General features: G+C 50.0%; 1 protein-coding gene across 1 annotated transcript in view; it reads left to right on the top strand.

The window, feature by feature from the left end:
* The window catches only part of LOC109753144 (cysteine-rich receptor-like protein kinase 15), a 3,069-nt gene extending 2,110 nt beyond the window's left edge, over positions 1 to 959 (top strand). Inside the window, exons 5-7 of the mRNA XM_020312067.4 lie at positions 1 to 67; positions 149 to 302; positions 388 to 959. The exon at positions 1 to 67 is cut by the window's left edge and continues 171 nt beyond it. Of these exons, the coding sequence (XP_020167656.1) occupies positions 1 to 67; positions 149 to 302; positions 388 to 720 (554 nt within the window). The 3' untranslated portion in view covers positions 721 to 959. The remainder of the gene's footprint in view (positions 68 to 148; positions 303 to 387) is intronic.
* The last annotated feature ends 71,130 nt before the right edge of the window (positions 960 to 72,089 follow it).

Raw genomic sequence — 72,089 nt, 5'->3', positions numbered from 1 at the left:
TCGGCCTCGCCAAGCTGTTCAGCGTCGACGCCAGCGTCGGGAACACCAGCCACATCGCCGGAACCTAGTGAGTTTGTTATAACAGGTCATGGCGGTGCACGTGAACCGAGCTAGTAGCTAACAATCCGGTGTCCGTCTTGAAATGCAGTGGCTACATGGCGCCGGAGTACGCCCTGCACGGCATCTTCTCCGCCAAATCGGACGTGTACAGCTACGGCGTCCTGGTACTAGAGATCATCGCGGGTCGCCGCAACAATTTCGCCCAATATCCGGGCACTAATGGCGAAGATCTTCTGACCACGGTAGGGGTGGTGTGACCGACCTTGCTCATGACGGATCAGTCAGTCAATGTATAATTGGTTAATAATTATGCCCCTGCGTGTACAGGTCTGGAGGCACTGGAACCGTGGGAGCGTGTCCGGGTTGCTCGATGGCTGCTCGGCCGACGGGCTCCAGCCGACGGAGATGCTGCGGTGCATCCACGTGGGGCTGCTCTGCGTCCAGGAGGACGCGCACCTCCGGCCAGGCATGGCGGCGGTCGTCGTCATGCTCAACAGCCGCTCGATTACGCTCCCTGTGCCGACGCCGCCGGCCTACGTCGTTTCGGGCCGCGCGGGTGCGTTGGGGATGAGCACGACGCGCGAGGCACAGGCTCCGGCGGGAGCTGTTCGTGGGCCGTATGTCAACGACGCCTCCGTTTCTGACCTGGAGCCCCGGTGAACGGGCGGCCTTGAAAATAGGGTGTTCTGGGCTTCTGGTGGCATCGCCGTCCAAACTTTCAGCAGTGTGGGTGGGCCGTATGTAGGCGATTGTGTTAAGTCGTTTATTTTATTTTATTTTATTTCATTAAAAAAAGTCGTTTAATTTTTCCGCAGAAATGCTATGTTTTAGTCGACCGAAAACACCTCATCTTGAGTTGGTGTAATCATTGATATAGTCACTCATTGTTTTTCCTTGTCTTTCTTCAAGTTCTCAAAATAGGCTTTCGCCCCGCTTTATAAATAAAGTAACATCACAGAGTACATAGCTGAACAATACATAGTGGAAGCTTCGGGAGGGGACGAAAAGACGAAGCAGTAGCCCACAAGGCACCAGGGCGCGTCCAAGGGGATAGGGCGCGCTCTGGTACCTTGTGGGGCCCACAAGCCTCCGTTTGACCTAACTCCATCTCTATAAATTCGCAAAAATCAGAAAACCTACTAGGGAGTCCATGAAATACTTTTTTCGTCGCCGCAAGCCTCTGTTCTCGAGAGATCTCATCTGGGGACCTTTTCTGGCACTCCGTCGGCGGGGGATTCAATCACAGAGGGGCTCTAATCACCCTTGCTGCCCTTTCGATGATGCGTTAGTAGTTTACCATAGACCTACGGGTCCATAGTTAGTAGCTATATGGCTCCTGTCTCTCTCGATGTTCTTCAATACAATGTCCTCTTTGATGTTCTTGGAGTTCTATTTGATGTAATTGTTTTTGCAGTGTGTTTGTTGGGATTCGATTAGTCATGAGTTTATGATCAGATCTATCCATGGATATTATTTGAGTTTTCTCTGTACTCTTTTATGCATGATTGTTATAGCTTCGTATTTCTTTCCCGATCTATTGATTTGGTTAGGCCAACTAGATTGATTTATCTTGCAATGGAAAGAGGTGCTTTGTGATGGGTTCGATCTTGTGGTGCTATATCCCAGTGACAGAAAGGGAGATGACACGTATGTATCGTTGCTATTAAAGTAAAATACAGGGCTTATTCATATGTGAGTTTATCTTGTCTACATCATGTCATCTTGCTTAAGGCATTACTCTGTTTCTTCCGAATTTAATACACTAGATGAATTCTGTATAGCGGTCGATGTGTGCAGTAATAGTAGTAGATGAAGAATCATTTCGGTCTACTTATCTTGGACGTGATGCCTATATACATGATCACTGACTTGGATATCGTCATAATTATTTGCTTTTTTTTATCAATTGCCCAACAATAATTTGTCTATTGACGTCTACTACGCAACCTTCTTCTTTAGACGTTGTTGGGCCACCAAGTGCAGAGGTTTGTAGGACAGTAACAAATTTCCCTCAAGTGGATGACCTAAGGTTTATCAATCCGTGGGAGACATAGGATGAAGATGGTCTCTCTCAAGCAACTCTGCAACCAAATAACAAAGAGTCTCTTGTGTCCCCAGCACACCCAATACAATGGTAAATTGTATAGGTGCACTAGTTCGGCGAAGAGATGGTGATACAAGTGCAACATGGATAGTAGATAAAGGTTTTTGTAATATGAAAATATAAAAATAGCAAGGTAACTAATAACAAAAGTGAGCAAAAACGGTATTGCAATGCTTAGAAACAAGGCCTAGGGTTTATACTTTCACTAGTGCAAGTTCTCTCAACAATGATAACATAGTTAGGTCATATGGCAATCCCTTAACATGCAACAAAGAGTCACTCCAAAGTCACTAATAGCGGAGAACAAACGAAGAGATTATTGTAGGGTATGAAAGCACCTCAAAGTTATTCTTTCTCATCGATCTATTGGACTATTCCTATAAGTGCCATAAACAGCCCTAGAGTTCATACTAAAATAACACCTTAAGATACACATCAACCAAAACCCTAATGTCACCTAGATACTCCAATGTCACCACAAGTATCCGCGGGTTTGACTATACGATATGCATCACACAATCTCAGATTCATCTATTCAAACCAACACAAAGAACTTCAAAGAGTGCCCCAAAGTTTCTACCGGAGTGTCAAGACAAAAACGTGTGCCAACCCCTATGCATAAGTTCACAAGGTCACAGAACCCGCAAGTTGATCAGCAAAACATACATCAAGTAGATCACATGAATAACCCAATGTCACCACAGATAAGCACATGCAAGACATACATCAAGTGTTCTCAAATTCTTAAAGACTCAATCCGATAAGATAACTTCAAAGGGAAAACTCAATCCATTACAAGAAGGTAGAGCGGGAGAAACATCATAAGATCCAACTATAGTAGCAAAGCTCGCGGTACATCAAGATCGTGCCAAATCAAGAACACGAGAGAGAGAGAGATCAAACACATAGCTACTGGTACATACCCTCAGCCCCGAGGGTGAACTACTCCCTCCTCGTCATGGAGAGCGCCGGGATGATGAAGATGGCCACCGGTGATGGATTCCCCCACCGGCAGGGTGCCGAAACGGGCTCCCGATTGGTTTTTCATGGCTACAGAGGCTTGCGGCGGCGGAACTCCCGATCTAGATTTATTTCTGGGGGTTTCTATATTTATCAGAATTTTTGGCGTCGGGAACAAGTCAGCGGGGTCCATGAGTCAGCGACAGGATAGGGGGGCGCGCCCTAGGGGGCGGGGGCGCCCTCCACCCTTGTCGTTGACTCGGGACTCTTCTGGCCCAACTCTTTTGCTTCGGGGGCTTCTTCTGGTCCATAAAAAATCATCGTAAATTTTCAGGTCATTTGGACTCCGTTTGATATTCCTTTTCTGTAAAACTCAAAAACAAGGAAAAACAGAAACTGGCACTGGTCTCTAGGTTAATAGGCTAGTCCCAAAAATAATATAAAATAGCATATAAAACATCCAAGATGGATAATATAATAGCATGTAATAATAAAAAATTCTAGATACGTTGGAGACGTATCAAGCATCCCCAAACTTAATTCATGCTCGTCCTCGAGTAGGTAAATGATAAAAACAGAATTTTTGATGTGGAATGCTACCTAACATATTTATCAATGTAATCTTCTCTATTGTGGCAAGAATATTCAGATCCATAAGATTCAAAACAAAAGTTTAATATTGACATAAAAACTATAATACTTCAAGCATACTAACAAAGCAATTATGTCTTCTTCAAATAACATGGCCAAAGAAAGTTATCCCTACAAAATCATATAGTCTGGCTATGCTCCATCTTCGTCACACAAAGTATTCAAATCATGCACACCCCCGATGACAAGCCAAGCAATTGTTTCATACTTTTGATGTTCTCAAACCTTTTCAACTTTCACGCAATACATGAGCGTGAGCGATGGACATAGAACTATAGGTGGAATAGAATATGGTGGTTGCGGAGAAGACAAAAAAGAAGGAGATAGTCTCACATCAACTAGGCCTATCAACAGGCTATGGAGATGCCCATCAATAGATATCAATGTGAGTGCGTAGGGATTGACATGCAACGGATGCACTAGAGCTATAAGTTTATTCAAGCTCAAAAAGATACTAAGTGGGTGTGCATCCAACTTGCTTGCTCATGAAGACCTAGGGCATTTGAGGAAGCCCATCGTTGGAATATAAAAGCCAAGTTCTATAATGAAAAATTCCCACTAGAATATGAAAGTGACAACATAGGAGACTCTCTATCATGAAGATCATGGTGCTACTTTGAAGCACAAGTGTGGAAAAAGGATAGTAACATTGTCCCTTCTCTCTTTTTCTCTTTTTTTATTTTAGGCTCTTTGGCCTCTTTTTTTTGTTATTTTTTGTTTGGGATCTTTGGCCTCTCTTTTTTCGTCCGGATCCTCATCCCAACTTGTGAGGGAATCATAGTCTCCATCATCCTTTCCTCACATGGGACAATGCTCTAATAATGATGATCATCACACTTTTATTTACTTACAACTCAATAATTACAACTCGATACGTAGGACAAAATATGACTCTATATGAATGCCTCCAGCGGTGTACCGCAATGTGCAATGACTCAAGAGTGACATGTATGAAAATTATGAGAGGTGGCTTTTCCACAAATACGATGCCAACTACATGATCATGCAAAGCAATATGACAATGATGGTATGCGTCATAATAAAACGGAACGGTGGAACGTTGCATGACAATATATCTCGGAATGGCTATGGAAATGCCATAATAGGTAGGTATGGTGGCTGTTTTGAGGAAGGTATATGGTGGGTGTATGGTACCGGCGAAAGTTGCGGGGTACTAGAGGCTAGCAATGGTGGAAGGGTGAGAGTGCGTATAATCCATGGACTCAACATTAGTCATAAAGAACTCACATACTTATTGCAAAAATCTATTAGTCATCGAAACAAAGTACTACGCGCATGCTCCTAGGGGGATAGATTGGTAGGCAAAGACCATCGCTCGTCCCCGACCGCCACTCATAAGGAATACAATCAAAAAATAAATCATGCTCCGACTTCCTCACATAACGGTTCACCATACGTGCATGCTACAGGAATCTCAAACTTTAACACAAGTATTTCTACAATCCACAATTACTCACTAGCATGACTCTAATATCACCATATTTATATCTCAAAACAATCATAAGGAATCAAACTTCTCATAGTACTCAATGCACTTTATATGAAAGTTTTTATTATATCCCTCTTGGATGCCTATCATATTAGGACTAAATTCATAACCAAAGAAAATTACCATGCTGTTTAGAAAGACCCTCAAAATAATATAAGTGAAGCATGAGAGTTCATCAATTTCTTCAAAATAAAACCACCGCCGTGCTGTAAAAAGATATAAGTGAAGCACTAGACCAAATGACAAACTACTCCAAAAGATATAAGTGAAGATCAACGAGTAGTCGAATAATTATGTAAGTATGTGAAGACTCTCTAACATTTAAGAATTTCAGATCTTGGGATATTATTAAAACAGCAATCATATCCTAATAAAATAAAATGACGCTCCAAGCAAAACACATATCATGTGGTGAATAAAAATATAGCTCAAAGTAAGGTTACTGATGAACGAAGAAGAAAGAGGGGATGCCATCCGGGGCATCCCCAAGCTTAGATGCTTGTTTGTCCTTGAATATTACCTTGGGGTGCCTTGGGCATCCCCAAGCTTAAGCTCTTACCACTCCTTATTCTGTAGTCCATCGAAACTTCACCCAAAACTTGAAAACTTCACAACACAAAACTCAACAGAATACTCGTAAGCTCTGTTAGTATAAGAAAATAAAATCACCACTTTTGGTACTGTTGTGAACTCACTCTTTACTTATATTGGTGTTATATCTACTTTACTCCAACTTCTCCATGGTTCATACCGTCCAATACCACTCATAGATTCATCAAAATAAGCAAACAACACATAGAAAACATAATTTGTCAAAAACAGAACAATCTGTAGTAATCTGGAAACTTCGTATACTTCTGTAACTCCAAAAATTCTAAAAAATTAGGACAATCTAGGAAATTTGTATATCAATCATGTGTAGAAAAGTCAGATCAAAAGTACGTTCAAGTGAATTTTGAAAATTCCTGGACCGAGCACAAAAGTTTATGTTTTTGCACTGAATCAAGTCAACTATCATCCACTCTATCCCAAAGGCTTTACTTGGCACTTTATTGAAACGAAAGATATAAAACATGATTACTACAGTACCATAATCATATGAACACACAAAAACAGTAGGGGTAAATGTTGGGTTGTCTCCCAACAAGCGCTTTTCTTTAATGCCTTTTTTAGCTAGGCATGATGATTTCAATGATGCTCACATAAACGATAAGAATTGAAACGCAAGGAGAGCATAATGAAGCATATGACTAGCACATTTAAGTCTAACCCACTTCCTATGCATAGGAATTTTGTGAGCTAACAATTTATGGGAACAAGAATCAACTAGCATAGGAAGGCAAAACAAGCATATCTTCAAGATTTTCAACACATGGAGAGGAAACTAGATATTATTGCAACTCCTACAAGCATATATTCCTCCCTCATAATAATTTTCAGTAGCATCATGAATGAATTCAGTAATATAAATATCACATAAAGCATTCTTTTCATGATGCATACGCATAGAAATTTTACTACTCTCCACATAAGCAAATTTCTTCTCATTCGGAATAGTGGGAGTATCATAAGAAATTCGAATACTATAAATGTGTCGGTGTACAAAACCAGGGGCTCTCCTTTTGACCCTTTTACTTGTGCACGGGCAGTCAGAGCCACGCGCCGCGGCCACACATAGCAGGGCAAAGTAGGGAAACCGGAGAGAAGCCGAAGGTACAAGGCGACCGGAAGCAACGCCAAGATCGGAGACACAAAGAGCAAGGGGGCGAGGTGGACTCCCCCGGCAAGATCCTTGCCGGGGCCGCCAAGGCTCGGGAGGCACCTCTGTGGTGGCATGCAGATCTTTGTCAAGATCATGAGCATACAAGATCAGATGAGGGCCAGAAGACGGTGACCCTCGGCGGGATCCTAGCCGAGGAAATCCAAAAGACCCTCGGCAAGCACCTTGCCGAGGACGACTGCACGCCACGGCAAGACCCTTGCCGGCCCCCCGGCAGGACCCTTGCCGAAGGCGTCAGGAGGGCCACAGCCAGGCCCGCGCCAGCCAAGAATCCACCACCATTTCCATGCAGCTGCCAGCCCAGCCAGCTGGGCAAGCGCCTGCATGGCGACGAGCGGCTTCCGAGCCAACTCAGCAAGCACCTACGTGGTGGCATGCAGATCTTCGTGAAGACCCTACCACCACGCCACCTCAGCTGCCTGCCTGCCTACATGGCGCCACATGCATCGCTGGCCTGGGTGCGTGTCGAAGCAAGGCGAGGCGGCGACGGACGGGACGGGCCTCATTCCCGTCCCCGATAAAGCTAAGGGACACCTAAGCGATGCATTAAATGTGTCTTGTCCTGTAATACGGGCGATAAGCTCGCAACACTGTAGACCTTTCCACCTCCTGTGTGCCACTGTCGTAGCCCCTTTCGACTATAAAAGGAGGCCCATGGCATACTGGAGAGGGATTCGGCTTTTTTGGGCAAGTTACACCCCGTAGCTAGCTCAAGAACACAAGAACACTCAATACATCCACCAAAGCAGGACTAGGGTATTACGCATCCTCGCGGCCCGAACCTGGGTAAATGATCTGTGTGCTTCCTATTAGACCTGCTCTTCTCACAACCCCGCTCCCGCCAACCATAGAAGGGATTCCAGTGATCCCATAGGTGTCGTTTCCACCGACATCTTTGGCGCGCCAGGTAGGGGGGCGCAGTCGTGAGAATCTGATCTAGCAGTTAGCCTAGTGGTTCTTCATCGCCATGGCTCCCAAGAAGAAGACGATCACGGCGATCGGCTCGTCGGGAGCTGAACGACCCGTGCCAGTGCGGACGAGCAGCGGGCCGGTCGCGGACAGAACCCGAGCCGCGGCCCGCGAGCACCAGCATCGCTCTGACAGTCAGAGCCTGGCGAGCGGCGTCGTTCGTGCGCCAGACGACGGGCCGTGCATCGCCAAATCCAAAGACGGGGCTGGCCCTCACCGCAGGCGTCGCGGGGCCCTCCAGGGGTATCGATGCGCCCCCTGCGGGCGGCGCAGCAGCCTCCAGGACGCCCACGCCGGCACCCGTAGCGCGCTCCTCCCAGGGTGCGCGCGATGAGCAGTGCCACCACGTTGGAGACCCCGGACGCCGCCGTAGGAAGAGTCCTGTGCATCATCTACGTGACGAAGAAGGCCAGCATGCCCACCGAAGTGCTGGCGAAAATGGCACGCACTCGCTGGACCGTGATAGAGCTCCTTCTAACGTGGTTAGAAGTCGAAGCGCAGCACGGTCCACGCAGCTCTCGCCCCCACCCACGCCAGCGGAAGCTTTGGCGCGCGCAGCTACTCCTCGACTTCCCTCCTGCTGCGGAGAAGCTCGATGAGTGGAGGGCCACCATCTGGAGCCTTCTCGGCATCGCCAACCAAGACGAGCCATGACCGACGGGGCCCTCAGGCCGGCGCTCCGTCAAACCACCGCATGCCAGCGGCGGAAGGGCCGGAGGTGCTGCGGCCACTGTGCACTCTCCTCCTCCTCGCCAGCCACCGCGGGTGTCGATCCGTCGTGACGACGCTTGTGATAATATCTCTGTAGCGTCGTCCGACCAACGGACCCACCGCGACCAGCACCAAGTCCTTCGGGAGCGAGCCCATGAAGACGCTCGAACCACCATCGAGCGCCGGCGCGATACACGCCACTAGTCGGATAAGTGGGCGGGACCCGCTATGGACCACCCAGCACTGGGGGGGGGGGTCCGGCGGCCTACCTTACAAGGTGGGTTGTCCAGCCTTTACCCGTGAGCTGCGGCAGTTCTAGTGGCCGTCCCACCGCACGTTCAAGCCCGACGTCAGCGAGAAGTACAACGGCAAGACCCATCCGTCAGAGTTCCTCAGCATCTACACCATCGCGATGCAAGCTACCGGAGCTCGCGATGACAAGGTGCTTGCCAATTACTTCCCATTGGCACTGAAGCCCAACGTCATGTCTTGGTTGATGCACTTGCCGGCGGATTCCATTTCTTCTTTGTCGGATCTGTGCCATGAGTTCGTTGGTGCCTTCACTGGAGGCCACCAAGCTCATGGCCAGGCCAGTGATTTGCATATCATTCCCCAGAAGGAAGGGGAAACCCTGCACAAGTACATCCAGAGGTTCAGCCGGGTGCATTACAACATCCCCGATGTTCATCCCGCCGCCATGATTAGCGCGTTCCATCAGAACGTGCGCAACCGCAAGATGCGCGAAGAGCTGGCAATGAACAAGGTCAAGGATGTGGCCGAACTTTATGTTCTGGCCGACAGATGCGCCCGGGCCGAAGAGGGAAGGAAGTACCCCGGCGCGGAAACCGACTCTACGGACGAAGGCACTGCCGCCCCGACAAAGAAGGGCCGGCGCTGCAACAGGAAACGCAAGGATAAGACCGTGCTTGCCGTCGAGGGATCCGAGGACACCGGCGCTGCCAAGAAGGCCAAGTCCGACGACCCCGGCAAGGAAATAGCCGGGTGCGCCACCTGCCGGGCCTTGGCGGCTGCCGACAAGCCAGGGGGCTTCGACAAGCAGTACTGCAAGATCCACCGCACCAAGGGCCACGACCTCCAGAACTGCCGGCAAGTCGAGCTGCTTGCTGAGAAGCAAAAAGATGAGTATGAGAGGCGGGACAAGGAGAAGGGCCAGGATGGTGCCGAGGGATCCGGCAAGAAGCATGGCGGCCAAGGAGGTCACGCGGGAAGGATAACCAGCAAGAGAGGCCCGCTCGGGGCCGCGATAAGAAGCAAGAAGACGATGATCATGACGAGGACGACGAGTCCGGCGAGCAAGAGTTTCAGAAGGCTACAGAGGCCATGTGCGTCGATGGTCCTCGTTCGACGCTCAGAAGCCGCTGCATACTTCTCACCGCCAGCTCAAACAGTGGGCGCGTGAGATCACAACAGCGGAGCCCTCGTTCGACGCTCAGAAGCCGCTGAAGTGGTCCAGCACGCCCCTCATCTTTGACGCCGAGGACCACCCTGACCGCACAACTGCGGTCGGGTGTTTGCCGTTGTTGGTCTCACCAATGACATGCAACCTCCAGGTGAACAAGATGCTGGTTGACGGCGGGGCCGGTCTGAACTTGATCTCACCCGTTGTGATCAAAAGGCCGCAAATTCCTGATGGAGACCTCGAGGAAACGGGCATGTTTCAAGGGGTCAACCTGGGAAGGTGCCAGCCGAAGGGGAAGGTCACATTGCCTGTGACGTTTGGAGGCGAGTTGAACTACAGGACGGAGAGGATTGTCTTCGATGTAGCCGAGATCCCCTTGCCCTACAACGGGATCCTCGGCCGCCCGGCACTAGCCAAGTTCATGGCAGCGTCGCACTACGCCTACAACACACTGAAGATGCCTGGGCCGATGAACATCATCACCGTCCCCTCCGACAAGAAGGACGCGCTGATCTGCGCCGACCTACTCTACCGGGAAGCAGTTGAAGCAGCTGCCGCCAAGGCACTTGCTCCTGCCGCTGAAGCCCCGGGAGGGAAGAAGAAGACCGGCAAGGCCTCTTGCACCCACTACGGCAAGAGCACCTCTTCGGAGTGTTGTGCTATCATCGAGGACGTGCCAGAGAGCTCCACCAGCAAGAGCAAGAAATCCAGAGCTGCGCCACCAGAGACCAAGAAGGTGTCCGTCAGGGAGGATGGCACGGGAGGGGATTTCACCATAAGCTCCACCCTCGACAGAAAATAGGAAAGCACGCTCGTCACTTTCCTGCGGGCGAATGTCGATGTGTTTGCATGGCAAGCATCTGACATCCTCGGCGTTCCCAGGGAAGTGATTGAGCACCATCTTGCTGTCTGTCCCCATGTGCGACCCGTCAAGCAGAAGGTCAGGAAGCTAGCTTTGGAACGGCAGGAGTTCGTCACAGAGGAGATCAGGAAGTTGGAAGCAGTAGGCTTGGTGAGGGGAGTGCTCCATCCGACGTGGTTGGCCAATCCGGTGGTGGTGCGCAAGTCAAACGGGAAGTGGAGGCTGTGTATTGACTACACAGATATCAATAAGGCTTGCCCTAAGGACCCCTTCCCGTTGCCGCGCATCGACCAGATTGTTGACTCCACGGCCGGGTGTGATCTGTTATCATTCCTCGACGCCTACTCGGGCTACCACCAGATCTTCATGACAAGAGAAGACGAAGAGAAGACAGCATTCATCACCCCATGTGGTACGTACTGCTTTTTACGGATGCCTTTCGGGTTGAAGAGTGCTGGCTCGACGTTTGCAAGGGCGGTCCAAATTGGTTTTGAGCCCCAGCTACATAGAAATATGGAAGCTTATATGGATGACATAGTGGTCAAAACCAAGGGCAGGGCAACTCTTGTACAATACTTAGAAGAGATGTTTGCCAACCTGCGCAAGATCAACCTCAAGCTGAACCCTGAGAAGTGCGTCTTCGGCGTTCCGTCCGGCAAAATTCTCGGGTTCTTTGTGTCACAGCGTGGGATTGAGGCAAACACAGACAAAATCAAGGATATGGAGCAGATTGAGGCGCCCAAGTGGATCAAGGATGTGCGTCGGCTCACTGGCTGCGTTGCCGCCATGAGCCGATTCATATCCAAGTCTGCCGAGCGCGCCCTTCCCTTTTTCAAAATTTTGTAAAAGGCGGGCCCAATGGAGTGGACCCCGGAGGCCGAAGCAGCACTGCAGGATCTGAAGAAATACCTCTCTTCTACACCAATACCGGTGGCGCCTAGACCGCAAGAGCCGTTGCTGCTGTATCTGGCGGCGATGAATCAAGTGGTCAGCGCCGCGCTGGTAGCGCTGAGGGAGGTCGACGAAGAGGCAGTGGCAATGGCAGGACCAGTAGACGGCGAGTCAGAGATTCCCCCGGCAGGGCCTGGTGCCGGTAAGGCAAGGCCCCCGGCGGAGTCTGACGTCGTCAGGACAGGGCCCGCGCAGCCCAATGAAGTGGTGCAGAAGAAGAAGATGATGCAGCACCTGGTTTAAATTGTCAGCTCCCTCTTGCAGGGTGCTAGGTCAAGGTACTCCGGTGTGCAGAAATTGCTCTTCGGCCGCCTTATGGCCTCGAGGAAGCGGCATCATTACTTCCAAGTCCACGAGATCACTGTCGTCACCCGCCTCCCGTTGCAACGGATACTGCACAACCCAGACGCAACAGGAAGGATCGTGGAGTGGGCCTTGGAGTTATCAAGCTTTGGTTTGAAGTTTGAAAGTACTTCGACGATCCAGAGCAGAGTCTTGGTGGAGTTCATTGCGGAATGGACCTCAACGCCTGACGAGGAAATCTAGGAGACCACTCTCCCCGGCAAGGAAGCAAGTCACAACTGGATCATGTACTTTGATGGGGCTTTCTCGCTGCAAGGCGCCGGTGGTAGTGTGCTGCTTGTCGCGCCCACCGGAGAGCATCTCAAGTATGTGATCCAGATGCACTTTCCTAGGGAGATGTCCACCAACAACACTGCTGAGTACGAGGGGTTGCTTGCCGGTCTCAGGATCACGACAAACCTCGGGGTTAAGAAGCTCATCGCAGGGGTGATTCGCAGCTTGTCGTTAGACAAGTCAACAAAGATTATCAGAGCCTGTTGATGGAGGCCTACGTAGATGAGTTGAGGAAGCTGGAGGAGCGCTTTGACGGTATACAAGCGGAGCACGTTCCCCGAGCGGAGAACAACATTGCCGATTACCTGTCAAAGCGCGCTGCATTCAAGCTACCTGTGGAATCAGGTACCTTTTTGCTTCGGTTAACTCAACCATCCGTCGAACCATCAACGGTGCAGAACAAGCGGAGGAAATCAGGCCCCGGCAAGTACTTTCCCGCTGAGCCCCCAGGGGCCGCCAACAAAGTTGTAGCCGTGGATTCTGAGCCTGCCGAGGAGCCACTGACTCCGGCAGGCCGTCAAGCCCTGGTCGTAGAGACGACCACTCCCATGGCAGAAGAGATGCCTTTGGTCCTTGCTGTCGAGCCCCAGGCTCCGGCATGGGCACAACATACCGTCCGATTCCTCCAAACGGGGGAGCTTCCTGAGGAGCAGGAAGAAGCGGAGAAAGTAGCCCGTCGGTCTGCTATGTATCAGTTTGTCGATGACGTCCTGTACAGGAAGAGATCGAACGATGTGAAATTGAAGTGCATTCCCCGGGAGGAAGGACTGGAGTTGTTGGCGGAGATACACGGAGGCATATGTGGCTCCCACATAGGGTCGAGGGCCCTTGCCGGCAAGACGTTCCGGCAGGGTTTCTTCTGGCCCACTGCCCTCCAGGATGCAACGACACTAGTATCCAAGTGTGAAGCGTGTCAGTTCCATTCAAAGAAGCTTCATCAACCAGCTCAAGCCCTTCAAACAATCCCTCTCTCCTGGCCATTCTCGGTCTGGGGGCTCGACATACTGGGCCCCTTACCCCGTGCTGTCGGGGGCTTTGAGTACTTGTATGTTGCAATCGACAAGTTCACAAAGTGGCCGAAAGTGGAAGCAGTGAGGAAGGTGACAGCACAGTCAGCCGTCAAGTTCTTCAAGGGACTAGTCTGCCGTTTTGGTGTGCCCAACAGATTCATCACCAACAACGGAACGCATTTCACAAGCCACACCTTCATGCAATACATCCAAGACCTCGGCAGCAAGGTCTGTTTCGCCTTCGTGGCACACCCACGGAGCAACGGCCAGGCGGAGAGGGGAAATGCTGAAGTATTGCGAGGCCTGAGGACAAAGACTTTTGACAAGCTACACAAGAGCAGAAGGCGCTAGATTGATGAGTTGCTGACGGTTCTTTGGTCGATCAGGACGATGCCAAATCGAGCCACCGGCCAGACACCCTTTGCCCTTGTATACGGGGCAGAAGCGGTTCTCCCCACGGAACTCATATATGGGTCACCTCGAGTGCTCGCTTACGACGAGCTTGAGCAAGAGCAATTGCGGCAAGATGACGCAACGCTCCTTGAGGAAGATCATCTTCGGGCGGCTGTGAGAGCGGCACGCTACCAGCAAGCCTTGCGCCACTACCATAGCCGCAAGGTTCATGCCCGAAGCTTTGAGGAAGGCGACCTTGTTCTTCGGCGTGTTCAGTTGGCCAAGAATTCCAACAAGTTTATGCCGAAGTGGGAAGGCCCTTATCGGGTAATACGAGTCACTAGGCCCGGCGCAGTCTGCCTGGAGACCGAAGATGCTGTCCCAGTGAGCAACTCCTGGAACATCGAGCATCTTCGCAAATTTTACCCATAAGGCGCGGCTTGTTGGGACTCCCGGCAAGCCACCTTTTGTACAAGCTTTGCCGACAAGGCATGTAACCCTCTGTACAAAGCCAGGCGCAGACCCTGAGCATAAATAAACGAAGCGCTGGCGCCCTAAGTTATAGCATGCTTGCTAGGTTGAGTCTCTCCCTCGGTTAGGGTTGATAGTGCTTAGCGGCGACTAACCCCTAGCCTAGAGGTTGAGGATGCGTCTTTCTATCCTCTTTGGTTTGCAGGGCACATGGACACTTCTGCTGAGCCGCTTGAGAGAAAGAGAACGGACCGATGCTCCGGCCCCAGCAAGCCAAGACTGCCGGGGACTGAAGACACAAGGATCCAACCACGGCAAGCCAAGGTTGCCGGGGGCTGCGAATTCAGATAAGTCTTTCATCCCTTGTTATACATTTCCGTATGGAACTGGGACAAATGAGACCTCGTTTCGCTCTAAAACCACCGTGCTCCCCCTTCTTCTTGTACCCAAGCCACTGGAACAGAACCGGGTTGCAGTAGCGGTGGCAAGAAAGTAAACGAGGGGCCTAACTCTACTTCACCCCTGCCTCCGCCAAGAGCGAGAGAATGGTCAACTGAAGTGGGGGGACGACAAGGCATGTTGCCGGGTGACAATGTTTATCTTAAAAATAACAAGGATTCGTTCCTTGGCATGGGCCTCGCTCACGCACAAAGAACCCGACAAGCACCCTTTCATTAAAAACATCCCATACAGGTACAGTTCATACGGAATTAAAAACATGAGCAAGGGGATTACAAGTCTTAAAACTAACAAGTGCCCGCAGGCTTACAAACTAAAAAGAGATAAGGTGCATGTAATCCCTTTCTTGTCCCTCTCCTCAGAAGGTAGAACAAGACAACAGGAGGGCAAAAGGGGCGCCTAGGCGAGGTGCAAGGAGCAGAAGGTACCAAGAGAACATCTTGGTGCCGGGAAAGGAGCTGGAAGATGAGGCAGCGGGCCGGCAATACACGACGAAGGCGTCGGTGCCCGCGTACTCCGACTTGATAGCCGCCACCTGCCTTCTCCGCCTTCCCCGGCCCTCCTACGCCAGCCGCCCAAGGAGACGACGGGGAGCGCGCCGATGGAGGGCTTGACGAGGAAGGCCCTCGGCAGGGCGCGACGCCGAGGGAGGGGCGACGCGGTCAGTCAGAGTCGGGGTCGGCATCCCGCCGCTCGACTCCATCGTCGCTGTCGCTGTCCTCCTCGTCACTCCCGCTCGAGGAGGAATCTTCATCGTCGGAGGAGCTCTCCACGTAGCACCTCATGCGAGTTCCAAGATCTCCGAAGACCTTGACAGAGAGCAGGCCGTCCTCCATTAACTTGAAGTAGAGGACGAGCCCCACCGTCAGGCTGTGGATGCGAGCGAACGTCTTCCATCCACGACGGAGGTACATGACCTGAGGGGCGGGGAATTCGATGTCAACCCGCGTGCCGCCATTCCCGCAGCCCCTCATGTGCAACCTGAGGGTCTGGGGCGGATCACGCTCCATCTCCCGAGCAAACGGGGTAGGAAGACGAAGACGACGACGCGGCGGCCGACGTAGCCTGATGAAGAACTCACAAGGCTGGTCCCCGACGTGGCCCTCCATCGGAAGGGGTACCATTGGCGGAGGCAGGACCGGTGCACTGCCCCGTCCACCTTTTCCCCAAGCGCCACGATGACCTCGGCCTCGCCCCCTTCCCCTCACGGCTGGATCCGCCGCCGCGAGCTCCTGGGAAGGGGGGACGCGCTGTCGAGCAGCAACACTCGCTACCACCGTTGAAGGACCGACACCTCCTCTCGCCATGGCAGATGGAAGAAAGGAGCGGAGGTAGAAGGAAATGGATGATGGGAGAATGTGGAATGCCGCCCCCTACCCTTCTTACAAAGGGGTGGAGTCGGGGCTCGGCCGCCCCATTCGACCAATCCAGTCACCAGGGGCGCAGGGAATCAGGACCGACCCACTGCCCCACTCAGCGACGGCCCGGTATTCCGCCTCCACCGCCTGCCACCTGCATGGGGGACACGTGGCGAGCAAGTAGAACCGAGGGGACGGGTGAGGCGACCGTTCCCCACCCCGTGATCGTGGGGCACACACGCCTTGAAGGCCACGACCCGGGTCCGCCCGAATAAATGAGCCGCGCCTCTGCGCCTCCCTCTTTCCTGGGGAAGGCGCGAGCCACCCCTTTACCATGATGTGACGCATGCGTGCGGGAACCGCCCCACGCATGACCCCCACGTCACGCACAACCCTCCACGTCGCGCGTTAACGCAGGTCGTGGGGAAGCGCAGCAGACGAAACAGTTACTGCGGAAAAAATCCGCCCCACCTGCCCGCGCACCGTTCTGGGCCTGTCCCAACAACGCGTTGCGCTTATGTGTGGCCCAGGCCCGGGGGCTTCTGTCGGTGTACAAAAGTAGGGACTCTCCTTTTGACCCTTTTACTTGCGCACGAGCAGTCAGAGCCACACGCCGCGGCCACACTTAGCAGGGCAAAGGAGGGAAGCTGGAGAGAAGCCGAAGGTACAAGGCGACCGGAAGCAACGCCAAGATCGGAGACACAAAGAGCAAGGGGGCGAGGTGGACTCCCCCGGCAAGATCATTGCCGGGGCGGCCCCCGCGGCCCCGGCAAGAACCTTGCCGGGGCAGCTTGCCCAACACGAGCGGAGCGAGCCACCCTCAAGCCCAAGAGTTCCAAACGCCGCCAACGACTACGTTGGAACCAAGGCTCGGGAGGCACCTCTATGGTGGCATGCCGATCTTTGTCAAGGTCATGAGCATACAAGATCAGATGAGGACTAGAAGACAGCGACCCTCGGCGGGATCCTAGCCGAGGAAATCCACAAGACCCCCGGCAAGCACCTTGCCGGGGATGACTGCACGCCACGGCAAGACCCTTGTATGCCTCTACTAGACTAGCTCGTTAATCAAAGATGGTTAAGTTTCCAAGCCATGGACATGTGTTGTCATTTGATGAACGGGATCACATCATTAGAGAATGATGTGATGGACAAGACCCATCCGTTAGCTTAGCACTATGATCGTTTAGTTTATTGCTATTGCTTTCTTCATGACTTATACATGTTCCTATGACTATGAGATTATGCAACTCCCGAATACCGGAGGAACATTTAGTGTGCTATCAAACATCACAACGTAACTGGGTGATTATAAAGATGCTCTACAGGTGTCTCCGATGGTGTTTGTTGAGTTGGCATAGATCGAGATTAGGATTTGTCACTCCGAATGTCGGAGAGGTATCTCTGGGCCCTCTCGGTAATGCACATCACTATAAGCCTTGCAAGCAGTGTGACTAATGAGTTAGTTGCGGGATGTTGCATTACGGAACGAGTAAAGAGACTTGTGGGTAATGAGATTGAACTAGGTATGATGATACCGACGATCGAATCTCGGGCAAGTAACATACCGATGACAAAGGGAACAACGTATGTTGTTATGCGGTTTGATCAATAAAGATCTTCATAGAATATGTAGGAGCCAATATGAGCATCTAGGTTCCACTATTGGTTATTGACCGGAGACATGTCTCGGTCATGTCTACATAGTTCTCGAACCCGCAGGGTCCGCATGCTTAACGTTTGATGACGATTCGTATTATGAGTTTATGTGATTTGATGCACCGAAGGTTGTTCGGAGTCCCAGATGAGATCACGGACATGACGAGGAGTCTCAAAATGGTCGAGACATAAAGATTCATATATTGGAGGGCTACATTCGGACACCGGATTGGTTCGGGTCGTTTCTGATAAGTTTTGGAGTACGGGGGGTTGCCGAAAGCCCCCGGGAAGTTATTGGGCCTCATGGGCCTAGTGGTGGAATAGAAGAGGCAGGCCAAGGTGTGGCGCCTGCGCCCCTAGCCCAAACCAAATTGTAGTAGGGCTAGGGGGCCGACCCCCCTTTCCTTCTCTTCTCCCTCTCCTTCCCCCTTCTCCTTGTGGAAGTAGGATGGGGGGGGGGGCGAATCCTACTTGGAGTAGGACTCCCCCCTTGGGCGCGCTTCCTCCTGGCCGGCCTCCTCCTCCGTCCCTCCTTTATATACGTGGGGAGGGGGGCACCCAAAGGCACAATAGACAATCTCTTAGCCGTGTGCGGTGCCCCCTCCACAGTTTTACACCTCGGTCATATCGTCGTAGTGCTTAGGCGAAGCCCTGCGCCGGTAACTTCATCATCACCGTCACCACGCCGTTGTGCTGACGGAACTCTCCCTCGTCCTCAACTTTATCAAGAGCTCGTGGGACGTCATCGTGCTAAACGTGTGCTGAACACGGAGGTGCCGTACGTTCGGTACTTTGATCGTGAAGACGTTTGACTACATCAACCGCGTTACTAAACGCTTCCGCTTTCGGTCTACGAGGGTACATGGACACACCCTCCCCGCTCGTTGCTATGCTTCTCCTAGATAGATCTTACGTGATCGTAGGAAATTTTTGAATTACTATGCTCCCCAACAGTGGCAGCTGAGCCAGGTTTATGCGTAGATGTTATATGCACTAGTAGAACACAAAGAGTTGTGGGCGATAATAGTCATACTGCTTACCAGCATGTCATACTTTGATTCGGCGGTATTGTTGGATGAAGCGGTCCAGACAGACATTACATGACCGCGTTCATGAGACTGGTTCTACCGACGTGCTTCGCACATAGGTGGCTAGTGGGTGTCTGTTTCTCCAACTTTAGTTGAATCGAGTTTGACTATGCCCAGTCCTTGTTGAAGGTTAAAACAACACACTTGACGAAAAATCATTGTGGTTTTGATGCGTAGGTAAGAACGGTTCTTGCTAAGCCCGTAGCAGCCAGGTAAAACTTGCAACAATAAAGTAGAGGACATCTAACTTGTTTTTGCAGGGCTTGCTGTGATGTGATATGGTCAAGACGTGATGATATATAAATTGTTGTATGAGATGGATCATGTTTTGTAGAAGTTATCGGCAACTGGCAGGAGCCATATGGTTGTCGCTGAAAGTGCGTTCAGTCGACTAGAGGGGGGGGCGAATAGGCGGATTTTATAAATTCTTCAATGAGGAATTTCAGGGTGAGGAAATTCCTTAGCGAAGAACTACTTGCAGCAGAATAAGTACTCAGATGCAGTCATAGCATAACATAAGCATGGACATAATGATGAAATGAAAACACGCACAGAGTACAGAAAGCGTAAGCACAGGATAAACATGATGAAGACAAACAGACTGAAGAAATTGGACTGAGGAAATTGAGAAAGTCTCCAGTTAAAGTCTTCAAACAGATATGAACAAGCACACAACACAGTAATGAGGAAATGAAAGAGTTGAGGAAATAGAACCAGTAGGCTTGGTGAAGACAATGATTTGGTAGACCAGTTCCAACTGCTGTGACAGTTGTACGTCTGGTTGGAGCGGCTAGGTATTTAAACCCGAGGACACACAGACCCGGACACACAGTCCTCACCGTATTCCCCTTGAGCTAAGGTCACATAGACCTCGCCCAATCACTCGTGGCAAGTCTTCAGGTGACTTCCAAACCTTCACAAACTCGGTCACTCGGCGATCCACAATTTCCTCTTGGATGCTCTAGACTATGACGCCTAACCGTCTAGAAGATGCACAATCTTCAAAGGTAACAACCATCGGATCCACGCAGGATCAATCTCTTCAGTGATGCTCAATCACTTTGGGTTTGTAGGTGTTTGGGTTTGGGTTTTCCTCACTGGATGATTTTCACTCAAAGTCCTCGGAGGATGGGATGCTCTCAAATGACAAGTGTCAGTTTCTCTCGGAGCAGCCAACCAGCTAGTGGTTGTAGGGGGCGGCTATTTATAGCCTAGGGAGCAACCCGACATGATAAGACATAAATGCCCCTAAATGATATGACCGTTAGGTGGGTAGATATTTTGGGACAGATGGCGCGTAGCACAGCAACGGTCAGAAATTTGACTATCAAATTCCTCAGGGCTATCATGTTCCTCACCTGTAGGCAATCCGCACTGGCAAATTCCTAACTCCTCAGTCAGAACAAATTCCTCAGAGACCAGAAGAACTTTGTCTCTGTTACTAAAGAAATTTGATTGAGCTGTATAAGATTTCCAATGGCTTCACTCGAAGGGATTGGTAGGTGTAGGATTTTGAGTTGAGCATCACATGGAAATTTTTCCTTAGTATTTCCTCGACCCCCTTTAACAGTACGGTGTTTACTATGACTCAAGAAAGAGAGAATGAAACTACAAAAACAAAAGTCTTCACGCTTCATGTTCCTCGTATGAATATCAAGTCTTCAGGGTCACACCAATTTCTTCACTTTCAAGGTCTTCAGAAATCCAAAGTCTTCAGTCGAAGACATTCATTTTTTGGGGTCGACTTTCTCTACAAATATCAAACTCCTCATAGACTTATAGACTTGTGTACACTCACAAACACATGAGTCCCTTAATCTATAAGTCTTCAATACACCAAAATCACTAAGGGGCACTAGATGCACTTACAATCTCCCCCTTTTTGGTGATTGATGACAGTATAGGTTATGTTTTCAATGGGTATGGAACATATGAAATGTAAATACAGATATTGAGGAATTTGATTGCAAGATATAGAAGAACTCCCCTTGAAGATGTGCATAAGAGGAATTTACTTTTGAAGCAGTGCACACTTGAAGAGTAGAATCATGGAGATCTCCCCCTATATCTTGTAATCCATACACGCATTTAACATATAATATGAAGAATTTGAAATGCATGATGAAATATGGTGGCTGATGTAATCCAGCATGCGTGCATTAACATGTATGAGGAATAAGCATGCAGAAGAACACATCAAAAGTATCAGACCACCATCGGGTTTAAGTTCAATTCGATCCAACAAAGTCTTCAAAAGAACGAGATTTGTAACTTAGCAAAAAACGCCCATATATAGAGACCCGTTTGAAGAATAACTCAAATTTCTCCCCCTTTGTCATCGAATGACCAAAATGATCGAAAAATGAGGACTAACGCCCCTGAAGAATATCATGTTGATGAAGGAGCGCCAGCGTTGTTGGGGTCATTTGTTGTAGTAGGGCCTGCCGCAGCGTCGTCCAAATCTTCATGCTCATCTGTGTCGCATGATGAAGAATATGAGCTGGCCACCAAGGAGGGAACTTTGACTTTCTTGAATTTCTTCTCTGGATGCTGAGACCAGTCAAAGTCCTGCTTAAGACCCATTTGCTTCAGATCTTCTTCACCATAAAGATGTGACAGAACAGCCCAGGTGCGACCGAAGACTTCATGGAGGTAGTAATGGTTTTTCTTCACTGCATTGTGTGTAGCAGTCATGTTGTGAAGAATAGAACCAAACTAACGCTTAACCCATTTGTGGTTGCGATCGACCTTCTGGTGAAGACTGAGGAGAAGCTCACGATCAGTCATCACCATTGGAGCTGTGCCTTCAGGATTTTGCTTTGAAGCATTTGTGACAGAGTCATCATTGGTGGAGTAAGATGCAGCTTTGCAGAACTGACCATCCAATGGACGAATGCCTTCATCAATAACTGCAGCGGCCTTGCCCTTTTCATCAGCTGAGGAAAATGTCCGTTTGAGGACTTCAATGGGTGGCAAGTAGCTGAGATGATTCTGAAAGTCAGCCTTATAGTTGAGGGAAGACCTTGTTCTGAGGAATCTTATAATCCAAGGAGCGTTAGGCTTCAACTCAAATGGAGATAGTGCAACATTGGCCAGAGTCCTCATGAAGAAATCATGGTAGTTGACAGGAACGCCATGAATGATGTTGAAAAGCAGAATCTTCATGATGCCAACGACCTCTTCATCATTTGAGTCGTGGCCTTTTATTGGACTCAATGTCTTCGTTAGAATGCGATAGACAGTCCGAGGCACATACCGCAATTCCTTCACGAGGAATTTGGTCCTTGGGGCTTGACCGGGCTTCAGCGGCTTCATCAACACTTGCATGTAGTGATCTGTAAGCTCAGGTTCATGGTATATACAACGAGCACCTTCAAGGGGAGGACTGACAGGAAGGGCATGAAGCAATTCAAGGGCCGGTGCTTTGAAGTGAGTATTTTCCGTCATCCAGTCCAACACCCAAGAGTTCACATCTTCAGCATTTCCTGTGATGTGCAGCGTTGCATAGAACTAAAGAATTAGCTCTTCATTCCAATCAACAATATCAATGCAAAAGTTGAGCAGTCCAGCTTCATGAAGAACACTGAGGACTGGCGTGAAGCAAGGCAGTGATTCCATATCCACGTGAGGAATATGCTCATGGTCGAAGACTTTGTCTTTGTTGAAAAGCAGCGAAGAATAGAAGTTGGCTTGGCTGGCAGTCCAGAAACGCTTCCTTCTAAGACGAGCAGAGTCATATGGGTTGTACTCAGTGACGAACACGTGCTCGTGGAAGAAGTCATCAGCCTTGAAGTTTTTCTTCTTTGAGAAGGGATCGTTTGGCTTGGGCTGAGGAGTGTCAGTCAATTGCATAACGACTTCAGGAATCACAATCTCAGGATCCACAGGCTGAGGAATTTTAGTTTCTTCTTCAGTGGCAGCCTGGGTCTTCAATTCTTCAGCAGCAATTTCATCAGCACTAGTGGCTGGAATCTCGTCATGAATAGATGGAGTGGGGTGAGGTTCTTCAGAGCCCATTTGAACTTCAGTAGGCACCGGGGACTGAGGAATTTGTTGCAAAGGAGTCAACAAGGGAGATTGGGGTGCTGACTTTCCCAAAAGTCATCATTCATCACAAGTGTTGTGCTCCCAATGTCCACAACCTCATCTTGTTCACTCATTTCTTCAACGCCGGCCTCTTCAACTATGAACTGAGGCATGGGCGATGAGACAACTGGGGTTGAAGGGATTGGATCCACTTCAATTTCTTCATCCAACTGCTCTGAAGTAGCAGCAGAAGGAACATCTTCATCAGATCCGCTTGGGATCACATAGTCTTCACCAAAGGGAACGAGTTCCTTTGATGGCATGCATGAGACTGGAACAACATCAATTGGATTCTCAAAAGAGCTTGTCAATTTCTTCATCTTCTTCGGAGCTGAAGATTCTGATGAAGTTGATGCTTTCCTTTTCTTCACTGCTGCACGCTCTGCAGCCTTGGTCTTCTTTGCATCTGATGCAGAAGGAAGAATTGAACTTGGTGTAGGTGTAGGAGGAGCAGAGGAAACTGGTTCATTTTCTTCAGGCATAACTGATGCAGTTGCCCTGGCATGTTCAGTTTCTTCAGGCACAGCGGTTGAAGCTTCAGCTGGCCTGACTTGTTCTTCAGACGCAACACTAGTGGTTGCCCTGGCAGTTTCATCAGCAGCTGGAATGCAGTCATTAGCTCTGGTACTAGTAGTTTCATCAGCAGCCTGATTTTCATCATCGGTGCTGGCATGTTCTTCAGTCGGCTGAGCAGATGCCTCAGCCTGAGGAATTTCTTGTTGCGTTGGGGCTGCAACATTGGTAGTGAATTTCTCAGTTAACTTCACAAACCTAACTTTGGCTCCAAGCCAGTCAGCATAGTAGCGATCAAATTCATCACTCAGACTCTTGATCTCTGATTGCAGAGCTACAAGTTCTTCAGGTGAAAGCTTCAAAACGTTTTGCTTCAGAAAGCGCTCTTTCTTGTACTGCGCTTTCTTCACCTTCCTCCCCTGTTTAAATTTCCATTTCTCCTCATCAATGAAGGCAGTCAACAGCAGGCTAAGGCATAGCCTAGTGGTGGGAAGGGGCTGATGCCTTCCCACCCACCCAGGTTCAAGGCATGGTACTTGCAATTTGGGGTTGTTGCACCAATTATACTGTAGGGGGTTCCCTTACAGTCTTTCTGTCAAAAAAAATGAAGGCAGTCAACACATGACTTTGACCAGGAGTGAGGTTCATCTCAGGCAGAGGTGTCTTGGGGTCCTTGTGCCACAAGTCGATGAAGTCGAGGATCAGCTTTGGATCTAGCATCAATGGCACATTGCTGCCTTTGGCTCTAGTGGCCCTTTGTTGTCTATCTCTGATGATTTCAGCGAGTTCTTCATCATCAGCTTCGTCATGATCGGACGACACATGGAAGGCGACCTGCTTCTTGTGAGGACTTGGTCGAGAGCCTCGTCCAGCAGTGGCCTTAGTCTTCTGCAGAGTGGGGCCAGTTGAAGCATGCGGAGGAGCAGAAGAACTTGCAGAGGCTCCTGAGGCAATTGAGATGCCTGTTGTCCTTTAGCATGAGGCAAGATGCGCAGGTGCTGAGGATTTGTAAGGAGGAGCTGAGGACTTTGGAGGAGCTGGTGCAGCTTGAGGAATTTGCCGTGAGGGCTTTGTGGAGCTGGGCCGCGAGGGCATTGAAGATGAGCTTGGCTGTGAGCACTTTAATGCAGAAGTCATGGGCTTATGTGCGGGCTTCTTGGGCATGGTCTTCTGAGGCTTGCTAGCAGAGGCCTCAATAGCAGCAGCAGCAGAATCTTCATTGAATTTCTTCATTGCTTCTTTTGCCACTTTGGCCAGCTTAGCTTGACGCTTAGCCCATTCCTTTGGAAATTCTTCACCTCTTCTGATGCTAGAGGGATCAGCTTCTTGGCCTAGTGCCAATGGAGGTCTTGGGCATGGAGTGTGTACAACGAATTTCTTCATGTACTTGGGGTGTAACGTAGCGATATTCCCTCCATTCTCTGGCCCATCTCCTCTCTATCCTCTGAATGCGCACTTTGCCATGTTTGGCCTCATCAGGAGTGCAATATTCATCATATACATCCTCAGGGATTTCAAACGCTGTCTTGACTTACAATTTCTTTCCTCCCTTCTGAGGTTTCTTGCCGTCAGCCATTTTCTTCAGCTGAGGAATCTGAACAATAGAATTCTCTGAAGAGGTGTGCAACTTTTCTTTGAGGAACGCTGGAAATGGGTTAAGTTGATGAGAACCTAGAGATTCAGCAGCAGACATGTGTACCTGTGAACAGAATATAGTTGTGAAGAATTTGGAGAGGTCATATGCGTTCTTAGAAGTTTTTGCAAAAAGAACAAGTTTGAGGAATTTGACCAGATGATTCTTGAGGAATTTCACTAAGCGTTCTTTGTCTTAGGTTCCAGAGTTGTACAGATTGAAGATCCACATAATTGAGGAATCTTGAAGAAAAATGTTGCTTAGGGAAACAGATCAAGAACAGATGTTGAGTGAGGTGTTTAGTGTGTGACGACTTGAAGAATAAACACCTTTTGAAGATTTTGTAGAAAACATCAGAATCAACGAGGGCAGTAAAAGCAACTTTTAATTACCCTTGACGAAGAACACGACGAACTGTGAGGTGTAGATTTAGAAGTTCGTCAGTTCGTATCTTCCACACCCTAACTTGGCAGAGGAAGACAGCTACGGCGGCGGCGGAGTGAAGAAATCCGCGGCCGGCGCGAGTACGACAGTGACGAGGTCGAGGCAGTAAAGCTCTTCCTCATCGGCGACGATGGAAGTAGCAGCGGCGCTAGGTTTTGAGAGCTCGAGCGAGGGAGCGAGGTCGAGCGGAGTAAAAACAAAGTGAGGAAGGGAGCAAGGGAACAATGAAAAACAACAACGGAAAGAGTGAAGACATTTGAAAGTTGAAGAAATTGAACAATTGAGGAATTTCAAAAATGAAGAAAAACTCAAATTGAAGATTTTCAACTTTTGGTGGTGGCGTAACCCACCGTATAAGAATGATGATTTCAGACATCGCGTACAATTGTCGTAGGGCTCTGAGAATCAAATTCTTCGTTAATTTCTTCACACTTAGAGTGTTAGTCTTCATTGATTGAAGAAAAACATTTCTTCGTGTGTTGCACATCTAAGTCATCAATTTTGCATAAGTGTTAGGATGTGTGTCCTTTTCAAAGGACATTCGAAGATTCTAGGATATATAGCTCACACCACAACTTGCTAAATCTCTTCTCATCCAAGGGCTTTGTGAAGATATCGGCCAGCTGTTCTTCAGTCTTCACATGCTCAATAGAGATGTCGCCCTTCAACACATGATCACGAAGAAAATGATGACGAATCTGAATGTGCTTTGTCTTCGAGTGCTGAACTAGGTTATGAGCAATCTTGATAGCACTCTGTCGGTGTACAAAAAGAGGGGTGCATTTTTGTACCCATATACCTGTGCACGAACAGTCGGAGCCTCACCTACGGTCACGCCAAGCACGACAGGGGAGGTGAGCCAAGGTAAGACCGAAGCCCAAGATAAATCAGAGCAATGCCAAGGCCAAGACCATGAAGAGCAGAGGGACGAAGCAGGTTCCCCCGGCAAGACCCTTGCCGGGGCAGCTCGCCCCACACCAACAGAGCGAGCTACCCTTGAGCCCACGGTCCCCAACGCCATCATCGACGTGGGGCCAGGGCTCGGGAAGGCACCTCAGTGGTGGCATGCAATTCTTTGTGAAGACATATTCAAGATCAGATAAGGATTCGAAGACGACGATTCTTGGCAAGATCCTTGCCGAGGAAGGTCACCAGACCCCCGGCAAGGCCCTTGCCAGGGACGACAGCGCGCCACGGCAAGACACTTGCCGGGCCACCCGGCAGGGCCCTCGCCAAGGACGCCAGCAGGGTCACCGCCAGGCCCACGCCAACCAAGCTTCCACCACCGTTCACATGCAGCTGCCAGCCCAACCAGCTGGGCGGGCACCTGCGTGGCAACATGCAGCTCCCAGGCCAACTCATCGAGCGCCTGCATGGCGGCATGCAAATCTTCGTGAAGGCTCCGCCACTGCGCCACCTCAGCTGCCTGCCTGCCTACATGGAACCGCACGCATCGCTGGCCAGGGCGCGTGTCAAAGTGAGGAGGAGCGGCGACGGACAGGACGGGCCTCGCCCCCGCCCCCAATAAAGCAAGAGGACACCTAAGCTACGCATTAAATGCGTCTTGTCCTGTAATACGAGCGATAAGCTCAGGGCACTGTACGCCTTTCCACCTCCTGTGTGTCACTGTGGCAGCCCCTCCCAACTATAAAAGGAGGCCCATGGCGTACTGGAGAAGGATTCGGCTCTTTCGAACCACACACTGACCACAGCTAGTTCGAGAGCTCAAGAACTCTCTGAAATACACCCACCAAAGCAGGACTAGGGTTTTATGCATCCTCGCGGCCTGAACCTGGGAAACGATCCTTGTGCTGTCTACTAGCCCTGCTCTTCTCGCAATCCCGCGCCCCGGCAACCATAGTAGGGATTCTTGTGATCCGATAGGTGTCGTTCCACACCGACATCTTTGGCGCGCCAGGTAGGGGGCGCAATTCTGAGAATCCGGTCTAGTAGCTAGCCTAGCAGTTCTTCGTCGCGATGGCTCCTAAGAAGATGACGGTCACGGCGGTCGGCTCGTTGGGAGCTGAATGGCCCGTGCCGGAGCGGACGAGCAGTGGACCGGTCGCAGACAGGACACAGGCCGCGGCCCGCGAGCACCAGCATCGCCCAGGCACTCGGAGCCTGGCGAGCGGCGTCGTTCGCGCACCAGACGATCGGCTACACGTCGCCGGATCCCAAGACGGAGTTGGGCCCCCCCTGCAGGTGGCGCGGGGCCCTCCAGGGGTGCCGTTGTGCCACCTCTGGGCGGTGCAGCGACCTCCAGGACGCCCACACCGGCGACCACCATGCGTTCTTCCCATGGTGTGCGCGCCGAGCAGCGTCACCACGTTGGTGACCCTGGGCACCGGAGCCCTGTGCGTCATCCGCAAGATGAAGGGCTTCAGCACGCTCGCCGAAGCGCCGGCAAAAATGGCACGCAGCCACTGGGTCGTAACGGAGCTCCTTCTAACATAGAAGTCGAAGCGCGCCGCGCTCTACGCAGCTGTCGCCACCGCCCACACCAGCAGAAGCTTTGGCGCACGCACAGCTGCTCCTCGACTTCCCTCTGGCTGCGGAGAAGCTCGACGAGTGGAGGGCCACCATCCGGAGCCTCGTCGCTGTCGCCAACAAAGACGATCCGCGACCGGCGGGGCCCTCAGGTCGGCGCTCCACCAAGCCACCACATGCTGGCGCTGGGAGGACCGGGGGAGCTGCGGCCACGGTGAACTCTCCTCCTCCTCGCCAGCCGCCGCGGGCGTCGGCCCGTCGTGACGACGCTTGTGATAACATCTCCATAGCGTCGTCCGACCCGCGGACCCTCTACGACCAGCGCCAGGTCCTTCGGGAACGAGCTCACGAAGACGCTCGAACCACCGTCGAGCGTCGGCGCGAAACGCGCCGCCAGTCGGACAAGCGGGCGGGACCTGCTATGGACCACCCGGCACCAAGGGGCTCCAGCGGCCTACCTTACGAGGTGGGCTGCCCGGCCTTTACCCGTGAGCTGCGGCAGTTCCAGTGGCCGTCCCACCGCACGTTCAAGCCCGACGTCGGCGAGAAGTACACTGGCAAGACCCATTCGTCCGAGTTCCTCAGCATCTACACCATCGCGATGTAGGCTACTGGGGCTCACGATGACAAGGTGCTTGCCAACTATTTCCCGCTGGCGCTGAAGCCCAATGTGATGTCTTGGTTGATGCACTTGCCGGTGGATTCCATTTCTTCTTGGTTGGATCTGTGCCATGAGTTCGTTGGCGCCTTCACAGGAGGCCACTAAGCTCATGGCCAGGCCAGTGATCTGCATATCATTCCCCAGAAGGAAGGGGAGACCCTGCGCAAGTCCATCCAGAGATTCAGCCGGGTGCAGTACAACATCCCCGACGTTCATCCCGCTGTTGTGATTAGCGCGTTCCACCAGAACGTGCGCAATCACAAGATGCGCGAAGAGCTGGCGGTGACCAAAGTTAAGGATGTGGCCGAGCTCTACGTTCTGGCCGATAGGTGCGCCCTGGCTGAAGAGGGAAGGAAGTACCCCGGCAAAGACGCCAGCGCGGAAACCGACTCTACCGATGAAGACGCCGCTACCCCGACGAAGAAGGGCCGACGTCGCAACAAGAAACGCAAAGGCAAAGCCGTGCTTGCCGTTGAGGGATCTGACAACACCGGTGCCGGCAAGAACGTCAAGGCAGACGCCCCCGGCAAGGAGATTGCCGGGTGCGCCGCCTGCCGGGCCTCGGCGGCTACCGACAAGCCAGGAAGCTCCGGCAAGTAATACTGCAAGATCCACCGCACCAAGGGCCACGACCTCCAGAACTGCCAGCAAATCGAGCTGCTTGCAGAGAAGCAAAAGGCTGAGTACGAGAGGCGGGACAAGGAGAAGGACTAGGACGGTGCAAAAGGATCCGGCAAGAAGCGTGGCGGCCAAGGAGGCCGCCCCGGCAAGGACAACTAGCAAGAGAGGCCCGCCCGGGGCCGCGACAAGAAACAAGAAGACGATGATCACGACGAGGACGACGAGTCTGGTGAGCAAGGGTTCCAGAAGGCTACGGAGGCCATGTGCGTCGATGGCGGCGCCTCGCTGCATACCTCTCACCGCCAGCTCAAGCAGTGGGCGCGTGAGATTACAGCAGCAGAGCCGTCGTTCGACGCACAGAAGCCGCTCAAGTGGTCCAGCACGCCCCTCATCTTTGACGCCGAGGACCACCCTGACCGCACTACCGTGGTCGGGTGTTTGCCATTGTTGGTCTCACCAACGATACGCAACCTCAGGGTGAACAAGATGTTGGTTGACGGCGGGGCCGGCCTGAACCTGATCTCGCGTGTCGTGATCAAAAAGTTGCAAATCCCTGATGGAGACCTCGAGGAAACGGGCACGTTTCAAGGGGTCAATCCGGGGAGGAGCCAGCCGAAGGGAAAGGTCACACTGCCCGTGACATTTGGAGGAGAGTTGAACTATAGGACGGAGAGGATCGTCTTCGACGTGGCCGAGATCCCATTGCCCTACAACGGGATCCTCGGCCTCCCGGCACTAGCCTAGTTCATGGCGGCGTCACACTACGCCTACAACATGCTAAAGATGCCCGGGTCGTTGACCATCATCTCCGTCCCCTCCGACAAGAAGGACGCGCTGATCTGCGCCGACCAACTCTACCAGGAAGCAGTTGCAGCAGCTGCCGTCAAGGCACCTGCTCCTGCCACTGAAGGCTCGGGAGGAAAAAAAGAAGCCCGACAAGACCTCTCACACCCACTCCAGCAAGCGCACCTCCTTGGAGTGTTGTGTTACCGTCGAGGACGTGCCAGCGAGCTCTACCGACAAGAGCAAGAGATCCACGGCCGAGCCGCCACAGACCAAGAAGGTGCCCGTCAAGGAGGGTGGCACGGGAGGGGCTTTCACCATAGGCTCCACCCTCGACAGCAAATAGGAAGGCGCGCTCGTCACCTTCCTGCGGGCGAATGTCGACGTGTTTGCATGGCAAGCATCCGACATCCCCGGTGTTCCCAGGGAGGTGATTGAGCACCACCTAGCTATCTGCCCCCATGCGCGGCCCGTCAAATAGAAGGTCAGAAAGCAGGCTCTGGAGAGGCAGGAGTTCATCACAGAAGAGATCAGGAAGTTGGAAGCGGCAGGTTTGGTGAGAGGAGTGCTCCACCCGACGTGGTTGGCCAATCCGGTAGTGGTGCGCAAGGCGAATGGGAAGTGGAGGCTGTGTATTGATTACACAGATATCAACAAGGCTTGTCCTAAGGACCCCTTCCCGTTGCCGCGCATCGACCAGATTGTTGACTCCACAGCCGGGTGTGATCTGTTATCATTCCTGGACGCCTACTCAGTCTACCACCAGATCTTCATGACAAGAGAGGATGAAGAGAAGACAGCATTCATCACCCCATGTGGTACGTATTGCTTTTTATGGATGCCTTTCGGGTTGAAGAGTGCTGGTTCAACATTCGCAAGAGCAGTCCAAATTGGTTTTGAACCTCAGCTCCATAGAAATATGGAGGCATACAAGGTTGACATAGTGGTCAAAACCAAGGACGGGCCAACTCTTGTGCAAGATCTGGAAGAGACGTTTACCAACATGCGCAAGATCAACCTCAAGCTGAACCCTGAGAAGTGTGTCTTCGGCGTTCCATCCGGCAAGCTTCTCGGGTTCTTTGTGTCGCAGCGCGGGATCGAGGCAAACCCAGACAAGATCAAGGCTATTGAGCAGATTGAGGCGCCTAAGCGGATCAAGGATGTGCATCGGCTCACCGGCTGCGTTGCCGCCATGAGCCGATTCATCTCCAAGTCCGCCGAGCGCGGCCTTCCTTTCTTCAAAATCTTGAAGAAGGCATGCCCAATGGAATGGACCCCAGAAGCCGAGGCAGCATTGCAGGACCTGAAGAAATACCTTTCCTCCACGCCAATACTGGTTGCGCCTAAACCACAAGAGCCGTTTCTGCTGTATCTGGCGGCGACGAATCAAGTGGTCAGCGCCGCGCTGGTGGCACAGAGGGAGGTCAATGAGGAGGCAGTGACGGCGGCAGAACCAGCGGATGACAAGCCCAAGATTCCCCCGGCAGGGCCTGGTGCCGGCAAGGCGAGGTCCCCGGCAGAGTCTGATGCCCCCGAGGCGGTGCCCGTGCAGTCAAGTGAGGTGGTGCAGAAGAAGAAGATGATGCAGCACCCGATTTACTTTGTTAGCTCCCTCTTGAAGGGAGCTAGATCGAGGTACTCCGGTGTGCAGAAACTGCTCTTCGGCCTCCTTATGGCCTCAAGGACGCTGCGTCATTACTTCCAAGCCCACGAGATCACTGTCGTCACCCGCCTCCCATTGCAACGGATACTGCACAACCCAGATGCGACTGGAAGGATTGTGGAATGGGCCTTGGAGTTGTCAAGCTTTGGTTTAAGGTTTGAAAGTACCTCGACAATTCAGAGCAGAGTCTTGGCGGAGTTCATTACAGAATGGACCTCGACGCCTGACGAAGAAATCCAGGAGACCACTCTCCCCGGCAAAGAAGCAGACCGTGACTGGATCATGTACTTTGATGGGGCCAGCTTTCTCGCTGCAAGGCGCCGGTGCCGGTGTGCTGCTCGTCGCACCCACCGGAGAGCACCTCAAGTACGTGATCCAGATGCACTTCCCTAGGGAGATGTCCACCAACAACACTACTGAGTACGAGGGATTGCTTGCCGGTCTCAGGATCGCGGCAGACCTCGGGGTTAAGAAGCTCATCGTCAGGGGTGACTCGCAGCTCGTTGTCAGACAGGTCAACAAGGATTATCAGAGCACATTGATGGAAGCTTACGTAGATGAGGTGAGGAAGCCGGAGGAACGCTTTGACGGTATCCAAGAGGAGCACATCCCCCGAGCGGAGAACGACATCGCCGATTACCTGTCAAAGCGTGCCGCATTCAAGCTACCTATGGAACCGGGTACCTTTTTGCTCCGGCTAACTCAACCATCCGTCGAACCATCAGCAGGGCAGAACAAGCGGAGGATGTCAGGTCCCGGCAAGTACTTTCCTACCGAGCCCCCTGGGGCCGCCGGCAAGGGTGTTGCCGCGGACGCTGAGCCTGCCCAAGAGCAACTGGCTTCGGCAGGGCGTCAAACCCTGGCCGTAGAGACAGCCGCTCCCACGGCGGAAGAAATGCCTTTGGCCCTTGCCGTCGAGCCCCAGGCTCCGGCATGGGCACAACACACCGTCCAATTCCTCCAAACAGGGGAGCTTCCTGAGGAGCAGGAAGAAGCAGAAAAGTAGCCCGTCGGTCCGCCCTATACCAGTTCATCGATGACGTCCTATACAGGAGAAGGCCAAACGGTGTGAAATTGAAGTGCATCCCCCGGGAGGAAGGACTGGAGCTGTTGGCAGAGATACATGGAGGCATATGTGGCTCCCACATAGGGATGAGGGCCCTTGCCGGGAAGGCGTTCCGGCAAGGTTTCTTCTGGCCCACCGCCCTCCAGGATGCAACGGCACTAGTAACCAAGTGTGAGGCGTGCCAGTTCCATTCAAAGAAGCTTCATCAACCAACTCAAGCCCTTCAAACAATCCCTCTCTCCTGGCCATTCTCGGTCTGGGGGCTCGATATACTAGGCCCTTTCCCCCGCGCTGTCGGGGGCTTTGAGTACTTGTACGTTGCAATCGACAAGTTCACAAAGTGGCCGGAAGTGGAAGCAGTGAGAAAGGTGACTGCTCAGTCAGCCGTCAAGTTCTTCAAGGGACTGGTCTGCCGTTTTGGTGTGCCAAACAGAGTCATCACCGACAACAACACGCAGTTCACAAGCCACGTCTTCATGCAATACATTGAAGACCTCGGTAGCAAGGTCTGTTTTGCTTCCGTGGCACACCCACCGAGCAACGGCCAAGCGGAGAGGGCAAATGCTGAAGTGTTGCGAGGCCTGAGAACGAAGACCTTTGACAAGCTGCACAAGAGTGGAAGGCGCTGGATTGATGAGTTGCCGGCGGTTCTTTGGTCAATCAGGACGACGCCAAATCGAGCCACCGGCCAGACACCTTTTGCCCTGGTATACGGGGCAGAAGCAGTTCTCCCCACGGAACTCATATACGGGTCACCTCAAGTGCTCGCTTATGATGAGCTTGAGCAAGAGCCGTTGCGCCAAGATGACGCGATGCTCCTTGAGGAAGATCGTCTTCGGGTGGCTGTGAGAGCGGCACGCTACCAGCAAGCCTTGCGCCGCTATCATAGCCACAAGGTTCATGCCCGAAGCTTTGAGGAAGGCGACCTTGTTCTTCGACGCGTTCAGTCGACCAAGAATTCCAACAAGTTGACACCAAAGTGGGAAGGCCCTTATCGGGTGATACGAGTCACCAGGCCCGGCGCGGTCCGCTTGGAGACCGAAGATGCCGTCCCAGTGAGCAACTCCTGGAACATCGAGCATCTTCGTAAGTTTTACCCATAAGGCGCGTCTTGCTGGGCCTCCCAGCAAGCCACCTTTTGTACAAGCTTTGCCGGCAAGGCATGTGACACTTTCTACAAAGCCAGGCGCAGACCCTGAGCATAAATAAATGAAGCGCTGGCGCCCTAAGTCATAGCATGCATGCTAGGTCGAGTCTCTTCCTTGGTTAGGGTTGATAGTGCTCAGCAGCGACTAACCCCTAGCTTAGAGGTCGAGTGCGCGTCTATCTGTTTCTCTTCTGTCCACCTTTGGTTCGCAGGGCACATGAGCACTTCTGTCGGGCCGCTTGGAAGAAAGAAAACGGACCGGCGTCCCGACCCCGGCAAACCAGAGTTGCCGGGGGCTGCAAGCACAAGGATCCAACCACGTCAAGATGAGGTTGCCGGGGGCTGCAGACCCAGATAAGACTTTTATCCTCTGTCATGCATTTCGGAACAGGACTGGGGCATGTGAAACCTTGTTTTTATCTCTAGGCTGCCGTGCTCCCCTTTTTCCTACACCTCAGGATTATTTCCTGGGTCCGGATTGGGTTGTAGCCGCGGCGGCAAGGAGGTAGAACGAGGAGCCTAAAGCCCACTTCATCCCTGCCTCCGCCAAGAGTGCGAGAACGGTCGAGTGGAGTGGGGGACGGCAAGGCTTGTTGCCGGGCGAAAAACATTTATCTTAAAACAATAACAAGGATTCACTCCTTGTCGTGGGATTTACCCACGAACGAAAAACCCGGCAAGCATCCCTTTTTCATTAAAAACATCCCATACAGGTACAGTTCGTACGAAATGAAAAACATGAACAAAGGGGATTACAAGCTTTAAATTTAACAAGGCCCGCAGGCTTACAGATTAAAAAAGAGATAAGGTGCCCGTGATCCCTTTCTTGTCCCTCACCTCAGGAGGCAGGTCAAGGAGGCGAGAGGGCAAAAGGGGCGCCTAGGCGAGCTACGAGCAGCAGAAAGCACCAAGAGAACACCTCGGTAGCCGGGAAAGGAGCTGGAAGACGAGGCGGCAGGACCGGCAATACGCGATGAAGGCGTCGGTGCCCGCATACTCCGAGTTAGAGCTTCCATCGTCGGAATCTCCATCAGAGGAGCTCTCCACGCAGCATTTCAGGCGAGTTCCAAACTCTCCGAAGACCTTGATGGAGAGTAGGCCGTCCTCCATTAATTTGAAGTAGAGGACGAGCCCTGCCGTCAGGCTATGGATGCGGGCGAACGTCTTCCATCCACGGCGGAGGTACATAACCCGAGGAGCCGGGAAGTCGACGTCGACCCGCGTGCCCCCGTTCCCACAGCCCCTCATGTGCAACCTGAGGGTCTGGGGCGGGTCACGCTCCATCACCCGAGCAAACGGGGCAGGGAGACGAAAACGACGACGCGGAGGCCGGCGCAGCCTGATGAAGAACTTGCAAGGCTGGTCTTCAACGTGGCCCTCCATCGGGAAGGGCATCATTGGCGGGGGTAAGGCCGGCGCACCGCCCCGTCCTCTTCCCCGAGCGCTACGGCCTCTGCCTCGGCCTCGCCCACGGCCTCACCCCCTCCCCCTTCCCCTCGCGGCCGGTTCCACCACCGCGGGCTCAGGAGGAGGAGGGACGCGCTGTCGAGCGGCGACCCTCGCCGCCACCGTCGAGGGACTAGGATTCCCCTTCTCCATGGCGGGTGAGAGGAAGAAGCAGAAGCAGGAGGAGATAGAAGATGGAAGAATGCGGGATGCCATCCCCCCTTCCCCCCTCTTTATAAAGGGGCGGGGTTGGGGCTCGGCCGCCCACTCGACCAATCCAGACACCGGAGGCGCAGGGAATCAGGACCGACCCGCTGCCCCAACCAGCGACGGCCCGGTTTCGCGCCTCCACCGCTTGCCACCCCAGGCGCATGAAGGACGTGTGGCGGACGTGCAGAACTGAGGGGACGGGTGAAGCGACCTCTCCCCACCCCATGATCGTGGGGAGTGGACGCCTTGAAGACCGCGCCCCGGCCCCGCTCAGTAAATGAGCCACGCCACCACGCCTCCCTCTTTTTACGGGGAAGGCGCGAGCCGCCTCTTTACTGTGATATGACACATGCGTGTGGGAACCGCCCCACGCATGCCGCCCACGTCACGCACGCCCCTCCACGCCGCGCCGCGCGCGCGGGTCGTGGGACGCGCCGCGCGTGAAAAGTCTTACCACGGTAAAAACCGCCCCGCCTGCCCGCGCACCGTTTTGGGCCTGGCCCAACAACATGTCGCGCTTATGTGTGGCCCAGGCCCGGCGGCTCCTGTCGGTGTACGAAAAGAGGGGTGCATTTTTGTACCCCTATACCTGTGCACGGACAGTCAGAGCCGCACCTATGGTCAAGCCAAGCAGGACAGGGGAGGTGAGCCAAGGTAAGACCAAAGCCCAAGATAAATCAGAGCAACGCCAAGGCGAAGACCACGAAGAGCAGAGGGACGAAGCAGGTTCCCCCGGCAAGACCCTTGCCGGGGCAGCTCGCCCCACACCAACAGAGCGAGCTACACTTGAGCCCACGGTCCCCAACGCCATCATCGACGTGGGGCCAGGGCTCGGGAAGGCACCTCTGTGGTGGCATGCAGATCTTTGTGAACACATATTCAAGATCAGATGAGGATTTGAAGACGACGATTCTCGGCAAGATCCTTGCCGAGGAAGGCCACCAGACCCCCGGCAAGGCCCTTGCCCGGGACAACAGCGCGCCACGGCAAGACCCTTGCCGGGCCACACGGCAAGACCCTTGCCGGGCCACCCGGCAAGGCCCTCGCCAAGGACGCCAGCAGGGTCACCGCCAGGCCCACGCCAACCAAGCTTCCACCACCGTTCACATGCAGCTGCCAGCCCAACCAGCTGGGCGGGCACCAGCATGGCAACATGCAGCTCCCAGGCCAACTCATTGAGCGCCTGCGTGGCGGCATGCAAATCTTCGTGAAGGCTCCGCCACTGCGCCAACTCGGCTGCCTGCCTGCCTACATGGCGCCGCACGCATCGCTGGCCAGGGTGCGTGTCAGAGCGAGGAGGAGCGACGACGGACGGGACGGGCCTCGCCCCCGCCCCCAATAAAGCAAGAGGACACCTAAGCTATGCATTAAATGCGTCTTGTCCTGTAATATGAGCGATAAGCTCAGGGCACTGTACGCCTTTCCACCTCCTTTGTGTCACTGTGGCAGCCCCTTCCAACTATAAAAGGAGGCCCATGGCGTACTGGAGAAGCATTCGACTCTTTCGAACCACGCACTGACCACAGCTAGTTCGAGAGCTCAAGAACTCTGTGAAATACACCCACCAAAGCAGGACTAGGGTTTTACGCATCCTCGCGGCCCGAACCTGGGTAAACGATCCTTGTCCTGTCTACTAGCCCTGCTCTTCTCGCAATCCCGTGCCCCGGCAACCGTAGTAGGGATTCTTGTGATCCCATAGGTGTCGTTCCACACCGACACACTCTCATTGTCACAATAGAGAGGCACATTCTTCATGTTGATGCCGTAGTCCTTGAGGGTTTGCTTCATCCATAGCAATTGAGCACAGCAAGAACCAGTAGCAATGTACTCAGCCTCAGTAGTAGACAGTGATATGCAGTTCTTTTTCTTCGAGGACCAACATACCAAGGATCGTCCAAGGAAATGGCATGTGCCTGATGTGGACTTGCGGTCCAAACGATCACCAACATAGTCAGAGTTTGAATATCCAATGAGATCAAAAGCCGAGCCCTTGGGATACCATAATCCAAGTGTTGGAGTGTGAGCTAGATATCAAAGAATATGCTTCACAGTCTTATGGTGTGATTCCTTCAGTGTAGCTTGAAATCGGGCACACATGCAAACACTAAGCATAATATCTGGCCTAGATGCACATAAATACAATAAAGAACCAATCATGGAGCGGTATACCTTTTGATCAAAGTCAATACCATTTTCATCAGTGCATAGATGGCCATTTGTGGGCATAGGGATTTTGACGCCTTTGCAATCTTGCATGTCGAACTTCCTCAGTACATCCTTGAGGTATTTCTCCTGAGATATGAATATGCCATTGCACTGTTGACGAATTTGAAGACCTAAGAAGAATTTCAATTCTCCCATCATAGACATTTGATATTCTTCACTCATCATATAGGCAAATTCATCACTGTAACGTTGGTCAGTACAGCAAAAGATGATATCATCAACATATATTTGGCACACAAACAATTCACCATCATAAGATTTAGTGAAAAGAGTTGGGTCAAGTGAACCGGGTTTGAAGCCTTTCTTCATGAGGAATTCCTTCAAAGTATCATACCATGCCCGAGGGGCCTGCTTGAGGCCATAGAGGGCCTTATTGAGTCTGAAGACTTTGTCAGGATGCTTTGGATCTTCAAAACCTGGGGGTTGAGCAACATATACTTCTTCCTCAAGCTTACCATTGAGGAATGCACTTTTCACATCCATTTGATATAAGATGATATTATGATGGTTAGCATAAGCAAGTAATATGCGAATAGCCTCAAGTCTAGCAACATGTGCAAAAGTTTCGTCGAAATCAATTCCTTCAACCTGTGTGTAGCCTTGAGCTACACGCCGTGCCTTATTCCTGACCACAAGGCCATTTTCATCTTGTTGGTTGCGGTAGATCCATTTTGTGCCAATGATATTGTGCTTGCGAGGATCTGGACGTTGATGTCTACTATGCAACCTTCTCCTTGTAGACGTTGTTGGGCCTCCAAGTGCAGAGGTTTGTAGGACAGTAGCAAATTTCCCTCAAGTGGATGACCTAAGGTTTATCAATCCCTGGGAGGCGTAGGTTGAAGATGGTCTCTCTCAAACAACCCTGCAACCAAATAACAAAGAGTCTTTTGTGTCCCCAACACACCCAATACAATGGTAAATTGTATAGGTGCACTAGTTCGGCGAAGAGATGGTGATACAAGTGCAATATGGATGGTAGATAAAGGTTTTTGTAATCTGAAAATATAAAAACAGCAAGGTAACTAATGATAAAAGTGAACGTAAACGGTATTGCAATGCTAGGAAACAAGGCCTAGGGTTCATACTTTCACTAGTGCAAGTTCGCTCAACAATAATAACATAATTGGATCATATAACTATCCCTCAACATGTAACAAAGAGTCACTCCAAAGTTACTAATAGTGGAAAACAAACGAAGAGATTATGGTAGGGTACGAAACCACCTCAAAGTTATTCTTTCGGATCGATCTATTAAAGAGTTCATACTAGAATAACACCTTAAGACACAAATCAACCAAAACCCTAATGTCACCTAGATACTCCAATGACACCTCAAGTATCCGTGGGTATGATTATACGATATGCATCACACAATATCAGATTCATCTATTCAAATCAACACAAAGTATTTCAAAGAGTGCCCCGAAGTTTCTACCGGAGAGTCAAGACGAAAACGTGTGCCAACCCCTATGCATAGGTTCATGGGCGGAACCCGCAAGTTGATCACCAAAACATACAGCAAGTGGATCATGTGATATCCCATTGTCACCACAGATACGCACGGCAAGAAATATATCAAGTGTTCTCAAATCCTTAAAGACTCAATCCGATAAGATAACTTCAAAGGGAAAACTCAATCCATTACACGAGAGTAGAGGGGGAGAAACATCATAAGATCCAACTATAATAGCAAAGCTCGCGATACATCAAGATAGTATCACCTCAAAAACACGAGAGAGAGAGAGAGAGAGATATCAAACACATAGCTACTGGTACATACCCTCAGCCCCGAGGGTGAACTACTCCCTCCTCGTCATGGAGAGCGTCGGGATGATGAAGATGGCCACCGGTGAGGGATCCCCCCTCCGGCAGGGTGCCGGAATAGGGTCCCGATTGGTTTTTGGTGGCTACAGAGGCTTGCGGCGGCGGAACTCCCGATCTATTCTGTTCCCCGAAGGTTTTAGGGTATATGGGAATATATAGGCGAAAGAAGTCGGTAAGGGGAGCCACAAGGGGCCCACGAGGGTGGAGGGCGCGCCCAGGGGGGTGGGCGCGCCCCCCTGCCTCGTGCTCTCCTCGTTGATCCCCTGACGTGCACTCCAAGTCTCCCGTATTGCTTTCTTTCCAAAAATAACTTGTCCGAAGGTTTCATTCCGTTTGGACTCCGTTTGATATTCCTTTTCTGCGAAACACTGAAACAAGGGAAAAAACAGAAACTGGCACTAGGCTCTGGGTCAATAGGTTAGTCCCAAAAGTAATATAAAAGTGCATAGTAAAGCCCATAAAACATCCAAGATGGATAATATAATAGCATGAATACTTCATAAAATATAGATACGTTGGAGACGTATCAACATCCCCAAGCTTAATTCCTGCTCGTCCTCGAGTAGGTAAATAATAAAAGAAATAATTTATGAAGTGTGAATGCTAGCCGGTGCATAAGTTTGATCAATGATAATTTCAATCACCTTTTCTAGCATCATTATATGTCATAACAGTAGCTCAACTCATAGAACTTTTCATGATCAAGTAACAAGCTATTCACATGTTAAAGTATAGATCATAAACTTTCTTGAAAACTAACAAACTATGTTCTCAGTCATCAAACAATTGCAATTCATCTTATTTCTAGGAAGAGTCTATGTCAGAGCTTTGATTCAGCAAACTTCACATACTCAACTATCATTTAGTCTTCCATGATTGCTACCACTCAAAGCATATTTTTAGAACAAATAGTATTCATCGAACACAGAGAAAGATAGGGGCTTAATGTTTCGCCTCCCAACCTTTTACAAGGTATATGGGAATATGGGAATGAAGTCGGTTACAAGGGAGGAGATCTACATATCCGTATATGGGAATATATAGGGGAAAGAAGTCGGTTACAAGGGAGGAGATCTACATATCCGTATTGCCAAGCTTGCCTTCCACGCCAAGGAGAGTCCCATCTGGACATGGGACGAAGTCTTCAATCTTGTATCTTGATAGTCCAACAGTCCGGCTGTCCGAGGACCCCCTAATCTAGGATTCCCTCAATAGCCCCTAAACCAGGCTTCAATGACGACGAGTCCGGCGCGCAGATTGTCTTCGACATTGCAAGGCGGGTTCCTCCTCCGAATATTCCATAGAAGATTTTGAACACAAGGATAGTGTCCGGCTCTGCAAAACAAATTCCACATACCACCATAGAGAGAATAATATTTCCACAAATATGATCTGCTGACAACTTCTGTAGCATGACATCACACCACGGCCCGGTCATTATTCGAACCATTTTTTTTCAACCAGCTACTGCACATATTGCGAGGCGGTTTCCTTGGCACGTCTTGTCGAAGCAGAGATCATGTCCCCCTTATTACGGGATTCTCATCAATACGGGTGTGGGTAACCCAACTGCGCCATTAATCACGGCGCTTGGGGAATAAGCGAGCTTACCAGGCAGGTAGAGAGGCGCATAGTTTCTTCTGCTCTTATAAAGGGACCAAGATTCATCTTTTCACCCACACCCCTTCCTCCTTGCTCATCCATTCTTGCGCACTCGAGCTCCAGCACCCAAGTTCGCATTCCCCCCTCAAACCACTCCAAGCATGTCCGGAGCGAGAGGCAAGTGGATGGTCTCCTCCGTTACGGAGGAGGACATCACAAAGCTACGAGGAGCTGGATATCTGGCCGCGGATATCGCACACCGGCTGCCAGATGCGGGGCAGATCATCCCTGCCCCAGAGCCCCATGAGAGGGTAGTATTTCTTACCCACTTCGTCCGCGGATTGGGATTTCCTCTCCACCCGTTTGTCCGCGGGCTCATGTTCTACTACGGGCTAGACTTTCACGATCTGGCCCCCAATTTCATCCTCAACACCTCCGCTTTCATCATCGTGTGCGAGGCCTTCCTCCGCATCAAGCCCCACTTCGGCCTGTGGCTGAAGACCTTCAACGTTAAGCCAGAGGTGGTGGTCGGCCAGCAAGCGGAATGCGGAGGCGCCATGGTGGGCAAAATGCCCAACGTCACCTGGCTCGAAGGCTCCTATGTGGAGACCATAAAGGGGTGGCAATCGGGGTGGTTCTACATCACCGAGCCGCGCGACACCAACTGGGTGGCGGCCCCCGAATTCCGATCCGGAATCCCCATGCGGCTCACCTCCTGGAAAGAGAAGGGCCTATCCTGGGGTTCCTCGGTAGAGCTGACCGGACTCCAGGCCTACGTTAAAAACATGATGAGCAAGAAAATCAAGCTGGTCAACGTGGTTCAAGTCATGCTCTTCCGCCGGATCCTCCCATGTCAAAGACGGGCATTCAACTTGTGGGAGTTCGACCCTGCCGAGCACCAGATGCTGCGAGAGCTCGTTGACACGACGCACAAGGACGTTTGGAAGGTGTTGTTCAAGGGCGCCGAGGTACCTCCTCCCCTTATCGAGGACCGCGGACTCTTCGCAAAGCGCTCTGCCAATCCGGTAAGTCTTTTATATCTCATAAGATGTTATTTTCCCCAGTATAACCACGCGCGGGATCTAAGCCTCCACGCCATTTAACATGACTGGGTAGCGACAGCGGAGCAGATCGATTGTCCAGCCCCCCTGCCCGAAGATCCAGCAGATGCTCTCCTGACGGAGATGCTGGTTCCGGCACCATACGAGGTGCCGGCGAAGAAGGCCAAGAAGAAGGCCACGGGGACCCAGAAGGGTCTCCGGCGCGAGGTTATATCGGATATCGTCCGAAAACACCGAGGCACACTCCTCCTACGAAAACGGGGAGGAAGAAGAGGAAAGTCCCCCCCCCAGCTGGGGGAGACAAGAAAAGGAAGGCCGCCCCATCTAGGGAGGCCGAAGGGTCCAAGAAGGGAAGGACTCTCCTTCCGGACTGCTCCACCGCGGCCGCTTTTAGCGAGGATGAGTGGCTGCCCAGGGACAAACCCCATAATAATTCTTGGTACGTCTCATTGTACTATTTCTTATCACGCTGCGCGTGATTATGCAACCACTCTCGAGCCCACATCGACGTATCTTCGTCGGATGATTCTTTGGGCCCGTCAGACCTGAACAGCGATTCATTTCTGACCGCCTCCTCCCCTCGCCCTATGGACAACGTCGAGGTGTTGTCTTAGAGGGCACCGAACCAAGGGGAGATAGTCTTGGAGGCACCTCAAGGCGACATTCCCGACATTGGGTGCAAGGGGAGCAAGACTCCCATGGGCTCCGATGACGGGGGCAGCAAATTCGGCCCCCAGCCGAATACTGCGCCGGAACCTCCAGTGGTTCCGGACTCTGTCAGGCGACCCCTCGCTAAGAGGGGCAAGCCGCTTGTGCCGGTGGCCTCTGTCCATCCAGAGGCACCGGACAACTTGCTGGAAGCGCTTCGCGACGCTTCCATCGACGATGAGCACCGCACTATCATGAGTGCGGTGATCGAGAAGGTTCAGTCTGCCAAAAGCAAACTGACTGAAGCCTGTGCCATCCTAATAAACAGGCTTTCAGGTAAGTAATCAAATTATAAGAAACTGTTATAGCATAGACAGTAGCCCCTGATGTTCTATTTGGCGCTCGCGAAGAAAGGCCGAATAGAGGATCAAATAATAACCGCAGGAGTCTAATCAGAATATGTCTATGTGCATATGCAGGCTTCACTGCTAGCCGCTGCCGCACGTACTGCAGAGGTCGCTGCACTGAAGCAGGACCTTGAGCGGTCCAAGAAAGAGCTCGACCTTACCAAGAGGCGGCTCGAAGAGAACAAAGGTAAGCGATACCCCGTCTGTGCATTATAAACAAAATTTGGTTATTAAATCATAGGATTTTCATGAATTTGCTAGGGGCCACGACCGAAGTGGCGGCCCTGAAGAAGGCGCTATCCGAGGCCGAAGACAAAGCGGCCAAGGAGCGCACCGAACGCGAGAAACAAGAGGCCGGAGTTGGCGAGGTGCAGCATGAGCTCCAGGACTTTGCCGAGAAGTACAAGTCCTTGAGCGTGACTCTAAGACGCAGGAGTCCGAGCTTGCAAAGGCACTCGAGAGTGCACAAAATGCCAAGGCCGAAGCCCAAAAGGCCCTCCAGGAAATTGAGGCGGTTAAGAATATAGCAGCGGGTAAGGCATTCATTATGCAAAGCAAGCATGTGAAGGAAACTTTCCTTTTACTTACCCGAGTTCGGAGCTCTCTAGGAGCGTTCGCAGATCTGCCCCGCAGTGTGTCGGATGCCGTGGAGTTCTACCGGGCCGAGGAGGGGAGCTCGATGGAGAAGCTATTTTGGTCTCAGTATACTGGGACTGAACACCCAATTCCCTTGAGCGACCAGCTGAAGCAACTGGTCGAGCTTCACAAGGCGGCCGAACAGGCCATGAAGGGTCTTATAGTCCGGATGTGGCCTGGCGAGCCCCTGCCTGATAGCTACTTCGGTCTAGTGAGGCGGCTTGTGAATGCCTGCCCACGGCTTGAAGTCATAAAGCGGTCCGTCTACAAAGAGGGTGCGCGCAGGGATTTTGCCCGGGCGAAGGTGCACTGGGCGAAGCTGGACGCCGTAAAGCTGGTGAAGGAGGGGCCACCGTAAGGCAAGGAGCATCGCCACCCCGAAAAGTATTATGACAGTGTCCTGAAGGGTGCTCGTCTTGTGGCTGAGGAGTGTGCTAAGGATGTAATATTCGAATGAATGTACTCATGTGATCCTGTGATATGAAACTAGTTCATTTGCGCTATGCAACGCGTGTTAATTTAAAATATTACCTTTTGTGCGGCCATTTATAAAATCTGAGAGTTGGCCAGTCGTCGGCTTCTGCCCCCATGTAACTAGTACTGAGGTGTTCGGGATAAACCTGAGCACTCTTTATCCCAATTTTGGGTCCTTCGAAGGAGGTGTTCAGCACAGCGAACCAGGCAATCAGACTATAAAGCTTTATCACTCTCACTTAGCCATAGAAGTCTACAATTTTAAATTTTGGCGACGCCCCTAGTATTCGGAAGGCCGAATTTGGGGCGCTATATACGCCTAAGTCGGACAAGGCCGACTCCTCGCCCGAAGCGGAAAAAGTCTTTAAGGACTTGAGACCTCTCGAATAGCGACCAGCTCTCGCCTTATCATGACAGTCAGTTTTCGGCTTTCTCTACTGAGGTGCTTGTCCGGAAGAACCGGGACACAATCGCAGTAGTTCTCCTAGTGCTACCTTAGCCGGAACGTAAGGTACCAAAACATGGGAGCCGGGCAAACCCAACTATTGACCCATGATTCGGAGCTGATGCATATAATGCTATAAGTTCGGGGTGCCGCACTGTCGAAAGTGTTCGGACTTCTCACGCCGTATTATGGGGTATACTGAAGCCCCTGGCGTACTAGTCGTACCAGAATGTACGAGTGCAATCTGTCGTAAATAAGCAGACAAAAAAAGAAAGGGTAATGCAATAATAGGCTAATGCTATGCATTGTTATTAAATAGTACGCCGAAGCGTACGGATACAAGTAGTGCAATAAGCAAAAAATATGACTATTTGACATGTCCTATCCAAGGGCAAGCTGCGTATGGGATGCAAAACAGGTATATCGATCGTTATCAGAGACCACCTGAGGATTCCCTTGTACGTCAGACTATCTTGCTTCCTTGGTATTTCCTTACCGCCATGAGTTCAACGATTAGACTGCCGGAAAGGGCTTCCAGAGAGTAAGGTCCTGAAAGAGAGAAAAACGATAAAGGTATACAGCCCCTGGGGCGGTTGAGCCGCATTGTGGGACGTGCTGTAGTGGTGCCTCCGCCTATGCCCATGGTATCTTGAGTGCGTAGTTATGTACGCGTGGCACAGATTTCGCCACTCGACTGGGACTAGGACGGAGGCCGAATTACTAGTCGAGCTCAAAACGTGCCCGCCGATCCGCCTGCGGGGTACTCCGGACTCGCTTGAAGGTGTCCGGGGTCTTTTTCGCCGAATTGTCGGCTTGCCTAATAAGGCTACTTTGCGCTTCTGCTGCGAGAGCTGCAGTGTGCTCCTCCGTGCGGAGCGAGCACTCTGTGTTTCCATTAACTGTTATAACCCCGCGTGGTCCTCGCATTTTGAGTTTGAGGTATGCATAATGTGGTACCGCATTGAATCTGGCAAATGCGGTTCGTCCGAGCAGTGCGTGATAGCCGCTGCGAAAGGGGATGATATCGAAGATTAACTCCTTGCTTCGAAAGTTGTCCGGAGACCCGAAGACCACTTCCAGTGTGATTGAGCCCGTGCAACAGGCCTCTACGCCTGGGATTACCCCTTTAAAGGTGGCTTTTGTGGGTTTGATCCTCGAGGGGTCTATGCCCATTTTGCGCACTGTATCCTGATAGAGCAGGTTCAGGCTGCTGCCGCCGTCCATAAGGACTCGAGTGAGGTGAAATCCGTCAATGATGCGGTCAGGGACCAATGCGGCAGATCCGCCATGACAGATACTAGTGGGGTGGTCCCTGCGATCAAAGGTGATCGGACAAGAGGACCATGGGTTGAATTTTGGGGCGACTGGCTCCATCGCATAGACGTCCCTTAGTGCACGCTTCCGCTCCCTCTTGGGAATATGGGTTGCGTATAACATGTTCACCGTTTTCACTTGTGGAGGGAACCTCTTCTGTCCTCCCGTGTTCGGCGGCCGAGGCTCCTCCTCGTCGTTGCTATGCAGCCCCTTGTCCTTGTTTTCGGCATTCAATTTGCCGGCCTGCTTGAACACCCAGCATTCTCTGTTGGTGTGATTGGCTGGCTTATCGGGGGTGCCGTGAATTTGACACGAGCGATCGAGTATACGATCCAACTGGATGGGCCCGGATTGCTTCTTTTGAACGGCTTTTTCCGCTGACCGGATTTAGGGCCACTAAATCCAACATTGACTGCCGTGTCTTCGGCGTTATCGCCGTTGTTGCGGCGCTTGTGTCTGTCACCGCGGGCCATGTGGGTGTGGAGGAGGAAATCCTCGATCCATACCGCGGGGTATGTTGTGCCATCGTATGACTCAATGTTCACGGGTTTGAATCCTTCTGGGAATTCATGATCCATTACTTCATCGGTGAAGCATAGGGGGTGTGCGGCGCCTCTGTGCCGGGCTATGTCACGACACAGTTCATACGAGTCTTGTCTGCTGTATTCGGCCTGGCCGGATTTGCTTTTAATGTATCCGGCGTGACGAGCAGCATCACGCGTTGGGGCGCGACCCCGTGATCCGTAGATCAATCTTGTATGCCCTGCTTTGTTTTCCAATACGTGTCGCAGGTCCCACGTGTTGCCCCGGGCCTTGGTGCTTTTGTTTGTCTGGCGACGGGGTGCGGGTTGATATGCCCCTCTGTCTCGGCCACGAGGTGGCCGATCAGCCGCATCATACGCTGGTGATGTAGGTTTTAGTGCTTCCTCCTCGAGTTGGGGTAGCAACCTGCGCTTTGGGTAACTCTTGGTTGGGCGTTCGAGTTCGTATTCCTTGGCCGCAAGGACTTCGGTCCATCTATCCGCTAGCAGATCTTGATCAGCTCGAAGCTGTTGTTGCTTTTTCTTCAGGCTATTTGCTGTGGCTATAAGCCGGCGCTTGAAGCACTCCTGCTCGACGGGATCCTCAGGCACGATAAATTCTTCGTCGCCGAGGCTCACCTCGTCTTCGGAGAGAGGCATGTACTTGTCATCCTCCGATTCTCCGTCTGCTGCCTGTTCTGGAGGGCTAGCTTGTTCATCCTCCCGCTCGAGGTCTGGCTGGAGGGGACTATCCGGAGCGTTATTGTCTCTTGTGCCAGTATCACTGCTTTTGCTATGGCGGGACTTAGAGCGGCGCCGCTGACGTCGGTGCTTGGATTGCTTCTTGGAGGGATTATCCTCCGCTGTCTTATCACCATCGCCTTCTTTGGGAGTGTCCACCATGTATATGTCATACGATGAGGTGGCAGTCCAGCGCCCTGTGGGCGGTGGTTCTTGTTCATCTCCTGCATCATCGTCCATACCGTCGATGTCTTCGGAGCCGAAGTCGAGCATGTCGGTTAAATCGTCGACAGTGGCTACTAAGTGGGTGGTGGGTGGGGAGCGAATTTCTTCGTCGTCCGCATCCCATTCTAGCCGGACATAGTTCAGCCAAGGGTCTCCTAACAGGGAGAGAGAAGAACTCAACGAGTTTAGCACGTCGCCAAAGGGCGAGTGCTGAAAGATATCCGCGGAGGTAAACTCCATGATCGTGCCCAATCGGATTCGATAGGCACGGACGCAGGCGGCTCGGAGCCCATAGCCGGGGACGGATCCAACGGCTCGGCAACATGGGTCTCATGGGAGGTGAAGTCAGTATTCGGCTCTATCGCCACTGAGAGTGCGGCCTCCGTGGCGGGGTCTATCCACCCTTCCTCAGATGGCGCAATTTGTTCCGGATTGAGGGCCGGAGTAGTTGCAGGTGCGATCTCCCGAACACTGTCCGACGGCAGAGCTAAGTCGTGCTCGTCGTGATTGTGCGGTGCACTTGACATGGGCTCGAATCCGTCGTGATTGTGCGGCGCACTTGTCGGCAGTATAGTTCAAGTTTCCAAACCTGACCTGATGGCCAGGGGCGTAGCTCTCGATCTGCTCCAGATGGCCAAGCGAGTGGCCCGCAGTACGAAGCCACCGAATACGAAGATCTGTCCGGGGAGGAAAACCTCACCCTGGATCGCATCGTTGCCGATGATCAAAGGAGACATCAAGCCTTACGGTGACGACACAGTGGAACTGTCAATGAAAGCACCAATGTCGGTGTCAAAACCGGCGGATCTCGGGTAGGGTGTCCCGAACTGTGCGTCTAAGGCAGATGGTAACATGAGGCGGGGGGCACAATGTTTACCCAAGTTCTGGCCCTCTCGATGGAGGTAATACCCTACTTCCTGCTTGATTGATCTTAATGATATGAATATTACAAGAGTTGATCTACAACGAGATCTAGAGGCTAAACCCTAGAAGCTAGCCTATGGTATGATTGTTGTTGTCCTACGGACTAAACCCTCCGGTTTATATAGACACCAGAGGGGGCTAGGGTTACACAGAGTCGGTTACAAGGGAGGAGATCTACATATCCATATTGCCAAGCTTGCCTTCCACGCCAAGGAGCCATCCGGACACGGGACGAAGTCTTCAACATTGTATCTTGATAGTCCAATAGTCCGGCTGTCCGAGGACCCCCTAATCCAGGACTCCCTCAAATACTACTGACTCTTGCATAAAAGTAAAAGATAGGCCCTCGCAGAGGGAAGCAGGGATTTGCAGAGGTGCCAGAGCTCGGAGCAAAAACAGAGATGAAAATAATTTTGAGAGGTATGCTTTCATTGTCTACATAACGACCAAGAGTTCCCAATATCTTCCATACTAGATACATCATAGGCGGTTCCCACGCAGAAAGGTAAAGATTTTACTCCCCCTCCACCAACAATCACACTCCATGGCTTGTCCGAAACAACGGGTGCCGTCCAACTCTCAACAATCCTGGGGGAGTTTTGTTTAAATTATTTGTGAATTTGTTTTTGATCTTTTGATCATAGGACTGGGCATCCCAGTTACCAGCCATTTTCTCGCGAATGATGAGCGGAGTCCACTCATCGTGAGAATAACCCACCTAGCATGGAAGATACTGACAGCCCCTAGTCGCTACATGAGCGATTCGGGCATACAAAACAGATTATTATTTGAAGGTTTAGAGTTTGTCACATGCAAATTTACTTGGAACGGCAGGTAAATACCACATATAGGTAGATATGGTGGACACTCATGGAAGAAACTTGGTTCAAGGAATTTGGATGCACAAGCAGTATTCCCGCTTAGTACAGATATTTTGGCTAGCAAAGGATTCTAAATAGCAAGCACCACATGTTAGAGGATCCATAACAATATAACTTCTATAGAAATATACCCAAGCATAACTCATTATGTTGTCTTCCTTGTCCAACTTCAACTAATTTGCTCAGGTTTGAAAATAATTAATGGGGCTCGCAATCATAGAAGATGTCCAAGATAGTATATTTATATGTGAAACACTCTTCCTTCAATATTCTTTCATGAATTGTTCAAGTGACCAATACAATGTTTGCTAACCTTCAACAAATTTACCACCTCTACTTCTAATATGTGAAGGAATTACTCCCCATGGGATAAGCATATGAAACATATATAATTTCAGATTTATGATACTCAAATCATTTAACCATTTACTCATAGGATATAAGTGAAGCACACGCGTAAATGACAAACTACTCCAAAAAGATATAAGTGATGATCAATGAGTAGTTAAATAATTATGCAACTATGTGAAGGCTCTCTCTCATTTAATAATTCCAGATCTTGGGATACTATTCAAACAGCAAGCAAAACAAAATAAAACGACATTTCAAGGATAGCACTCATCATGTGAAGAAGCAAAAACTTAGGCTCAACCGATACTAACCGATAATTGTTGAAGAAGAAAGGTGGGATGCCTACCGGGGCATCCACAAGCTTAGATGCTTGAGACTTCTTGAAATATTATCTTGGGGTGCCTTGGGCATCCCCAAGCTTGAGCTTTTGCGTCTCCTTAATTCCTTTTATATCACGGTTTCCTAAATCTCGAAAGCTTCATCCACACCAAACTCAACAAGAACTCGTGAGATAAGTTAGTATAAACCAATGCAAAAACCTTATCATTTTCTACTGTAAAAAAATCACTAAAATTATTATTCAAAATTGCATACTAGATGCCTCTGCATATTTAATACTCCTATCCTCAAATAGAATCATTAAACAAGCAAACATATGCAAACATAACAGCAATCTGCCAAGACAGTACAGTCTGTAAAGAATGCAAGATTCATCATACTTCCCTAACTCCAAACATTATGAAATTCTACCACACTGTAGAAAATTTGTCAGAGTTTATTATGCAAAAAAATTCAACATTTTATCATATTCTGGCTTTTCTAGGGAATTTTTGCAACAGCGATAAACTTTCTGTTTTGAAACAGCAACATGTATACTTGCAAAATAATCATGGTAAAGGCTATCCTTGACATTTTTATTGAAAATAGAGATGAAAAATATTATTCTAAATAACAGCAAGAAAATACTAACAAAATAAAATGACGCTCCATGCAAAACACATATCATGTGGTGAATAAAAATATAGCTCCAAGTAAAGTTACCGATGAACGAAGACGAAAGAGGGGATGCCATCCGGGGCATCCCCAAGCTTAGGCTCTTGGTTGTCCTTGAATATTACTTTGGGGTGCCTTGGTCATCCCCAAGCTCAGGCTCTTTCCACTCCTTATTCCACAGTCCATCGAATCTTTACCCAAAACTTCAAAACTTTGCAACACAAAACTTAACAGAAAACTCGTGAGTTCCGTTAGCGAAAGAAAACAAAACACCACTTCAAGGTACTGTAATGAACTCATTATTTATTTGTATTGGTGTTAAATCTACTGTATTCTAACTTCTCTATGGTTTATAAACTATTTTACTAGCCATAGATTCATCGAAATAAGCAAACAACACACGAAAAACAGAATCTGTCAAAAACAGAACAGTCTTTAGTAATCTGTATCAAACGTATACTTATGTAATTCCAAAAATTCTGAAATAAATTTTTGGACCTGAGGAATTTGTCTAGTAATCATATGCAAAAGGAATAAACTAAATAGCACTCTCCAGTAAAAAGTTGAATCTAATCTCGTGAGTGCTAAAGTTTCTGTTTTTTTACAGCATGATCATAAAGACTTCACCCGAGTCTTCTCAAAGGTTCTACTTGGCACAAACACTAATTAAAACACAAAACCACATCTAAACAGAAGCTAGATGGATTATTTATTCCTAAACAGAACAAAAAGCAAGAAAATAAAATAAAATTGGGTTGCCTCCCAACAAGCGCTAACGTTTAACGCCCCTAGCTAGGCATGAAGATTTCAATGATGCTCACATAAAAGATAAGAATTGAAACATAAAGAAAGCATCATGAAGAATATGACTAGCACATTTAAGTCTAACCCACTTCCTATGCATAGGGATTTTGTGAGCAAACAACTTATGGGAACAATAGTCAACTAGCATAGGAAGGCAAAACAAGCATAACTTTAAGATTTTAAGCACATAGAGAGGAAACTTGATATTATTGCAATATGTAAGAGCACATGTTCCTCTCTCATAATAATTTTGAGTAGCATCATAAATGAATTCAACAATACAACCAGCACATATATCATTCTTTTCATGATCTACTTGCATAGAAATTTTACTACTCTCCACATAAGCAAATTTCTTCTCATGAATAAAAGTGGGAGCAAACTCAACAAAATAACTATCATGTGATTGAAAATTAAGATCGAGATGACAAGTTTCATGGTTATTGTTGAGGATATAACCATTAGAGTCACCCGCCCAGGAGGGGCCGGGTTACTCATAAGGATCATCACGAGAAGCCCAGTACCAAGCTTGAGGATGGCGGATCAATAATGGGCTTAAGACCCGGAGGCGGCTTAAGGTCCGTAGTGATAAAGCGCCGTTATGGCAAGACTTGTAGTGTAAGGCAAGAGTAGTTAAGAGTCCGAGCCGGATACTGTTATAAGCCGGCCGGGACTCTGAGAGCCGCGGGGTGTCAACCTCTCTATATAAAGGGACGACCCGGCGGCGGTTCAGAGAGAGGGAGAACAGATTGATAGCCAGGCATAGCGATTAAGCTCCCTGGTCATCGAAACCCTAAGTAATACCACCTCAACTGGACGTAGGCTTTTACCTTCACCGTAAGGGGCCGAACCAGTATAACCCTCGTGTTCCTTGTCACGCTTAACCCCTTTAAGCTTCCTTGCTGCGATGGCTCCACGACTAAGTCCTTGCATGAGGACATCTGCCGTGACAATTCCACGACAGTTGGCGCCCACCGTGGGGCCAGTGCACGGTGGATTTGAGTTCTTGAAGGGCAGCTTCGAAGGGCTCAAGGGATACGCTGTGGGCCGGATGACCAAGAGTCGTCGCGGCAAGCTCTACATTGACGATGCAAACTGGGGCCCCGACGCCGGCTCAATCGAGTACGGGTACCGGGTCCCCTTCGGCGGAATCCATGTCTTCATCGGCAAGATTGGTGAGCCGGGCCTTGAGCCGGACCTCTGCGCCGATTTCATCGAGACGGCTCAGCGTGCACGACCCGCCCGGGCTCTGCCTGCCTTGAAGCGTGCCTTTGTGGGATGCGTCCATGAAGGACTCTCTGAAGGATCTGGCTCCGGTGATGAGACGGCCGCCCGCTCTGACGGCGAGTCATCCACGGATGAGACAAACTCGTTATACCAACTTCAAGATGGCAAGCTCAGGGGTTGCTCCGACGGCGACGGTATTCCGGACCCCTTTGAGCCACCGAGCCGGGTTGGAATCTTCATGGCCGGCTTACAACCTGTTCAAATCCCCGCTACTGGGACGGGAGGCCCTGGGCACTCGCCGGCTCAGGTGCTGATGGATCTCACAGACAAGTTGACGGCCCTGTTAACCGCCACGGTCGCCCCAGCAGATCAGGCTCAGCATGATGCGGAGGTGGCACAGTTAAAGCTGGATCTAACAAAAGCCAAGGAGGATCTGGCGGCGGAAGGGATCAGGATGGCTGCAGAGAGGGCGGCTCTCGATGCCCAGACCCAGCTGATTCAGGCGCAATCTTTCCGGCTCACGATGGATCAGAACGCGTCCAATGAGGTCATGAGAAGGAGGCATCAGAAGGCTCAATCTCGACTCCCTCCGGTTTACGACCCTCGAAACCTCTTCAACACGCCTGGTGCAGGGCCCAGTAACCCGCCAGAGATCACGACGCCCGGAGCTGGAACGTCAATTCAGCCCCACGTGATAGGGCCTCCCCGGGTGAACACTACCCCATCTCAGTACGTGCCATTACGACCGGGTCATTATGCCAACCCGTTGGAAAACATGGTCGCCGCGGCGGCGCGACTGGCGGCTCTCCCAATCGATGGCAACTCTCCAACAGCGGCCGAAACCCGCCGGGTCAGAGAGCTCCTTCAGACGGCTCTGGCGCAACAGCAGGCATATTCTTATAGCCGGGACAGGATTCATTCAACCCCTCGTCCAGGCCGGAGCCCAAGTTATAGCAGGCACATGGTCTCAGCGACCGGCTCAAGCAATGTCCGACACCGTGACTTGCCTCCTGGCCACGGCCCGGTTCATAATGGAGCCTTTAACGCGGTGGACCAAGACAGAGCACGGCAAGAGGCGGAGCAGGCAGCTCAGTTGACGGCGTACCAGCCAGTCCCGGCTTATCCAACGGCTTCCATCGACGCGGGTATACCTACGAGGACCGGAGGTGTTCCTTGTCTGGTGCTGGCTCTCCGTAATGAACGTCTGCCCAAGGATTTCAAGGGGCCTAGGAAGGTACCTAATTACACGGCTGATTTGCAACCGGGAGCATAGATCGAAAGTTATGAGATGGCTATGGAGTTGCTGGAGGTCAGCGAAGCGGCAATGGCCAAGTACTTCACCATGATGTTAGATGGGACTGCCCGCACTGGGTTGAAAGGACTGCCACCAAATTCTATCGGGTCTTGGGCTGAACTAAAAGCCCGGTTCATCCAAAACTTCAAAGATACCTATAGGCAGTCTATGTCAATTGTGGATTTGACTAACTGTAAGCAGCAGGAGGGTGAGTCTACAACCCATTGGGTTCGCCGGGTCAAAGAGATAATACATTCATCTGATAAGATGGATGCCGGTTCTGCAGTCTTAACGTTAGAGCAGAATTGTCGCTTTATGCCCCTGAAAATGAAGCTCGGGCGGCTCAAGCGCGATTGCAATGATATGGGTACGCTGATGGCGGCACTGGTCAAGTACGCCGAATCTGATAGTACCAAGGATCCCGCGTCGGATGATGAAAGGACAGGGAAGGGAAAGAAGAACGGCAATGGCAAGGGCCCTCAGCATAACCCGGCGAGCCAGGGAGGTAACAAACGTAAGGCTGATGGCAGCATGGAGTTTGTGGCCAACGCCAATGCGCAGGGCAACAACCGTCGCAAGGGAAGACCACCCCCGTGAGCCGGCGGGTCAGGCCCGACGCTTGAGCGGTTGTTGAATGAGCCTTGTCCAAGGCATGGCTCTAGGAAGAAGCCGGCCACTCATCTATGGAAGGACTGCACAATCATGAAAGCCTTCAAAAATTCCAATGCTTTTAATGGCAACAATGGGCCGGGCGGTGGCTCAGGCGCCGGCGGCTTTCATGGCCCGGGCGGCGGCTCAAATTCCAATTCTCAGAATTTTCAAGGGGGCTTTAATCAATAGTCCGGCCAGGGTCATCAGCAGCAGCAGCAGGGGGGATACCAGACCAATCCAAAGCAGCTCAATGGTGGATAGTATCATGTGTTCACTACCAGCCTGTGCAAGCGAGATCAGAAGCTTCATAAGAGGGCTGTAAATGCTATTGAGCCGGCGGTTCCTCGCTATTTAAGATGGTCTGAGCAGCCTATCATATGGAGTAGGGAGGATCACCCTCCCCGGGTTGATAATCTGGGTCACCTGGCCTTGGTAGTGGCCCCTCAGGTTGGGGGATATAAATTCACTAAAGTGCTCATGGACGGAGGCAGCAGCATCAACATCCTCTATTATGAGACCTTTCGTCGTATGGGGTTAACCGACAAAAACCTCAGCCAGTCCAATACTGTTTTCCATGGGGTGGTGCCCGGTAAGTCGGCGTATCCAGTCGGTAAGATCGAGCTGGAAGTGGCCTTTGGGGATGAGTACAATTATAGGGCGGAAAAACTAACCTTTGAGGTGGTTAAGATAAGGAGTCCGTACCATGCTTTATTTGGGTGGCCGGCTTACGCCAAGTTCATGGCACGGCCGTGTTACGTGTATTTGCAGCTCAAGATGCCGGGTCACAATGGGACCATTACGGTTCATGGTAGCCGAAAGATAGCCTTGGAGTGTGAGGAAGGTGACGCGGCTTACGCTGAGTCTGTTTGTGCAACAGAGGAGTTGAAGTTTTACAAGGACAATGTTGACCCGGCAGACATGACGTCTTTGAAAAATCCAACCACGGAGCATGAGCCGGCGATGAAATTTAAGTCAGCTGATGAGACTAAACTTGTTGACTTTGTTCCAGGTGACTCATCTCAGCAGTTCAGCATCAGTGCCAATCTGGATCCGAAATAGGAAGGCGCGCTCATCGAGTTCATCCGTGAGAACAAGGACATTTTTGCATGGAAACCTTCTGACATGCCAGGTGTACCTAGAGAACTCGCTGAGCACACTCTTAATATTGATCCGAAATTTAAGCCGGCCAGGCAATTCCTTCGGCGGTTTAACAAGGAGAGGCGGAAAGCCATTGGTGAGGAGGTAGCCTGGCTCTTGGCGGCTGGGTTTATCGTTGAAGTTTTTCATCCAGAATGGTTAGCTAACCCGGTGCTCGTGCTCAAGAAGAACGGCACCTGGCGGATGTGTGTGGACTACACGGATTTAAACAAAGCTTGCCCGGCTGATCTTTTTGCTCTCCCCCGTATTGATCAAATTATTGATGATACGGCGGGTTGTGAGCGCTTAAGTTTTTTGGATGCTTATTCTGGATACCATCAGATTAAAATGGCAGTTAAGGACCAGGAGAAGACGGCGTTCATCACTCCCTTTGGAGCCTTCTGTTATGTGTCTATGCCTTTTGGGCTCAAGAGTGCACAGGCGACTTACCAGCGTTGTGTGCAGAATTGTCTTCATAACCAGATTGGGCGCAATGTTCATGCCTATGTGGATGATATTGTGGTTAAATCCAGGGAGAAGGAGACCCTGGTAGATGATCTTAGAGAAACCTTTGATAATCTCCGGGTTTACAAGATGATGCTTAACCCGTCCAAGTGTGTTTTTGGTGTTCCCGCAGGCAAGCTCTTGGGTTTTCTGGTTTCTCACAGAGGCATTGAAGCTAACCCGGAAAAGATCAAGGCAATCACCTCTCTGGCTAAGCCGGCGTGCATAAACGACGTCCAGCGCCTGGCGGGTCGCATCGCTGCTTTGAGCCGGTTTATAAGCCGTTTGGGTGAAAAGGCCATGCCACTGTACCAGTTGATGAAGAAAACAGATGACTTTGTCTGGAATGATGCTGCTAATGCTGCTTTTGAGGATTTGAAGAGACAGCTGGCTGAGCCCCCGGTTCTTGCTGCTCCTATTGACAAGGAGCCCTTATTGCTATATGTAGCCGCTAACACACGAGCCGTCAGTGTGGCTGTGGTGGTGGAGCGCAAGGAAGAGGGTAAGGAGTATCCGGTTCAGCGGCCGGTTTACTACGTCAGTGAAGTGCTCATTGAGTCCAAACAACGATATCCACATTGGCAGAAGCTTGTTTATGGTGTATTCATGGCAAGTCGGAAGCTTAAGCATTATTTCCAGGGTCACCCTATCACTGTGGTTAGTTCAGCTCCCCTAGGAGATATCATCCAAAACAGAGAAGCCACGGGAAGAGTGGCTAAGTGGGCCATAGAGCTTGGGCCTCATGGTCTGAAATACGTGTCACACACTACTATCAAATCTCAAGCATTGGTGGATTTCATCAACGATTGGACAGAGCTGTAGGTGCCTGAAGAGAAACCGGATAATACATACTGGACTATTCACTTCGACGGGTCTAGGCAATTGGAAGGCTCGGGGGCTGGAGTTGTATTAACTTCCCCTCGAAGTGACAAGTTTTGCTATGTGCTACGGTTGATGTTTCCCTGCACTAACAATGTGGCCGAGTACGAGGCCTTGCTCCATGGTCTTCGGATGGCTAAGGAGATGAGCTTGAGCTGGGTAAGGTGCTTTGGCGATTCAGATTTAGTGGCCCAACAAGTGTCGGGCAAGTGGGATTCCAAGGACCCTCTCATGGCGGCTTATCGCCGCGAAGTTGATGCCGTTGCTGGACACTTTCAGGGTTACCAAGTAGAGCACATCGATCGCAGGAAGAATGAGGCGGCTGATGCATTAAGCCGGCTGCGCTCTCAGCGAAAGCCGGTGCCGCCTAATACTTTCTTGGACATTTTGCATAACCCTTCTGTTAGGTTGCCTACAGAGGAAGACTTGGCTATCCCTGACCCGGAGGCACAGTTGGTGGCGGCTCTCCACATTACCCCAGACTGGACAGTACCATACTTGGCTTACATGACCCGGGGAGAATTGCCTGAGGATGAAACTTTGGCCAGACAAATAACCCGGCGGTCTAAGTCAATGATAATTATTAATGGTGACCTGCATCGTCGCAGTATCACTGGAACTTTCCAGCGTTGTGTTTCCCCTGAAGAAGGTCAAGAAATTTTACGTGAAATTCACGAGGGGGATTGTGGCCATCATGCCGGCTCAAAGTCCCTTGTGGCCAAGGCTTTTCGTCATGGTTTTTATTGGCTGACGGCTCATGCTGATGCAGAGGATTTGGTCAGTAAATGTGACGGTTGCCAGAGGTTCTCGCGACGGGCTCATGTGTCGGCTCAAGAATTGAGGATGATTCCAATCACTTGGCCGTTTGTGGTCTGGGGGCTTGATATGGTTAGGCCTTTTAAAAGATCCAAGGATAAGAAGACCCACCTCTTGGTGGCGGTCGACAAGTTCACAAAGTGGGTTGAAGCAGAGCCAGTTAGTAAGTGTGACGCAGCCACAGCGGTTCAGTTCATGAAGAGGGTGATATTTCGCTTTGGTTTTCCACACGGCATTATAACTGACAATGGTACCAATCTGTCTAAAGGTGCCATGGAGGAGTTTTGTCAACGAGAGCATATTCGGCTTGATGTTTCATCAGTGGCTCACCCTCAATCCAATGGTCAAGCTGAGAGAGCCAATCAGGAAATCTTGAAAGGCATCAAGCCCCGGCTTTTGGTCCCTTTGCAACGGACGCCGGGTTGTTGGGTGGAGGAGTTACCCTCCGTGTTATGGAGCATCAATACTACTCCTAACAGGTCTACGGGTTACACGCCTTTCTTCATGGTTTATGGAGCGGAGGCGGTCCTCCCTAGCGACATCCGTCATGACTCGCCTCGAGTGGCGGCTTATGTTGAGGCGGATAATGAGCGGGCGCGCCAAGATGCTCTTGACTTGTTGGATGAACAGCGTGATGCGGCAGCGGCTCGCTCGGCGATTTACCAACAAGACCTGCGCCGCTATCACAGCCACCGGGTTAAATCCAGAGTCTTCCAGGAAGGTGATCTGGTGCTCCGGCTCATCCAAGATCAAACAGATGCACACAAGTTATCCCCGCCTTGGGAAGGGCCCTTTGTGGTCAGCAAGAACTTGTACAATGGGTCATACTACCTGATCGATGTTCGGGAGCACAAAGATTCACGTAAGTCGGAGGAAGAGACCCGTCGGCCGTGGAACATAGCTCAGCTGCGGCCTTATTACACTTGAGCCACCGGCTCTCATAATGTACATATTTCTATAGCCATGTATATATTATGATAAATAATAAAGCAGGACCTCTGTCTTTTTCTCCTCCAAAGGCAAATGTGTTATTGTTATTTCTGTTACAACACTGCATGGTCACTTGGAGGTTGATCCGGCTTATGATCGTATTCGAACCTAGCCGTTAACAATGTGATCACTTGGGGGCTTCCTGTTCAAACATAGGTCGTATTCGAACCAAAGAGAACATAGCTGTCGATACCCACTTGATTGGCAAATTGCCGAGCTCATTGGGGAGTTTTTCTTGATCATATTTGAATCATAGCTCAACCCCCTTTGGGAACCGACGTGGATCGTATTCGAATCAGCGTCGTTAAACAATTCTCAAGGTCATTTGGGGGCTTCCTGTTCAAACATAGGTCGTATTCGAACCAAAGAGAACATAGCTGTCGGTACCCTCTTGATCGGCAACGCCAAAGCCACTGGGGGCTATATGATCGCATTCAAATCTTAGCTTAACCCCTTTGGGACGGTTCTCTGCTCGTATTCGAACCGGAAGCCCCTAAGTTTTGATCTTTTGGTTTGCAACAAGTTCTTTTGATCATATCAACAGTGTGCAAGGGCAGTTCTTACTCCGCCGGCTTAACTTTGATTAACAGTGTTGATGGCGCACAATAAGCATTATCGATGCTGGTGAACTGGAGTTGAGTTCTCAACCTCCTTATTGGGGTTACATAAACAGGAAGTGTACTTGAAGGCTTGCAAGTAAGTTATTATGGTTACCTCGAGGATATAATTGAGAGCCGGTCTTTGATGACTTTGGTTCATATTCCGGGTTATATGTAAAATATATGACTCTCAGTGCGGTAAGCCGCCCAGAGACTTGTGATTTGCTTTCTATGCAGGACAATTAAAGACAGCTCTTTAACTTAAGGAAAGTAGATGATCGAACATAACTCGGAGGAATACAAAGGAGCAGCTTCAACAGAGTTAAGCACTCTACACGTGCATGATGGCACGACAAAATTAAGTGTTTATCCTACTCTATTACAGGACTCCACGAGTCCAAAAGGTGAGGCATTGTTTTAAAGTGTAACCATGAGCCGCCTAAGAAATCAAGATGCTTGTTGGGCTGAAGTTCCCGGCTCATCCCTCTCCGCTCCTCCGGCTGTTCCCATGACCTGGAAGGTTGATGATTTCCAGTCAATGCCGCTCAAAGCTTCAAATTGAGCCTCATCATCAATTAACCCGGCCGGGTCAACTTCTAGGGCGAAGGTATGCTTACGAGTCGGCGGGATCAGGCTGACTGCTTCATAGCGCGGAGTTGGGATCCTCTGATTCTCCGCGTCATAGCCCGGCTGATACTTGGTAAGATCTGTGTCATTCCCAATCAAAGTAGCCACCGGGCGTACGCTTTTCACACAGGCGGCGAAGTCTTTCTGGTCGAAGGGGGTCCCGTCTTCCTTCAGGCTAGGGTATCCAAGAGCGATGTCGGCCGGGTCTAGCTCCGGGAGAAAAGCCTTGGCCCGGCTCAGAGCAGCTATAGCTCCGGCTCTCGCAGAAGCCCGTCTCAGCTCTTGGAAGCGTTGGGGAAGAACGGCAAGCCGCCTGAGCACATCTGCCAGGTGAGTCGGAACCTCATTGGACAGGGCCACAACGGCAAAGGCACGTTGTGACCCGGTGTAGAGTTGCTCCACCAAGGTGTAGACAGCCTTCAGCTTGGTCAGCACGTTTTGATTAAGATTGGAGCTTCTGGGACCTGCATAATGACGTCAGGTGAGCTGATGACAATGGTGGGACTTATGAGACATGAAGAATGTAAACTTGTTAAAAGCTTGCAGAATGACTTACCGAAGATTGCGGAGACCATCTGTGACACATGGCATTTTAAGCCGGAGAGTTCGGCGGTTCTTTCAGTCAGAGCAGCCTCCGCTTGTTCGGTCCGGCTGAGCAAGGCAGTCTTTTCCTCGGCCCAAGTCTTTCTTTCTGTTTCAAATTTCTTCTTCAGTTTTTCTTGGGCAGCAACACTGAACTCAAATTTGGCATTGGCCTTCCGGGTCTCAGTTTCCTGAGTCTTCAGGCGGTTCTTCAGCTCAGAGATTTCCGATTCAAATTTCTTGCAAGCAGCCTGTACAAATTCCAGGTTACAGTTTGAGTAATTATAATGCAACATTAAAGTCCGAAGCACCTTGCAAGCAAAGACACTTGGCACTTGGGGGCTAATGTATGCTGAAAGTTTCTATTTATAATGCCGGTTCATGAAGGTAAGACGGAAGTTAAGTCTACAACATATTCTATCATAAGTAATAGACTTCGGGGCTAGCATGGTAAGGATGACTATGGAGTAAGCAAGAGAGTTGTACCTCAGATTTTTGCTGTATCTGCTTTACCATGTCAATCTCCAGGTCCCGGCTGTTGTGCACTTGACCAATGTAACCAGAAACAATGTCTCCAATGCTCAAGTTAGCATAGTCAGTGATATCCAGTCTGGCCTTGCGGCGCTCCAGTAGCTCTTCTTTGGCAGAGCATCTGGCCAGCACAGTGGGTCTTCCCGGCTCAACATATTCGGTCTGGGTGATCACCACATCCGGGTCATCGGTCGGTTGAGCTGAGCTGGGAATCTCCGGATTGTCAGAACCCGCCATGGTTTGTTCTTCAGTTGGAGCGGCGGTTTCTGGAGCTGGTGCAGATGGCGGCTCAGAGGCAGAGGTGTTGGGTTCAGTTAATTCCGGCTCTTCGACCGGTTTACTTTTCTTTGCCCTCTTGCTGAGCTTGGCTTGGGCACTGAAAGTCAAAAGGTTAGTGTAAAAAACATAAATAAGATAAGCATAAAATGAGATGATCATCATTACCCGGGTGCAGTCTTGAAAGCCGGCAAGTTAGATTGCATGGAGTCACCGGAGGAAGGTGAAGTTTCCTGATAGTTTGAATCAGAAGAGTTGAGTGGTTGACGTGTGATGCCCGCCAAAGGATGAAAAGGATATAAGTTGGAGATAACCTCGGTCCGGCGCTTCCTTGATGCTTCAGGTAAGCCGGAGGAGAGGTCTGCATCCTTGTTGGCCCGGGTTTGCCTCCGGCTCTCATGAATCTGTTGCTTCAAAAGAAATTGAGGATCTTGATAAGCTAAAGGATGGGAAAATCTTACTTTCCGGGTTACTCTTCGGACTTTCAGCCTTGGCAAGGGCTCCGAGTCGGAGGAAAGTATAGTTACCTCTTCAATCATCGGGTTACTCGCTCCAGTGTCCTCCTGCTGATAATCAGTGTCGAAAAGGTGGTTAAGAACAACAAAATAACAAGAGAAGAGCATAAGAATGAAGGGTTACCTCTGACTCGGAGGTGTCCTCCAGATGAAGCAGGTCTGAAGCGCTAGGTTTACTCCCCTTCTTGCGGAGAGCGGCTCTCCTGGCGGCTTTCCTGGCCTTCCTGGCTTTTTTAGCCGCCTCATGATCGTACTTGACCTTCCAGAACTTATCATTGGCCTGAAAAATACAGCAAAGATTTCTTGAGGTTAAGATGAAAATTGTTAAAATGAAAAGTAAGGTGCTCAGGTCAGTGGCTTACCGCCGGAGCCGGGTTAGCTTTGCAGAAGGGATTTAAACCTATCCTCCCGCAGTCTGCCAAGCTCTCGTTCAGGAGGGACTTGGTCATGTCGTCAACGACGTCTTCAGGTAAGTCGTTGGGGCTGTGCCGCAGAGGGTCATCCTTCTGGCCCGTGTAGTCACACATTAAGCCGGGGCGGTGGCTCAAGGGAATCACCCGCCAGGCAATCCAGACCCGGACAAGATCAACGCCGTTAAGACCATTTCCCAGAAGAGCTTTTATCTTGTTGATGGTGGGGATAAGTGGTTGACGCTCAGCTTGAGATAATTTGTCTGGCAGGGGGTGATTTGACTCCAGACGCAGGGCGCGAAAGCCGGGCAGAGGGTTCTCATCAGCCGAAGAAGTATCCTGGCAGTAGAACCATGTCTGGTTCCAGTCCTTTGGGTGGCTTGGCGGTTCAGCATAAGGAAAGAGGCAATCTATCCGTCGTTGGATTGAAATTCCACCGAGTTCCAAGCTAGGCCCGTTGGCACACTCGTTCTGGCGGTTCAGATAAAATAGCTCCCTAAAGAGCAGTAGGTTGGGCTCTTCTCCAAGGTATACTTCGCAGAACACTTGAAAGTTACAAATGTTTGACACGGAATTGGGTCCAATGTCTTGCGATCGTAGATCGAAGAAGTTCAGAACATCTCTAAAGAATTTTGAGCCGGGAGGTGCAAAACCCCGGTTCATGTGATCAGCAAATATCACAACCTCTCCATCTCTTGGTTGAGGTCTTTCTTCCGACGGGTCAGGGGCGCGATAGGACATAACCTCCTTCTTAGGCAGGTAGCCCGTCTTCACGAAATCATCTAAGGTATCATCCGTAACGTTGGATCTCACCCATTTGCACGTAATGGGGGCCTTGGGAGCCTTGGGCGGCATTGTGAAAGACGAAAGCCTATGACAAAGGGAAATGTCCGGTTCAAATATAAGCCGGAGGAAGATTCCAGTTCAATATTCAAGATGGCGGCTTATGAAGGGGCCTAATGATATATGGCTAATTGTGTCGGGTTATCTAAGCCGCTGTGGATATCATAAGTAATTCGAGTTGTTTAAAACTCTATCATGAATGAGCCGGAAATTTCACAGCGCATGGTCTTTTTTAAGCCGGAGATATGAGCCGCCATAGCTAACAGATGCAATTTTTGACTAAGTGTGGCACAAACAGGTTTCACAGATCGCAACAATTATTTTGGATCCAACGGTCGTCTAGAAAGGAAATTTTTCTAGACCTAAGACTGGCACAGAGAAGTTCATAAGTTCTAATAAGCTCTTTTTGCAAGCAAGAGGGATCTGCTAGTACTGGAAATGGGTGTGAAACCACTACTGCAGGAGTTCTATCCTACTTCCGGATCAAAAGAGGTCGCGGTGGCGGAACTACGAAGAACAGGGGAAGAACGACCGAACCCTAATGCGAGTCTACTGTGGGGAGAGGAAAGGACTTACTGGCGCTGATGAGATGCGGAGGTCGCCGCCGTTTCTCTGGACCAGGTCAGGGTGATGCAGCGGCCGAGGTTGAGGAAGACAAGGGGCGCGGCGGCGGCGGCAGAGCTCGAGCTCTCGGGCGTCAGAGGAGGAATACGATGGAGGAGAAGAGTGATGGAGACCCACGGGCCGGGCCTATTTATAAGGGCCGGCTGGTAAATGGGCGCGAGAAACGAGGAGGCCAAGACGTGATTATCTCGCCGCAGAAACGCCTCGATTTTCGGGATGGTCATTAAAGATAAGATCCGTTGGGATATGACAGAATAAAAAATGGATTTAATGGAAGATGACGTCACGGCGGGTTACCAAGAATCCAGAAGATGATGTCACGGCGGGTTATCAAGAATCCAAAAGATGATGCCACGGCGGGTTATAACCTTTGCACAAGCGGGAGCCGAAGATTTTTTCTTTCAAAGGGATTGAAGATTGACATGAACCGGTTCAAATCAATCTGGGGCCTAATGTTGAGGATATAACCATTAGAGTCACCCGCCCAGGAGGGGCCGGGTTACTCATAAGGATCATCACGAGAAGCCCAGTACCAAGCTTGAGGATGGCAGATCAATAATGGGCTTAAGACCCGGAGGCGGCTTAAGGCCCGTAGTGATAAAGCGCGTTATGGCAAGACTTGTAGTGTAAGGCAAGAGTAGTTAAGAGTCCGAGCCGGATACTGTTATAAGCCGGCCGGGACTCTGAGAGCCGCGGGGTGTCAACCTCTCTATATAAAGGGACGACCCAGCGGCGGTTCAGAGAGAGGGAGAACAGATTGATAGCCAGGCATAGCGATTAAGCTCCCTGGTCATCGAAACCCTAAGTAATACCACCTCAACTGGACGTAGGCTTTTACCTTCACCGTAAGGGGCCGAACCAGTATAACCCTCGTGTTCCTTGTCCCGCTTAACCCCTTTAAGCTTCCTAGCTGCGATGGCTCCACGACTAAGTCCTTGCATGAGGACATCTGCCGTGACAATTCCACGACAGTTATCATTATTCTTTATAGCATACGTGTCATCACAATAATCATCATAGATAGGAGGCATGCTTTCATCATAGTAAATTTGCTCATCAAAGCTTGGGGGACGAAAAAGATCATCTTCATCAAACATAGCTTCCCCAAGCTTGTGGCTTTGCATATCATTAGCATCATGGGTATTGAAAGAATTCATACTAACAACATTGCAATCATGCTCATCATTCACATATTTTATGCCAAGTATTCTATGTAATTCTTCTTCTAGTACTTGAGCACAATTTTCCTTCTCACCATTTTCATGAAAGACATTAAAAAGATGAAGCATATGAGGCACCCTTAATTCCATTTTTATTGTAGTTTTATTTTATAGACTAAACTAGTGATAAAACAAGAAACTAAAAGATTCGATTGCAAGATCTAAAGATATACCTTCAAGCACTCACCTCCCCGGCAACGGCGCCAGAAAAGAGCTTGATGTCTACTAGGCAACCTTCTCCTTCTAGACGTTGTTGGGCCTCCAAGTGCAGAGGTTTGTACGACAGTAGCAAATTTCCCTCAAGTGGATGACCTAAGGTTTATCAATCCGTGGGAGGCGTAGGTTGAAGATGGTCTCTCTCAAACAACCCTGCAACCAAATAACAAAGAGTCTCTTGTGTCCCCAACACACCCAATACAATGGTAAATTGTATAGGTGCACTAGTTCGGCGAAGAGATGGTGATACAAGTGCAATATGGATGGTAGATAAAGGTTTTTGTAATCTGAAAATATAAAAACAGCAAGGTAACTAATGATAAAAGTGAACATAAACGGTATTGCAATGCTAGGAAACAAGGCCTAGGGTTCATACTTTCACTAGTGCAAGTTCTCTCAACAATAATAACATAATTGGATCATATAACTATCCCTCAACATGTAACAAAGAGTCACTCCAAAGTTACTAATAGTGGAGAACAAATGAGAGATTATGGTAGGGTACGAAACCACCTCAAAGTTATTCTTTCAGATCGATCTATTAAAGAGTTCGTACTAGAATAACACCTTAAGACACAAATCAACCAAAACCCTAATGTCACCTAGATACTCCAATGTCACCTCAAGTATCCGTGGGTATGATTATACAATATGCATCACACAATCTCAGATTCATCTATTCAAACCAACACAAAGTACTTCAAAGAGTGCCCCAAAGTTTCTACCGGAGAGTCAAGACGAAAACGTGTGCCAATCCCTATGCATAGGTTCATGGGCGGAACCCGCAATTTGATCACAAAAACGTACATCAAATGGATCACGTGATATCCCATTGTCACCACAGATACGCATGGCAAGACATACATCAAGTGTTCTCAAATCCTTAAAGACTCAATCCGATAAGATAACTTCAAAGGGAAAACTCAATCCATTATAAGAGAGTAGAGGGGGAGAAACATCATAAGATCCAACTATAATAGCAAAGCTCGCGATACATCAAGATAGTATCACCTTAAGAACACGAGAGAGAGAGAGATCAAACACATAGCTACTGGTACATACCCTCAGCCCCGAGGGTGAACTACTCCCTTCTCGTCATGGAGAGCGCCGGGATGATGAAGATGGCCACCGGTGAGGGATCCCCCCTCCGGCAGGGTGCCGGAACAGGGTCCCGATTGGTTTTTGGTGGCTACAAAGGCTTGCGGTGGCGGAACCCCCGATCTATTATGTTCCCCGAAGGTTTTAGGGTATATGGGAATATATAGGCGAAAGAAGTCAGTAAGGGGAGCCACGAGGGGCCCACGAGGGTGGAGGGCGCGCCCCCCTGCCTCGTGCTCTCCTCGTTGATCCCCTGACGTGCACTCCAAGTCTCCCGTATTGCTTTCTTTCAAAAATAACTTTTCCGAAGGTTTCATTCCGTTTGGACTCCGTTTGATATTCCTTTTCTGCGAAACACTGAAATAAGGGAAAAAACAGAAACTGGCACTGGACTCTGGGTCAATAGGTTAGTCCCAAAAGTAATATAAAAGTGCATAGTAAAGCCCATAAAACATCCAAGATGGATAATATAATAGCATGAATACTTCATAAATTATAGATATGTTGGAGACGTATCAGACGTTTGACTAATTCCCAGACGTTGTTGAGCTCGAATTGATGTAATTCTTCTTGCATAGCTTGAATCCATTCAGGCTCCAGAAATGCCCACAAAAGAAACGAAAGAAAAGTGCCCACAAAAGTTAGACAAATGTGAAGCTTTTGAGCATGTGAGAGGACCTGGTGCGTTGATGTCACTGATGATTTTCTGAATCTGCACTTTGTTTGCGACGCGAGGATGAGCGGGTTGTCGTCGAGGAATTGGATCAGCATTTTCTTCAGCACTATTTTCTTCAGGTGCATCAGCATGATGTTCTTCACGTTCTGGAATGACTTCTTCAGGAGATTCTTCGGTAGGAATGACATCCTCAGTAGCCTTGAACTTGATGGATTCCTCAGGTGACTGTTCATCTAGCACAGGAGGTAGGTGCTCTCTTTGCGAGCCATTAGTTTCATTGAACCGCACATCTACAGTTTCAACAACTTTGTGGTGGACGTTGTTGAAGACGCTATAGGTGTGCGAGTCCTTTCCGCAACCAAGCATAAAACCTTCATGTGGGCTTTCGGTGCAAATTTAGAATTGTGATGAGGATCTCTAATCCAACATTTAGCACCGAAGACTTTGAAATAACTCACATTGGGTTTCTTGTCAGTGAGGAGTTCATAAGCAGTCTTTTTGAAGAATTTGTGAAGATATACCCTGTTGATGATGTGGCACGCAGTATCAATTGCCTCAATCCAGAAATGACGAGGTGTCTTGTATTCTTCAAGCATAGTGCGAGCCATCTAAACAAGAGTTCTGTTCTTGCGCTCCACGACGCCATTTTGCTGAGGAGCATAAGGAGCGGATAACTCATGAGTAATACCAAGTTCATCAAGATAGTCATCAAGACCAGTATTCTTGAACTCAGTTCCATTGTCACTTCTGATGTGCTTGATCTTCACACCAAAGTTGGCTGAAGCCCTCGAGGAAAATCGTTTGAAGACTTCCCGACTTCACGTTTGTAAGTAACAATATGCACCCATGTGTAACGAGAGTAATCATCAACAATAACAAAGCCATATTGAGATGCTTCATTAGTGAATGCAGAGTAATGGTTAGGACCAAAGAGATCCATGTGAAGCAATTCAAATGGTCGAGAGGTAGTCATGATAGTCCTTTCTGGATGCTTGGTCTTGGTCATCTTTCCAGCTTCACAGGCTCCACACAAGTGATCTTTGAGGAATTTGACATTCTCAATGCCAATGACATGCTTCTTCTTCGCGAGCGTGTGCAAGTTCCTCATGCCAGCATGACCTAGTCGTCGATGCCATAGCCAGCCTTCTGAAGCTTTTGCAAGTAGACATATAGCTGGTTGTGGTCCTGTAGAGAAATCAACAATATACAGATCTCCTCTCCTAAAGCCTTCGAAGACTTTGGAATTTTCAGCTTCCATGATCACAAGACAATGATACTTGCCAAAGATAACAACCATATCAAGATCACAAAGCATTGAGACTGACATGAGGTTGTATCCTCAGGACTCGACAAGCATGACTTTGTCCATGTGTCGATCCTTTGAGATCGCAACCTTACCTACACCCAATACCTTGCTTTTGCCTTTGTCAGCGAAGATGATATGCTTCATATGCGATGGAGATAAGGGAACATCCATCAATAGGTTCTTGACACCAGTCATGTGATTCGTACATCCACTATCGAGGACCCACTCAGTGGCTTTGGGTAGATCATCCTGCAGATGAATTAGTGCAACTTATGAACTCATATACTTCATCAGTGAAGAATATGACATCAATTTCATCAGATCAATTTTATCAAACCAATAGAAGAGATAAAGCATTATGAGGACATGAGACATGAGGATTCATTTCTTCATGATTAGCCTGCGTCCTTTTAGGCACTTTTCAGGTCTCCAGCAAATTCTTCAGACGATTAAGTTCGTCTGGAGACCTGACCCTGCATAAGAGATTAGTTCTTTCTCTTCACCACCCACATCTGAATGGGTGGCAAAGAGTTCATCATTCTGCGAGCTCCATAAGAGAAAGGTGGCATGGAAGCCAGTCCACTTCGTTTCACATAAGAGGAGTTAGGGTAAGCATATGAATAAGAAGACAAATTCTCCGAGGACTTATGAACATAATGGTTAGATGAATAATGCACATATTCATAACCCTTAGATCTTCCCTACGAAACAGAAGCGTTAGCACGATGATGATCATATGAGGATTTTGATCCTTTTGAGAAATTTGATCCACATGAGGAATTTTGTCCGTATGAGGACTTGGATCCATATGAAGAATTTGATCTGGGGTTCCTGTTCTTCACAGGTGGTCATGATGACATTCACCTGAAGACTTTGAAGACACCTTTTTTCTTCATAGGAGAACCGTTCCCGCAGTTAGTGCCAACATATCTAGCAAATACTTCACCATTCTGACTTTGGAACAGTTTATAGTTGGAGTCAAATGACTCATCAGAAGAATGAGGAGATTCACAAGTAAAACCAGATAGAGTAGATGGATCTATTGGAGGTCCCTTTGCAGAAACCCATGAGGTTTTGGGGTACTGCTCATGCTTCCAGTATGTCCCATCAACATTGAGTTTTCTCTCAAAGGCAATACCCTCTTTCCTAGGGTTCCTTTTGAGGATCTGCTTTTTAAGCACATCACAAAGAGCCTGATGCCCTTTGAGGCTTTTGTACATGACTGTCATATACAGTTCCTTCAGCCCTGCATTGTCAGTGATACTAGCAATATCCTCAGATGAGGAATTAGTGATAGCAGAGACAGGTGAAGAATTTGTAGCAGTAGAAGCATTTGAACATTCAGGTGAAGAATTAGCAGATTCATGTTCAACGCACTTCAAACATGGAGGAAAGAATTCTTCCTGAGTAGCGCTGATACGTTGAGCAAGTAATGAATCACGCTCCTTCTGAAGATCTTCATAACTCACCCTTAGCTTTTCAAGATCTTGCTTTCTTTGAAGAAATTCATAAGAAAGCTTCTCATGACTAGATAAGAGAGTGTTATGATGACTTTCAAGGTTGTCAAACTTAGACTGAAGTCTCTAAAGACTTCCAGTCAAGGTTTTAGTGCGATCCATTTCTTCACCCAACATATCATCACTTTTGTCTAGCATGTTTTGAACCTTTTCAAAAGCCTTTTGTTGTTTCACAGCAATCTTAGCAAGTTTAGAGTAGCTAGGCTTGAGGTTTTCATCAGATTCATCCTCACTTGATTCAGAGGAGGGATATTTGAGTACCTTGGCATCCTTTGCCATGAAGCAATAGGTTGGAGTGTAGTCATCATCGTCGTCATCAACCTTGTTGTAGAAGCCATCTTCTTCAGTGTTGAAGATGGACTTGCTGACGAATGCGGTAGCGAGGGCTAGGCTCGCGACACCAGATTCTGACTCCTCAAATGTCTCCTCTTCCTCATGTTCCTCAGATTCAGCTTCAGAGTCCATTTCCTTGCCAATGAATGCCCGAGCCTTCTTAGAGCTGCTCTTCTTGTGAGATGAAGACTTCGAGGATTTTGATGATGAAGACTTTGAAGATTTCTTCTTCTTCTTTGAGTCATCAGAACTATAATCCTTGTATTTCTTCTTCTTTGATTCCTTTTCCCACTGAGGACAATCTTGAATGTAGTGACCAGGTTTCTTGCATTTGTGGCATAGCCTCTTCTTATAGTCGCGGGATGAGGAATCATCATTCCTTGAGGCTTTTCCAAAGCGACCACGCCTTGAGAACTTCTGGAATTTGTTCACGAGCAATGCTAGCTCCTGGCTCAGTTCTTTAGGATCACCAAGGCTGCTACCAGAATCTTCACCTTCAGATTCAGAGACTGTCTTGGCCTTTAGGGCGCGTGATCTGCCATAGCTCGAACCATAGAGATCTCTCTTCTCAGCAAGCTGGAACTCATGAGTGTTTAGCCTCTCGAGGATATCAGCGGGATCAAGTGACTTGTAATCTCCACGTTCTTGTATCATCAGTGCCAGAGTGTCAGGAATCAAGCGATCTCAGCAATTTCTTCACCACCTCATGGTCGGTGATGTCAGTGGTACCAAGTGCTTGAAGCTCATTTGAGATGTCAGTGAGGCAATCGAAGGTTTGCTGAACATTTTCATTGTCGAGTCTTTTGAAGTGGTTGAGATATTGCGAAGAACGTCAACTCGAGAGTCACGTCGTGTCGAGACTCCTTCATTTACTTTAGACAGCCTATCCCAGATAAGCTTAGCAGTTTCCAAAGCACTCACGCTGCCATACCGCCCTTTATAATTACTCAGATGGCCACATATGATTTTCTTCACTTGGGAATCGAGTTGCTTGAATCTCTTCACATCAGCAGCATTCACAGAAGGTGTGACAAGAGGGAACACCATTTTCCACAACATACCAGAGATCGTTGTCAATTTCCTCAAGATGCATTCGCATCTTATTCTTCCAGTAGGGGTAGTCCGTCCCATCGATGGCAGGACACCCAGCAGAGACCTTGATCATACCTGCGGTCAACATAACTAAAACTCTAGGCGGTTAAATCGAAATCACAAAGAACAAGGGAGTACCTTGCTCTGATACCAATTGAAAGTGCGTTAAGTCGACTAGAGGGGGGTGAATAGGCGATTTTTATAAATTCTTCAATGAGGACTTTCAGGGTGAGGAAA

The sequence above is a fragment of the Aegilops tauschii genome, chromosome 1 (genome assembly GCF_002575655.3).
Source record: "Aegilops tauschii subsp. strangulata cultivar AL8/78 chromosome 1, Aet v6.0, whole genome shotgun sequence".
NCBI lineage: Eukaryota > Viridiplantae > Streptophyta > Magnoliopsida > Poales > Poaceae > Aegilops > Aegilops tauschii.
This window is presented reverse-complemented; position numbering and strand designations above follow the sequence as displayed.